The 64368-nt window shown below is 48.0% G+C and overlaps 1 protein-coding gene across 1 annotated transcript; it reads left to right on the top strand.

Moving 5' to 3' along the window:
- Positions 1 to 3778: 3778 nt before the first annotated feature.
- Positions 3779 to 28774, top strand: LOC137312818 (galectin-3-binding protein-like). Its single transcript, XM_067979224.1, has 5 exons — positions 3779 to 3836; positions 5130 to 5321; positions 10449 to 10580; positions 15913 to 16180; positions 27667 to 28774. The coding sequence occupies exons 1-5, from the start codon at positions 3779 to 3781 to the stop codon at positions 28772 to 28774; spliced, it is 1758 nt and encodes a 585-aa protein (XP_067835325.1).
- Positions 28775 to 64368: the final 35594 nt, after the last annotated feature.

Genomic DNA, 64368 nt, shown 5'->3' with positions numbered 1-64368 from the left:
CGGGGGTGTGAGTGAGTCATGGGGGGAGTGAGTGAGTCACGGGGGAGTGAGTGAGTCACGTGGAGGGAGTGAGTGAGTCATGGGGGGAGGGAGTGAGTGAGTCACGGGGGGAGGGAGTGAGTGAGTCACGGGGGGGAGGGTGTGAGTGAGTCACGGGGGGAGGGAGTGAGTGAGTCACGGGAGAGGGAGTGAGTGAGTCACGGGGGGAGGGAGTGAGTGAGTCACGGGGGAGGGAGTGAGTGAGTCACAGGGGGAGGGAGTGAGTGAGTCACGGGGGGGAGGGAGTGAGTGAGTCACGGGGAGAGGGAGTGAGTGAGTCACGGGGGGAGGGTGTGAGTGAGTCACGGGGGAGGGAGTGAGTGAGTCAACGGGCGAGGGAGTGAGTGAGTCACAGGGGGAGGGAGTGAGTGAGTCACGGGGGGAGGGAGTGAGTGAGTCACGGGGAGAGGGGAGTGAGTGAGTCACGGGGGAGGGAGTGAGTGAGTCACGGGGGAGGGAGTGAGTGAGTCACGGGCGAGGGAGTGAGTGAGTCACGGGGAGTGAGTGAGTGAGTCACGGGCGAGGGAGTGAGTGAGTCACGGGCGAGGGAGTGAGTGAGTCACGGGGAGTGTTTGAGTGAGTCACGGGCGAGGGAGTGAGTGAGTCACGGGGGGAGGGAGTGAGTGAGTCACGGGGGAGGGAGTGAGTGAGTCACGGGCGAGGGAGTGAGTGAGTCACGGGGAGTGAGTGAGGTGAGTCACGGGCGAGGGAGTGAGTGAGTCACGGGCGAGGGAGTGAGTGAGTCACGGGGAGTGTTTGAGTGAGTCACGGGCGAGGGAGTGAGTGAGTCACGGGGGAGGGAGTGAGTGAGTCACGGGGAGGGAGTGAGTGAGTCACGGGGGAGGGAGTGAGTGAGTCACGGGGAGGGAGTGAGTGAGTCACGGGGCGAGGGAGTGAGTGTGTGAGTCACGGGGAGGGAGTGAGTGAGTCACGTGGAGGGAGTGAGTGAGTCACGGGGGGAGGGTGTGAGTGAGTCACGGGGAGAGGGAGTGAGTGAGTCACGGGGGGAAGGTGTGAGTGAGTCACGGGGGAGAGAGTGAGTGAGTCACGGGGGAGGGAGTGAGTGAGTCACGGGGGAGGGAGTGAGTGAGTCACGGGGAGAGAGCGAGTGAGTCACGGGGGAGGGAGTGAGTGAGTCACGGGGAGGGAGTGAGTGAGTCACGGGGCGAGGGAGTGAGTGAGTGAGTCACGGGGAGGGAGTGAGTGAGTCACGGGGAGTGAGTGAGTGAGTCACGGGCGAGGGAGTGAGTGAGTCACGGGCGAGAGAGTGAGTGAGTCATGGGCGAGGGAGTGAGTGAGTCACGGGGGAGGGAGTGAGTGAGTCACGGGGCAAGGGAGTGAGTGAGTCACGGGGAGGGAGTGAGTGAGTCACGGGGGAGGGAGTGAGTGAGTCATGGGGGAGGGAGTGAGTGAGTCACGGGGAGGGAGTGAGTCTGTGAGTCACGGGGGAGGGAGTGAGTGAGTCACGGGGAGGGAGTGAGTGAGTCACGGGGAGAGGGAGTGAGTGAGTCACGGGGAGGGAGTGAGTGAGTCACGGGTAGGGAGTGAGTGAGTCACGGGGAGAGGGAGTGAGTGAATCACCGGGGAGGGAGTGAGTGAGTCACGGGGAGAGGGAGTGAGTGAGTCACGGGGAGAGGGAGTGAGTGAGTCACGGGGAGAGGGAGTGAGTGAGTCACGGGAGAGAGGAGTGAGTGAGTCATGGGGCGAGGGAGTGAGTGAGTCACGGGGAGTGAGTGAGTGAGTCACTGGCGAGGGAGTGAGTGAGTCACGGGCGAGGGAGTGAGTGACTCACGGGGCGAAGGAGTGAGTGTGTGAGTCACGGGCGAGGGAGTGAGTGAGTCATGGGCGAGGGAGTGAGTGAGTCACGGGGCGAGGGAGTGAGTGTGTGAGTCACGGGGGAGGGAGTGAGTGAGTCACTGGGAGAGGGAGTGAGTGAGTCACGGGGAGGGAGTGAGTGAGTCACGGGCGAGGGAGTGAGTGAGTCACGGGGAGGGAGTGAGTGAGTCACGGGCGAGGGAGTGAGTGAGTCACGGGGGAGGGAGTGAGTTAGTCACGGGGGGAGTGAGTGAGTGAGTCACGGGGGGGAGGGAGTGAGTGAGTCACGGGCGATTGAGTGAGTGAGTCACGGGCGAGGGAGTGAGTGTGTGAGTCACGGGGAGAGGGAGTGAGTGAGTCACGGGGAGGGAGTGAGTGAGTCACCGGGGAGGGAGTGAGTGAGTCACGGGGAGGGAGTGAGTGAGTCACGGGTAGGGAGTGAGTGAGTCACGGGGAGAGGGAGTGAGTGAGTCACGGGTAGGGAGTGAGTGAGTCACGGGGAGAGGGAGTGAGTGAGTCACGGGGAGAGGGAGTGAGTGAGTCACGGGGAGGGAGTGAGTGAGTCACGGGGAGGGAGTGAGTGAGTCACGGGGAGGGAGTGAGTGAGTCACGGGGAGTGAGTGAGTGAGTCACGGGGAGGGAGTGAGTGAGTCACGGGGGAGGGGAGTGAGTGAGTCACGGGGAGGGAGTGAGTGAGTCACGGGGAGGGAGTGAGTGAGTCACGGGGAGTGAGTGAGTGAGTCACGGGGAGGAGTGAGTGAGTCACGGGGAGGGAGTGAGTGAGTCATGGGGAGGGAGTGAGTCGAGAGCAGGCTGTGACCTACAGGCTTTGTGTTCCAGGCTCTCGGTATCTTCACTCTCAGGGACCATGACAAAGGATCTCACTGCTCTGGGTTTGATGTTTCTCTTGGTGAGGTTGAGTGAAGGTAAGATCCCAGTCTAACTCTCTCCAATATCCCTTACACCTGCCGCACGGTCCCAACACGTCACATCCCATAATACCTCCCCTCCAACTGGGAGTCAGATTGTCAGGATGCCTGGACCATGGACCCTGGAGTCAGCACCTGTTCTCCTGGACCGACCCAGTCCTGGTCTGGTTCTGGATCGGTCAGTTCCTGTCTGGTCCTGGTCTGGTCCTGGATCGGCCTGGTCCTGGTCTGATCCTGTATCAACCCAGTCCTGGTCTGGTCCTGGATCAGCCTGGTCCTGGTCTGATCCTGCATCAACCCGGTCCTGGTCTGGTCCTGGATCAGCCTGGACCTGGTCTGGTCTTGGATTGGCCTGGTCCGGGTCTGGTCCTGGATCGGCCTGGTCCTGGTCTGGTCCTGGATCAGCCTGGACCTGGTCTGGTCCTGGATCAGCCTGGACCTGGTCTGGTCCTGGATCGGCCTGGTCCTGGTCTGGTCCTGGATCGGTCTGGTCCTGGATCGGTCTGGTCCTGGATCAGCCTGGACCTGGTCTGGTCCTGAATTGGTCTGGTCCTGGTCTGGTCCTGGATCAGCCTGGACCTGGTCTGGTCCTGGATCGGTCTGGTCCTGGATCGCCTGGATCTGGTCTGGTCCTGGATTGGTCTGGTCCTGGTCTGGTCCTGGATCGGCCTGGATCTGGTCTGGTCCTGGATTGGTCTGGTCCTGGTCTGGTCCTGGATCAGCCTGGACCTGGTCTGTTCCTGGATCGGTCTGGTCCTGGATCGGCCTGGACCTGGTCTGGTCCTGGATTGGTCTGGATCTGGTCTGGTCCTGGATTGGTCTGGTCCTGGATCAGCCTGGACCTGGTCTGGTCCTGGATTGGTCTGGATCTGGTCTGGTCCTGGATTGGTCTGGTCCTGGATCAGCCTGGACCTGGTCTGGTCCTGGACCGGCCTGGTCCTGGTTTGGTTCTGTATCAGGGAGTGAGGCCCTGAGACACTAGGGGGTTTCATGTGATGTGTTTCTTTCCCCAGGTTTGGAGTTCGCAGAGCGGAGACTTTTGGGGGTTTCATAGTAGGTACAGCACAGGAGGAGGCCATTCTGCCCATCGTGCCTCTGCCGGCTCTTTGAAAGAGTTATCCAGTTAGTCCCACTCCCCTGCTCTTTCCCCTTATCCCTGTAAATTTTTCCCCTTCAAATATTTCTCCAATTCCCTTTTGAAAGTTATTATTGAATCTGCTTCCACCGCCCTTTCAGGCAGTGAATTCCAGATCATCACAACTCACTGAGTAAAAAAATGTTTCCTCATCTCCCCTCTGGCTCTTTTACTGATCACCTTAAACCTATGTCCTCTGGTCCTTGACCCTTCCACCAATGGGAACAGTTTCTCTCTATCTACTCTGTCTGGACCCTTCATGATTTTGAATACCTCGATCAAATCTCCTCTCAACCGTCTCTGTTCCAAGGAGAACCAGCCCAGCTTCTCCAGTCTATCCACGGAACTAAAGTCCCTCATCCCTGGAATCATTCTAGTAAATCTCTTCTGCACCCTCTCTAAGGCCTTCACATCTTTCCTGAAGTGCGGTGCCCAGAACTGGACACAATACTCCAGTTGTGGCCGAACCAGTGTTTTATAAAGGTTCATCATGACTTCCATACTTTTGTACTCTGTGCCTCTATTTATAAAGCCCAGGATCCCGTATGCTTTTTTAACCACTTTCTCAACCTGTCCTGCCACCTTCAATGATTTGTGTACATATACCCCCAGATCTCTCTGTTCCTGCACCCCCTTTAAAATTGTACCATTTAGTTTATTTTGCCTCTCCTCATTCTTCCTACCGAAATGTATCGCTTCACACTTCTCTGCATTAAATTGCATCCCCCATGTGTCTGCTCATTTCACCAGTCTGTCTCTGTCCTCCTGAAGTCTGTTACGATCCTCCACATTGTTTACTACATTTCCGAGTTTCGTGTCATCTGCAAACTTTGAAATTATACCCTCTATATCCAAGTCCAGGTCATTAATATATATCAAAAAGAGCAGTGGTCCTAATACTGACCCCTGGGGAACACCACTGTAAACTTCACTCCAGTCTGAAAAACAACCGTTCACCACTACTCTCTGCTTTCTGTCCCTGAGCCAGTTTTATATCCACACTCTCACTGACCCTTTAATCCCATGGGCTTTAATTTTGCTAACAAGTCTATCGTGTGGCACTTTATCAAATGCCTTCTGAAAGTCCATATACACAACATCAACCGCACTGCCCTCATCAACCCTCTCCGTTACTTCATCAAAGAACTCAATCAAGTTCGTCAAACACGATTTTCCTTTAACAAATCCGTGTGATGTGTTTCTTTCCCCAGGCGTGGAGTACGGAGAGCTGAGACTCTCGGGAGGTCGATCACCCAGTGAGGGTCGAGTGGAAGTTTACTACAATGGTGAATGGGGAACAGTGTGTGATGATAATTGGGACATCGTGGATGCACACGTTGTCTGTCGTAGTCTGGGATACGTTAACGCAACAGAGGCTGCCATTGGTGGGGTGTTCGGATCAGGTAATCGGGGGCTGCCATTGGTGGGGTGTCGGGATCAGGTGATCGGAGGCTGCCATTGGTGGGGTGTTCGGATCAGGTAATCGGGGGCTGCCATTGGTGGGGTGTCGGGATCAGGTGATCGGAGGCTGCCATTGGTGGGGTGTCGGGATCAGGTGATCGGGGGCTGCCATTGGTGGGGTGTCGGGATCAGGTGATCGGAGTGAAGGGGCTGTGAAACTTGCAATGACGATGCCATTGGTCGGCTGGTGTGCGGTTTGATTGTACAAACTCCATGATTCCCCATCTAATTCCCCCGTCCAACACGGCAGACAAATTACTTTCAACAATGTTGGACACTGTCATTTTTGGACTAGAAGGCCCACGGAGAATGGTCTCTCCCATTCATCCTCGGCTCCAATCTCCAATGTTCCTTCAATGACCCACAACGTAAAATTCTGCAGATGCCGGAAATCCGAAATAAAAACAGAAAATGCTGGAAGCCCTCAGCAGGTCAGGCAGTATCTGTGGGGAGTTAATGCTCAGGTCAATGAGGGTTACTCCAGTTTTGATGAAAGGTCATTGACCTGAAACATTAACTCTGTTTCTCTCTCCACCGATGCTGCCTCACTTGCTGAAGGTTCCCTCTATGTTGTGTTCTTATTCCCGTTTTGTACACATGTACCCATAAGGCAAGAACTGAATCTGTCTGGTGGTCAGTCCCAAACTGAAACATCCACCAGTTCTACTGTTAAACAACACTATCAGACTCCATGCAAAAACTAGGGTCTTTAGAGGAAGGGTAGGGTCAATTCGGGACAAAAAGGGAACTTCTTGTGGGGGCAGAGGGCGTATCTGAGGTACTGAATGGATACTTTACATCGGCATTCACTAGAGAAGAGGATGCTGCCATTGTAAAGGAGGAGGGAGGAGTGATATTGGAGAGGATAAAAATAGATAAACTATAGATAACGCCTCTAGCCAAGCTGTTCCAGTACAGCTACAACACTGGCATCTACCCGACAATGTGGAAAATTGCCCAGGTATGTCCTGTCCACAAAAAGCAGGACAAATCCAATCCGGCCAATTACCACCCCATCAGTCTACTCTCAATCATCAGCAAAGTGATGGAAGGTGTCGTCGACAGTGCTATCAAGCGGCACTTACTCACCAATAACCTGCTCATCGATGCTCAGTTTGGGTTCCGCCAGGACCACTCGGCTCCAGACCTCATTACAGCCTTGGTCCAAACATGGACAAAAGAGCCGAATTCCAGAGGTGAGGTGAGAGGAGCTGCCCTTGACATCAAGGCAGCATTTGACTGAGTGTGGCACCAAGGAGCCCCAGTAAAATTGAAGTCAATGGGAATCAGGGAGAAAACTCTCCAGTGGCTGGAGTCATACCTAGCACAAAGGAAGATGGTAGTGGTTGTTGGAGGCCAATCATCTCAGCCCCAGGACATTGCTGCAGGAGTTCCTCAGGGCAGTGTCCTCGGCCCAACCATCTTCAGCTGCTTCATCAATGACCTTCCCTCCATCATACTATCATAAGGTTTAGAATAGCTAGGGAAAAGGATAAGGAACAATCTAGAGTGCTAAAGAGGAGGTATTAGAAAGGCTGGCTGTACTTAAAGTAAATAAATCACCCGGTCCGGATGGGATGCATCCTAGGTTGCTGAGGGAAGTAAGGGTGGAAATTGCGGAGGTACTGGCCATAATCTTCCAAACATCCGTAGATACGGGGGTGATGCCAGAGGACTGGAGAATTGCAAATGTTACATCCTTGTTCAAAAAAGGGAGTAAGGATAAACCCAGCAACTACAGGCCAGTCAGTTTAACCTCAGTGGTGGGGAAACTTTTAGAAATGATAATCCAGGATAGAATTAACAGTCACTTGGACGAGGGTGGATTGATTAGGGAAAGCCAGCACGGATTTATTAAAGGCAAATCGTGTTTAACCAACCTGATAGAGTTTTTTGATGAGGTAACAGAGAGGGTCGATGAGGGCAATGCGGTGGATGTGATGTATATGGACTTTCAAAAGGTGTTTGATAAAGTGCCGCATGGTAGGCTTATCATCAAGATTGCGGCCCATGGAATAAAGGGGGCAGTAACAACATGGATACAGAATTGGCTAAGGGACAGGAAACAGAGAGTAGTGGTGAACGGTTGTTTTTCGGACTGGAGGGAGGTGTACAGTGGTGTTCCCCAGGGGTCGGTGCTGGGACCACTGCTTTTCTTGATATCTATTAATGACTTGGACTTGGGTGTACAGGGCACAATTTCAAAATTTGCAGATAACACAAAACTTGGAAGGGTAGTGAACAGTGAGGAGGATAGTGATAGACTTCAGGAGGATATAGACAGGCTGGTGGAATGGGCAGACACGTGGCAGATGAAATTTAATGCAGAAAAATGTGAAGTGATACATTTCGGTAGGAGGAACAAGGAGAGGCAAAATAAACTAGAGGGCACAACTCTAAAAGGGGTACAGGAACAGAGAGATCTGGGGGTATATGTACACAAATCGTTGAAGATGGCAGGGCAGGTTGAGAAAGCGGTTAAGAAAGCATATGGGATCCTGGGCTTTATAAATAGAGGCCTAGAGTACAAAAGGATTCCAGGGATGAGGGACTTTAGTTACGTGGATAGACTGGAGAAGCTGGGATTGTTGCGCGCAACAATCGCCAGACAGGAGGGTTCCCTCCCAGTCGGGGAACACTTCAGCAGTCAAGGACATTCAGCCACCGATCTTCGGGTAAGGGTTCTCCAAGGCGGCCTTCGAGACACACGACAACGCAAAATCGTCGAGCAGAAATTGATAGCCAAGTTCCGCACCCATGAGGACGGCCTCAACCGGGATCTTGGGTTCATGTCACGCTACACGTTACCCCACCAGCGAAAAAAAGTTATCTGTTTTTAACACAACGGGTCATTCTCTGTCTTTCTCTTCCTTTCGGATGTTTCTCCCTCTCTCTCTCTCTGTTTTGTGTTCTCGCCGTTTGTGTATTTGGTGGTCCTGTAGGTAACATCTCTCTGTCTGAACACTTTGATTGCCTTGACAATGGGCAGTTGGAAAGATTATCTGTAATCACCAGGTATTGTTCTCTGATTATATATGCGGTACCTTCCATGGAATCCCACACTCACCTGACGAAGGAGAAAGCCTCCGAAAGCTTGTGATTTTCAAATAAAACAGTTGGACTATAACCTGGTGTTGTAAGATTCCTTACATTTGAAAGGGCGGTGGAAGCAGATTCAATAATAACTTTCAAAAGGGAATTGGATAAACACTTGAAGGGAAAAATTTACATGGATAAGGGGAAAGAGCAGGGGAGTGGGACTTTTTTTTATTCATTCATGGGATGTGGGCGTCGCTGGCGAGGCCGGCATTTATTGCCCATCCCTAATTGCCCTTGAGAAGGTGGTGGTGAGCCGCCTTCTTGAACCGCTGCAGTCCGTGTGGTGACGGTTCTCCCACAGTGCTGTTAGGAAGGGAGTTCCAGGATTTTGACCCAGCGATGATGAAGGAACGGCGATATATTTCCAAGTCGGGATGGTGTGTGACTTGGAGGGGAACGTGCAGGTGGTGTTGTTCCCATGTACCTGCTGCCCTTGTCCTTCTAGGTGGTAGAGGTCGCGGGTTTGGGAGGTGCTGTCGAAGAAGCCTTGGCGAGTTGCTGCAGTGCATCCTGTGGATGGTGCACACTGCAGCCACTGTGCGCTGGTGGTGAAGGGAGTGAATGTTTAGGGTGGTGGATGGGGTGCCAATCAAGCGGGCTGCTTTGTCCTGGATGGTGTCGAGCTTCTTGAGTGTTGTTGGAGCTGCACTCATCCAGGCAAGTGGAGAGTATTCCATCACATTCCTGACTTGTGCCTTGCAGATGGTGGAAAGGCTTTGGGGAGTCAGGAGGTGAGTCACTCGCCACAGAATACCCAGCCTCTGACCTGCTCTCGTAGCCACAGTATTTATATGGCTGGTCCAGTTACGTTTCTGGTCAATGGTGACCACCAGGATGTTGATGGTGGGGAATTCGGCGATGGTAATGCCGTTGAATGTCAAGGGAAGGTGGTTGGACTCTCTCTTGTTGGAGATGGTCATTGCCTGGCACTTATCTGGCGCGAATGTTACTTGCCACTTATGAGCCCAAGCCTGGATGTTGTCCAGGTCTTGCTGCATGCGGGCTCGGACTGCTTCATTATCTGAGGGGTTGCGAATGGAACTGAACACTGTGCAATCATCAGCGAACATCCCCATTTCTGACCTTATGATGGAGGGAAGGTCATTGATGAAGCAGCTGAAGATGGTTGGGCCTGGGACACTGCCCTGAGGAACTCCTGCAGCAATGTCCTGGGGCTGAGATGATTGGCCTCCAACAACCACTACCATCTTCCTTTGTGCTCGGTATGACTCCAGCCACTGGAGAGTTTTCACCCTGATTCCCATTGACTTCAATTTTACTAGGGCTCCTTGGTGCCACACTCGGTCAATCGGGCAATTGGAGAGCTCTTTCAAAGAGCAGGCACAGGCATGATGGGCTGAATGGCCTCCTCCTGCGATGTAAGAATCTATGATTGTGTATCAGTGTTACATTGGGGGTGTAGGGTATATGGGGGAATATATGTGTCGGGGTGGGGATATGGGGAGTATATGGGGGATATATGGGGAGTATATGGGGAGTATATGGTGGGTATATGGGGAGTATATGGGGAGTATATGCTTGGTATATGGGGAGTATATGGTGGGTATATGGGGAGTATATGGGGAGTATATGCTTGGTATATGGGGAGTATATGGTGGGTATATGGGGAGTATATGGTGGGTATATGGGGAGTATATGGGGAGTATATGCTTGGTATATGGGGAGTATATGGTGGGTATATGGGGAGTATATGGGGAGTATATGGGGAGTATATGGGGGGTATATGGGGAGTATATGGGGGGTATATGGGGAGTATATGGGGGGTATATGGTGGGTATATGGGGAGTATATGGGGGGTATATGGGGAGTATATGGGGGGTATATGGGGAGTATATGGGGGGTATATGGGGGGTGTTGCTGTTATTACGATGGGAGTATCATTGCTCTCGATGGAGTCTCTCGGGTGACCCACACGGCCCTATATTAACTCCAAACTCTTTCCTCTCTAGGCTCGGGCTCCATTCTGCTCGATGATGTTTCTTGCACCGGTTCAGAGACGTCTCTCACTCAGTGTAAAAGCAAAGGCTGGAAAGTCCACAACTGTCAACATTCGGAGGATGCTGGTGTTCGATGTGATCCACGTAATGTGTTTACTGGTCTTTGCTCAGGGCTGGGCCTGGGGTTGGGCCTTGGGGTCATGGGGAGCCTGGGCCTTGGGGTAGTGGGGAGCCTGGGCCTTGGGGTAGTGGGGAGCCTGGGCCTTGGGGTAGTGGGGGGCCTGGGCCTTGGGGTAGTGGGGAGCCTGGGCCTTGGGGTCATGGGGAGCCTGGGCCTTGGGGTAGTGGGGAGCCTGGGCCTTGGGGTAGTGGGGAGCCTGGGCCTTGGGGTAGTGGGGGGCCTGGGCCTGGGGGTATGGGGGAGCCTGGGCCTTGGGGTAGTGGGGAGCCTGGGCCTTGGGGTAGTGGGGAGCCTGGGCCTTGGGGTAGTGGGGAGCCTGGGCCTGGGGTAGTGGGGAGCCTGGGCCTTGGGGTAGTGGGGAGCCTGGGCCTTGGGGTCGTGGGGAGCCTGGGGTGAGCCTGGGCCTGGGGGTAGTGGTGAGCCTGGGCCTTGGGCTAGGAGGGAGCCTGGGCCTTGGGGTAGTGGGGAGCCTGGGCCTGGGGGTAGTGGGGAGCCTGGGCCTTGGGGTAGTGGGGAGCCTGGGCCTTGGGGTAGTGGGGAGCCTGGGCCTTGGGGTGGTGGGGAGCCTGGGCCTTGGGGTAGTGGGGAGCCTGGGCCTGGCGGTAGTGGGGAGCCTGGGCCTTGGGGTGGTTGGGAGCCTGGGCCTTGGGGTAGTGGGGAGCCTGGGCCTTGGGGTGGTGGGGAGCCTGGGCCTTGGGGTAGTGGGGAGCCTGGGCCTTGGGGTAGTGGGGAGCCTGGGCCTTGGGGTAGTGGGGAGCCTGGGCCTTGGGGTAGTGGGGAGCCTGGGCCTGTGGTAGCAGGTAGCCTGGGCCTGGGCCAGGGGCCCAGTTTGAGCCATTGCCCTTGCCCTGGCCCAGCCTCATCTGGAGCAGAGCCTCGGCCTCTGGCTGACCTCCCGACTCCCTGATGGTGAATGTTGACACTTTGCTGCCAGGACCCCTCAGACTCTCTGAACTGAGGAGAATCTCGGCCCGAGGCCTCGGAGGATACTGAGCCCCCTGGAAACAAGCGGCCCCCCACCCCGTCCCACCTCACCAAAACCCACCCCAGGGGGTCCTGGAGACCTCTGGGCGGTACAGCACAGGCAGACCAAGGTAAACTTCATCCCCAGCAATGCCTGGGATTGAGAGTAACCCTCACTCCACAGGGAGCAGTGTCAGAAACAAACTGTCTTCATTTTATCTCTGGTGAATCGTCCTGTGCCCAGCAACACCTGAATTATTGACCAAAGAAGCACCAGGTCCTGAAACACAGTCATGGACACAGAACTAATCTCTCCCGTCCATCACCCCAGAACACCAGTGCAGTACGGCCCACGGAGAGGGGCTGACACCAAACAACAAGAGGAGAATTCAGACCCCAATCTCGAAAGGTCACTGGCCAGGTAAAGGGTAAAACAGGAACACGGGTTAGATACAGAGTAAAGCTCCCTCTACACTGTCCCATCAAACACTCCCAGGGCAGGTACAGCACGGGTTAGATACAGAGTAAAGCTCCCTCTACACTGTCCCATCAAACACTCCCAGGGTCAGGTACAGAGTTAGATACAGAGTAAAGCTCCCTCTACACTGTCCCATCAAACCCTCCCAGGGCAGGTACAGGGTTAGATACAGAGTAAAGCTCCCTCTACACTGTCCCATCAAACACTCCCAGGGCAGGTACAGGGTTAGATACAGAGTAAAGCTCCCTCTACACTGTCCCATCAAACACTCCCAGGGTCAGGTACAGGGTTAGATACAGAGTAAAGCTCCCTCTACACTGTCCCGTCAAACACTCCCAGGGCAGGTACAGGGTTAGATACAGAGTAAAGCTCCCTCTACACTGTCCCATCAAACACTCCCAGGGCAGGTACAGGGTTAGATACAGAGTAAAGCTCCCTCTACACTGTCCCATCAAACACTCCCAGGGCAGGTACAGGGTTAGATACAGAGTAAAGCTCCCTCTACACTGTCCCATCAAACACTCCCAGGGCAGGTACAGGGTTAGATACAGAGTAAAGCTCCCTCTGCACTGTCCCGTCAAACACTCCCAGGGCAGGTACAGGGTTAGATACAGAGTAAAGCTTCCTCTACACTGTCCCATCAAACACTCCCAGGGTCAGGTACAGGGTTAGATACAGAGTAAAGCTCCCTCTACACTGTCCCATCAAACACTCCCAGGGTCAGGTACAGGGTTAGATACAGAGTAAAGCTCCCTCTGACGATCCGGATTCTTTCCCCTCAGTCTGGTTCAGTAATAACTGCAGTCGAATACATTTTAAAGTTCAACACATCTTTAATAGCAGGGTTCTTAGTCTGCAGCATGGATTTGGACTCCTGATAGAGTCCCTCTATGCTGGCAGAGCAAGAACAACAACATACAGAAATCCACACGTTTTTTTCCAGATGAATAGGGTTGGAACATACTTAACGAGGGTCAACACCAATCATAAGCCGGGCATAGGTTGCCATGTGAGGTTACATTATTTCCGGCCAATCATAAATCGTCCATGTGCTGATCATGTTGCTGTTAGACATCAAAGGGGATCCTTCCTCACCTTCCAACTTGGAATGTTCTTCCCTGTTCCTTCTGTTCCTTATCTCCCAACCTGGAATGTCTTTCAACTTTGGCTAAGCTCGTTACCTATATTGATCTGCCATAAACATGGAGACATTCAGACCAGTCCTTGACTCACATCAAAGACCTATCATTGATAATTGTAAACAATTTTACAACACCAAGTTATAGTCCAGCAATTTTATTTTAAATTCACAAGCTTTCGGAGATTTTCTCCTTCCTCAGGCAAATGAGGAAGGAGAAAATCTCCGAAAGCTTGTGAATTTAAAATAAAATTGCTGGACTATAACTTGGTGTTGTAAAATTGTTTACAATTGTCAACCCCAGTCCATCACCGGCATCTCCACATCATATCATTGATAAGACAGTGCAGGCCTGCTGACTAAGCAAACATATGGCCCAGCAGGAGGGCCAGGCCACTTGTGTCAATCTCAGTTACTAACTAATTAACCCTTTCTAACCATTTTGCATTCTGCTTCTTTGCCACATAGGCATTTTAATATTTTACCGAAAACTGACCATGTAGGGATTCTCACCTCTACACTGTCCCATCAAACACTCCCAGGGCAGGTACAGGGTTAGATACAGAGTAAAGCTCCCTCTACACTGTCCCATCAAACACTCCCAGGGCAGGTACAGCACGGGTTAGATACAGAGTGTGTGTGTTCAGTGTGCAGGGTGTTGGGCTGCGTGTCGGGTTTTGGGTTGTGTGCGGTGGTGGGTTGTGTGTGGGGTGTTGGGTTGTGTGGGGTGTTGGGTTGTGTGGGGTGTTGGGTTGTGTGGGGTGTTGGGTTGTGTGGGGTGTTGGGTTGTGTGTGGGGTGTTGGGTTGTGTGTGGGGTGTTGGGTTGTGTGGGGTGTTGGGTTGTGTGGGGTGTTGGGTTGTGTGGGGTGTTGGGCTGTGTGTGGGGTGTTGGGTTGTGTGGGGTGTTGGGTTGTGTGTGGGGTGTTGGGTTGTGTGTGGGGTGTTGGGTTGTGTGGGGTGTTGGGTTGTGTGGGGTGTTGGGTTGTGTGGGGTGTTGGGCTGTGTGTGGGGTGTTGGGTTGTGTGGGGTGTTGGGTTGTGTGTGGGGTGTTGGGTTGTGTGTGGGGTGTTGGGTTGTGTGTCGGGTGTTGGGTTGTGTGTGGGGTGTTGGGTTGTGTGGGGTGTTGGGTTGTGTGGGGTGTTGGGTTGTGTGGGGTGTTGGGTTGTGTGGGGTGTTGGGTTGTGTGTGGGGTGTTGGGTTGTGTGGGGTGTTGGGTTGTGTGTGGGGTGTTGGGTTGTGTAGGGTGTTGGGTTGTGTGGGGTGTTGGGTTGTGTGTGGGGTGGTGGGTTGTGTGTGGGGTGTTGGGTTGTGTGTGGGGTGTTGGGTTGTGTGGGGTGTTGGGTTGTGTGGGGTGTTGGGTTGTGTGGGGTGTTGGGTTGTGTGTGGGGTGTTGGGTTGTGTGGGGTGTTGGGTTGTGTGTGGGGTGTTGGGATGTGTGGGGTGTTGGGTTGTGTGTGGGGTGTTGGGTTGTGTGTGGGGTGTTGGGTTGTGTGGGGTGTTGGGTTGTGTGGGGTGTTGGGTTGTGTGTGGGGTGTTGGGTTGTGTGGGGTGTTGGGTTGTGTGTGGGGTGTTGGGATGTGTGGGGTGTTGGGTTGTGTGTGGGGTGTTGGGTTGTGTGGGGTGTTGGGTTGTGTGTGGGGTGTTGGGTTGTGTGGGGTGTTGGGTTGTGTGGGGTGTTGGATTGTGTGTGGGGTGTTGGGTTGTGTGGGGTGTTGGGTTGTGTGTGGGGTGTTGGGTTGTGTGTGGGGTGTTGGGTTGTGTGGGGTGTTGGGTTGTGTGGGGTGTTGGGTTGTGTGTGGGGTGTTGGGTTGTGTGGGGTGTTGGGTTGTATGGGGTGTTGGGTTGTGTGGGGTGTTGGGTTGTGTGGGGTGTTGGGTTGTGTGTGGGGTGTTGGGTTGTGTGGGGTGTTGGGCTGTGTGTGGGGTGTTGGGTTGTGTGTGGGGTGTTGGGTTGTGTGGGGTGTTGGGTTGTATGGGGTGTTGGGTTGTGTGGGGTGTTGGGTTGTGTGGGGTGTTGGGTTGTGTGTGGGGTGTTGGGTTGTGTGGGGTGTTGGGTTGTGTGGGGTGTTGGGTTGTGTGGGGTGTTGGGTTGTGTGTGGGGTGTTGGGTTGTGTGGGGTGTTGGGTTGTGTGTGGGGTGTTGGGTTGTGTGTGCGGTGTTGGGTTGTGTGTGGGGTGTTGGGTTGTGTGTGGGGTGTTGGGTTGTGTGTGCGGTGTTGGGTTGTGTGTGGGGTGTTGGGTTGTGTGGGGTGTTGGGTTGTGTGTGCGGTGTTGGGTTGTGTGTGGGGTGTTGGGTTGTGTGTGGGGTGTTGGGTTGTGTGTGCGGTGTTGGGTTGTGTGGGGTGTTGGGTTGTATGGGGTGTTGGGTTGTGTGGGGTGTTGGGTTGTGTGGGGTGTTGGGTTGTGTGTGGGGTGTTGGGTTGTGTGGGGTGTTGGGTTGTGTGGGGTGTTGGGTTGTGTGGGGTGTTGGGTTGTGTGGGGTGTTGGGTTGTGTGGGGTGTTGGGTTGTGTGTGGGGTGTTGGGTTGTGTGGGGTGTTGGGTTGTGTGTGGGGTGTTGGGTTGTGTGGGGTGTTGGGTTGTGTGGGGTGTTGGGTTGTGTGGGGTGTTGGGTTGTGTGTGCGGTGTTTAGTTTAGTGTCTGGCCTGTTCTCGGCCCTGGTTTCTCTGCCGTGTTGTGCTGAATGATGGAGGTCACTCAGTGACTCTGTGTTTTGCAGAGAGGGCGGACTCGATCTACGGGTACAGACTGGATCTCACCATGGAATTTTACCAATCTTTAAAGCAGTTATATATCAGCAGGAGTAATTGTGACATGAACATCTCAGTGACAACCCTTGAAAATAGCCAAGAGGAGATGACATTGTGTGTGCACAGACTGATCCTGTCCATGCACACGGACGGGAACCTGCTCAGTACCAGTCAGGGCACCACGTTCCGCATGGTCGTCTCGGAGGACTGCGTGCAGTTTGTCGATGACTTCATCAGGTAAGTCCCTGGCCCAGAGTAACATCTGTCAATTACCCAGACATCACCCAACCACAGGGCAACATCTGTAAATAACCTGCTCACCCAGCACACTGTAACATCTGTGAATAACCTGCTCACCCAGCACCCTGTAACATCTGTAAATAACCAGCTCACCTAGCACCCTGTAACATCTGTAAATAACCTGCTCACCCAGCACCCTGTAACATCTGTAAATAACCTGCTCACCCAGCACCCTGTAACATCTGTAAATAACCTGCTCACCTAGCACCCTGTAACATCTGTAAATAACCTGCTCACCCAGCACCCTGTAACATCTGTAAATAACCAGCTCACCCAGCACACTGTAACATCTGTAAATAACCAGCTCACCTAGCACCCTGTAACATCTGTAAATAACCAGCTCACCCAGCACACTGTAACATCTGTAAATAACCAGCTCACCTAGCACCCTGTAACATCTGTAAATAACCTGCTCACCCAGCACCCTGTAACATCTGTAAATAACCAGCTCACCTAGCACCCTGTAACATCTGTAAACAACCTGCTCACCCAGCACCCTGTAACATCTGTAAATAACCTGCTCACCCAGCACCCTGTAACATCTGTAAATAACCTGCTCACCCAGCACCCTGTAACATCTGTAAATAACCTGCTCACCTAGCACCCTGTAACATCTGTAAGTAACCTGCTCACCCAGCACCCTGTAACATCTGTAAATAACCAGCTCACCCAGCACACTGTAACATCTGTAAATAACCAGCTCACCTAGCACCCTGTAACATCTGTAAATAACCAGCTCACCCAGCACACTGTAACATCTGTAAATAACCAGCTCACCTAGCACCCTGTAACATCTGTAAATAACCTGCTCACCCAGCACCCTGTAACATCTGTAAATAACCAGCTCACCTAGCACCCTGTAACATCTGTAAATAACCTGCTCACCCAGCACACTGTAACATCTGTAAATAACCTGCTCACCCAGCACCCTGTAACATCTGTAAATAACCTTCTCACCCAGCACCCTGTAACATCTGTAAATAACCTGCTCACACAGCACCCTGTAACATCTGTAAATGACCCAGATCCCGCCCCAGTGGAAGATACACTGGGTGTGCCCTATCCTGGATTTTGATGACACCATCCCATTCCCCCCAGCCCCACACAATCTCCTGGGACAGATAAAAACATGGGAACAAACCTTTGGCCAAGTTGGTCGGTTCTGACGATGTGGATTGCACTGCCTGAAAGGGTGTCAGCAGATTCACACCTCACCTCAGCCTTGAAGAAGAATCGAATAAATCAAGGCCTGGCAGGACAGCTCAGACCCGTCGAATACACGGCCTGCACCACGTGGGAACTCCACGATGCTTCCCGTGTCCTGGACAACCACAGGTGCAGGAAGTTTCAGAGTGTAAAAGGCTTAGAGGGTACAAAATTCTTAACGTGCATCCAGGAGAGCTTTTTGAGCCAGCATGTAGAAAGTCCTACAAGAGAGGGGGCGGTACTGGACCTAATTCTAGGGAATGTGGCCGGCCAAGTGGAAGAAGTGCTCGTAGGTGAGCACTTTGGTGACAGTGACCATAATTCAGTGAGATTTAAGGTGGTCATGGAAAAGGACAGGGAGGGGCCGGAAATAAAGGTTCTAAATTGGGGGAAGGCCGATTTTAATAGGATAAGGCAGGATCTGGCCAAAATGGACTGGGATCAGCTGCTTGTAGGAAAATCCGCATCGGAGCAATGGGAGTCTTTCAGAAGGGAGATTGAGACCATACAATGGCAACATGTTCCCGTAAAGGTCAAGGGTGGTTCCAAGAACTCCAGGGAACCTTGGATGTCAGGGGATATACGAGAATGGATTAGGGAAAAAAGGAGGGCTTTTGGCAGATACAAAAGGCTAAAGACGGAGGAAGCCCCAGAGGAGTACAAAAAGTGCAGGGGGATACTTAAAAAAGGAAATTAGGAGATCAAGGAGGGGCCATGAAATAACACTGGCGAGCAAAATAAAGGAAAATCCTAAGATGTTTTATAAGTATATTAAGGGTAAGAGGATGACTAGGGAAAAAATAGGGCCCATTAGGGACAAAAATGGCAATCTGTGTGTGGAGCCGGCAGATGTAGGAGGGGTTCTAAATGAATTTTTTGCATCTGTTTTCACTCTGGAGAAGGACGATGTAGACATAGAAATACGGCAGGGGGACTGTGATATACTCGAACATATTAACATCGAGCGGGAGGAGGTATTGGCGGTTTTAGCAGGCCTAAAAATGGATAAATCCCCAGGCCCGGACGAAATGTATCCCAGGCTACTGTGTGAGGCAAATGAGGAGATTGCGGGGGCTCTGACACATATATTCAGAACCTCTCTGGCCACAGGGGATGTGCCAGAGGACTGGAGAACCGCTAATGTAGTACCATTATTCAAGAAGGGGAGTAGGGAAAAACCGGGGAACTACAGGCCAGTGAGCCTAACATCATAGAGTCATAGAGTCATAGAGTCATACAGCACGGATAGAGGCCCTTCGGCCCATCGTGTCCGCGCCGGCCATCAGCCCTGTCTACTCTAATCCCATATTCCAGCATTTGGTCCGTAGCCTTGTATGCTATGGCATTTCAAGTGCTCATCCAAATGCTTCTTGAATGTTGTGAGGGTTCCTGCCTCCACAACCCTTTCAGGCAGTGAGTTCCAGACTCCAACCACCCTCTGGGTGAAAAAGTTCTTTCTCAAATCCCCTCTAAACCTCCCGCCTTTTACCTTGAATCTACGTCCCCTTGTTATAGAACCCTCAACGAAGGGAAAAAGCTCCTTAGTATCCATCCTATCTGTGCCCCTCATAATTTTGTACACCTCAATCATGTCCCCCCTCAGCCTCCTCTGCTCCAAGGAAAACAAACCCAATCTTCCCAGTCTCTCTTCATAGCTGAAGCGCTCCAGCCCTGGTAACATCCTGGTGAATCTCCTCTGCACCCTCTCCAAAGCGATCACATCCTTCCTGTAGTGTGGCGACCAGAACTGCACACAGTACTCCAGCTGTGGCCTAACCAGTGTTTTATACAGCTCCATCATAACCTCCTTGCTCTTATATTCTATGCCTCGGCTAATAAAGGCAAGTATCCCATATGCCTTCTTTACCACCTTATCTACCTGTTCCGCCGCCTTCAGGGATCTGTGAACTTGCACACCAAGATCCCTCTGACCCTCTGTCTTGCCTAGGGTCCTCCCATTCATTGTGTATTCCCTTGCCTTGTTAGTCCCTCCAAAGTGCATCACCTCGCACTTTTCCGGGTTAAATTCCATTTGCCACTGTTCCGCCCATCTGACCAACCCATCTATATCGTCCTGCAGACTGAGGCTATCCTCCTCGCTATTTACCACCCTACCAATCTTTGTATCATCAGCGAACTTACTGATCATACCTTTTACATTCATATCCAAGTCATTAATGTAGACCACAAACAGCAAGGGACCCAGCACCGATCCCTGTGGTACCCCACTGGCCACAGGCTTCCAGTCACAAAAACAACCTTCGACCATCACCCTCTGCCTTCTGCCACTAAGCCAGTTTTGTATCCAAAGTGCCAAGGCACCCTGGATTCCATGGGCTCGTACCTTCTTGACCAGTCTCCTGTGGGGGACTTTATCGAAGGCCTTACTGAAATCCATGTATACCACATCCACTGCGTTACCCTCATCCACACGCCTAGTCACCCCCTCAAAAAATTCAATCAAATTAGTCAGACATGATCTTCCCTTGACAAAGCCATGTTGACTATCCCTGATTAATCCTTGCTTCTCCAAGTGGAGACTAATTTTGTCCTTCAGAATTTTTTCCAATAATTTTCCTACCACTGATGTTAGGCTCACTGGCCTGTAGTTCCCCGGTTTTTCCCTACTCCCCTTCTTGAATAATGGTACTACATTAGCGGTTCTCCAGTCCTCTGGCACATCCCCTGTGGCCAGAGAGGTTCTGAATATATGTGTCAGAGCCCCCGCAATCTCCTCCTTTGCCTCACACAGTAGCCTGGGATACATTTCGTCCGGGCCTGGGGATTTATCCATTTTTAGGCCTGCTAAAACCGCCAATACCTCCTCCTGCTCGATGTTAATATGTTCGAGTATATCACAGTCCCCCTGCCGTATTTCTATGTCTACATCGTCCTTCTCCATAGTGAAAACAGATGCAAAAAATTCATTTAGAACCCCTCCTACATCTGCCGGCTCCACACACAGATTGCCATTTTTGTCCCTAATGGGCCCTATTTTTTCCCTAGTCATCCTCTTACCCTTAATATACTTATAAAACATCTTAGGATTTTCCTTTATTTTGCTCGCCAGTGTTATTTCATGGCCCCTCCTTGATCTCCTAATTTCTTTTTTAAGTATCCCCCTGCACTTTTTGTACTCCTCTCGGGCTTCCTCCGTCTTTAGCCTTTTGTATCTGCCAAAAGCCCTCCTTTTTTTCCTAATCCATTCTCGTATATCCCCTGACATCGAAGGTTCCCTGGAGTTCTTGGAACCACCCTTGACCTTTACGGGAACATGTTGCCATTGTATGGTCTCAATCTCCCTTCTGAAAGACTCCCATTGCTCCGATGCGGATTTTCCTACAAGCAGCTGATCCCAGTCCAATTATTGGAAAAAATTCTGAAGGACAAAATTAGTCTCCACTTGGAGAAGCAAGGATTAATCAGGGATAGTCAACATGGCTTTGTCAAGGGAAGATCATGTCTGACTAATTTGATTGAATTTTTTGAGGGGGTGACTAGGCGTGTGGATGAGGGTAACGCAGTGGATGTGGTATACATGGATTTCAGTAAGGCCTTCGATAAAGTCCCGCACAGGAGACTGGTCAAGAAGGTACGAGCCCATGGAATCCAGGGTGCCTTGGCACTTTGGATACAAAATTGGCTTAGTGGCAGAAGGCAGAGGGTGATGGTCGAAGATTGTTTTTGTGACTGGAAGCCTGTGGCCAGTGGGGTACCACAGGGATCGGTGCTGGGTCCCTTGCTGTTTGTGGTCTACATTAACGACTTGGATATGAATGTAAAAGGTATGATCAGTAAGCTCGCTGATGATACAAAAATTGGTAGGGTGGTAAATAGTGAGGAGGATAGCCTCAGTCTGCAGGACGATATAGATGGGTTGGTCAGATGGGCGGAACAGTGGCAAATGGAATTTAACCCGGAAAAGTGCGAGGTGATGCACTTTGGAGGGACTAACAAGGCAAGGGAATACACAATGAATGGGAGGACCCTAGGCAAGACAGAGGGTCAGAGGGATCTCGGTGTGCAAGTTCACAGATCCCTGAAGGTGGCGGAACAGGTAGATAAGGTGGTAAAGAAGGCATATGGGATACTTGCCTTTATTAGCCGAGGCATAGAATATAAGAGCAAGGAGGTTATGATGGAGCTGTATAAACCACTGGTTAGGCCACAGCTGGAGTACTGTGTGCAGTTCTGGTCGCCACACTACAGGAAGGATGTGATCGCTTTGGAGAGGGTGCAGAGGAGATTCACCAGGATGTTACCAGGGCTGGAGCGCTTCAGCTATGAAGAGAGACTGGGAAGATTGGGTTTGTTTTCCTTGGAGCAGAGGAGGCTGAGGGGGGACATGATTGAGGTGTACAAAATTATGAGGGGCACAGATAGGATGGATACTAAGGAGCTTTTTCCCTTCGTTGAGGGTTCTATAACAAGGGGACATAGATTCAAGGTAAAAGGCGGGAGGTTTAGAGGGGATTTGAGAAAGAACTTTTTCACCCAGAGGGTGGTTGGAGTCTGGAACTCACTGTCTGAAAGGGTTGTGGAGGCAGGAACCCTCACAACATTCAAGAAGCATTTGGATGAGCACTTGAAATGCCATAGCATACAAGGCTATGGACCAAATGCTGGAATATGGGATTAGAGTAGACAGGGCTTGATGGCCGGTGCGGACACGATGGGCCGAAGGGCCTCTATCCGTGCTGTATGACTCTATGACTCTATGACTCTAAGTGTCAGCAGCTGGAGGAGCTCGAGCTCCGGGTCTCGGACCTTGAGCAACAGCTGGCGTCAGTGCGGTGTATCCGCGAGGCTGAGAGTTTCGTGGACAGCACGTCTCAGGAGGTGGTGACCCCGCAGATTAAGAGACTGCAGGCAGAGAGGGACTGGGTGACCGCCAGGCAGATAAGGAGGACCAGGCAGGTAGTTCAGGAATCCCCCGAGTGCATCTCACTCTCCAACCAGTGTTCAGTTCTGGGGAGTGCAGCCAGAGACAAGTCCACAGCACCATGGGTGGCTCAGCTGTACAGCAGGGTGAGGAGAAAGGTCAGGAGAGGGATAGTGATCGGGGATTCTATAGTTAGGGGAACAGACAGGCGTTTCTGCGGCTGCAGACGTGACTCCAGGATGGTATGTTGCCTCCCTGGTGCTAGGGTCAAGGATGTCACTGAGCGGCTGCAGAACATTCTGGAGGGGGAGGGTGAACAGGCAGAGGTCGTGGTCCATATCGGTACCAACAACAGGTAGAAAGAGGGATGAGGTCCTGCAGGCAGATTTTAAGGAGTTAGGAAAGAGATTAAGAAGCAGGACCTCAAAGGTAGTAATCTCCGGATTACTCCCAGTGCCACGCGCTAATGAGTGTAGAAATAGGAGGATAGAGCAGATGAATGTGTGGCTGGAGAGATGGTGCAGGAGGGAGGGGCTTTAGATTCCTGGGGCATTGGGACCGGTTCTGGGAGAGCTGGGACCTGTACAGGTCGGACAGGTTAGACCTCAATGGAGCTGGGACCAATATCCTCGCGGGGAGTTCGCCAGTGCTGTCGGGGGGGGTTTAAACTAATTTGACAGGGGGATGGGCACCAGGATGTAGCATCGGAAAGGAGCGGGGGAGAAAGATAGCACTAGAGTATAAAATAGTACAGTATTAGGTGGGATCAGACTAAGAGAGAGTACAAGAAAGTTTTACACTGGTTCACAGTGCATGTGTGTAAACGCACGAAGTGTGGTAAACAAGGTTGGTGAGCTGCAGACACAAATAATCACACGGGAATTCGATGTCATGGCGATAACAGAGACCTGGCTCAAAAAAGGGCAGGATTGGGGTCGAAATATTCCTGGATACAAGGTGTTCAGGAAAGATAGGGAAGGAAAGAAAGGAGGGGGAGTGGCAGTATTGATTGAGGAGAATATTGCAGTGCTGGAGAGAGAGGATGTCCTGGAGGGGTCAAGGACAGAATCTATTTGGTTCGAGTTAAGAAACAATAGAGGTGCCATTACACTACTGGGTGTATTCTATAGACCACCAACTAGTGGGAAGGGGATAGAGGAACAAATTTACAGGGAAATTACAGAGAGGTGCAAAAGCCAGAGAGGAGAGATAACTGGGGGACTTCAACTATCCTAATACAGACTGGGATAGTAATAATATAAGGGGCAAAGAGGGGGAGGAATTTTTGAAATGTGTTCAGGAGAACTTTCTTGACCAGTACGTTTCCGGCCCAACGAGGAAGGAGGCATTGCTGGATCTGGTTCTGGAGAATGAGACGGGCCAAGTGGAGCAAGTGTCAGTGGGGGAGCATTTAGGGAACAGCGATCTTAGTATCATAAGGTTTAGAATAGATATGGAAAAGGACACGGACCACTCTAAAGTAAAAATACTCAATTGGAGGAGGTCCAATTTCAGTGGGATGAAAACAGATCTGACCCGGGGAAACTGGAATCAAAGATTGTCGGACAAAACTGTAATTGAACAGTGGGCGGCCTTTAAAGAGGAGATGGTTCGGGTACAGTCTAGGGACATTCCCACGAGGGGGAAAGGAGGGCAACTAAAGCCAGAGCTCCCTGGATGACGAAAGAGATAGAGAGTAAGATGAAACAGAAAAAAGGGGCGTATGACAGATGTCAGGTTGATAACACAAGTGAGAACCAGGCAGAATATAGAAAGTTCAGAGGGGAAGTGAAAAAGGAAATAAGAGGGACAAAGAGAGAGTATGAGAATAGACTGGTGGCCAACATAAAAGGGAATCCAAAAGTCTTCTGCAGACATGTAAACAGTAAACGGGTAGTAAGAGGAGGGGTGGGGCCGATTAGGGACCATAAAGGAGATCTACTCATGGAGGCAGAGGGCATGGCCGAGGTACTAAATGAGTACTTTGCATCTGTCTTTACCAAGGAAGAAGATGCTACCAGAGTCTCAGCAAAGGAAGATATAGTTGAGATACTGGATGGGGTAAAAATTGATGAAGAGGAGGTACTAGAAAGGCTGGCTGTACTTAAAGTAGATAAGTCACCCGGTCTGGATGGGATATATCCAAGGTTTCTGAGGGAAGTAAGGGTGGAAATTGCGGAGGTACTGGCCATAATCTTCCAAACATCCGTAGATACGGGGGTGGTGCCAGAGGGCTGGAGAATTGCAAATGTTACACCCTTGTTCAAAAAAGGGTGTAAGGATAAACCCAGCAACTACAGGCCACTCAGTTTAACCTCAGTGGTGGGGAAACTTTTAGAAACAATAATCCAGGACAGAATTAACAGTCACTTGGACGAGTGTGGATTGATTAGGGAAAGCCAGCACGGATTTGTTAAAGGCAAATTGTGTTTAATTAACCTGATAGAGTTTTTGATGAGGTAACAGAGAGGGTCGATGAGGGCAATGCGGTGGATGTGATGCATTTGGACTTTCAAAAGGTGTTTGATAAAGTGCCACATGGTCGGCTTATCATCAAGATTGAAGCCCATGCAATAAAGATGGCAGTAGCAACATGGATACGAAATTGGCTAAGGGACAGGAAACAGAGAGTAGTGGTGACCGGTTGTTTTTCGGACTGGAGGGAGTGTACAGTGGTGTTCCCCAGGGGTCGGTGCTGGGACCACTGCTTTTCTTGATATATATTAATGACTTGGACTTGGGTGTACAGGGCACAATTTCAAAATTTGCAGATGACACAAAACTTGGAAGTGCAGTGAACAGTGAGGAGGATAGTGATAGACTTCAGGAGGATATAGACAGGCTGTATAAGAACTTTTTCCTTTCAAGTACTTATCCAGTTCCCTTTTGAAGGCCATGATTGAATCTGCCTCCACCACCCCCTCGGGCAGTGCATTCCAGATCCTAACCACTCGCTGTGTAAAAAAGTTTTTCCTCATGTCACCTTTGATTCTTTTGCCAATCACCTTAAATCTATGTCCTCTGGTCCTTGACCCTTCCACCAATGGGAACAGTTTCTCTCTATCTACTCTGTCCAGACCCTTCATGATTTTGAATACCTCGATCAAATCTCCTCACAACTGTCTCTGTTCTAAGGAGAACAACCCCAGCTTCTCCAGTCTATCCACGGAACTAAAGTCCCTCATCCCTGGAATCATTCCAGTAAATCTCTTCTGCACCCTCTTCACATCTTTCCTGAAGTGCGGTGCCCAGAACTGGACACAATACTCCAGTTGTGGCCGAACCAGTGTTTTATAAAGGTTCATCATGACTTCCATACTTTTGTACTCTATGTCTCTATTTATAAAGCCCAGGATGCCATATGCTTTTTTAACCACTTTCTCAACCTGCCCTGCCACCTTCAATGATTTGTGTACATATACCCCCAGATCTCTCTGTTCCTGCACCCCTTTTAGAGTTGTGCCCTCTAGTTTATATTGCCATATTATTATATGTAGTTTCCAGTGCCCGGCCCAGTGGTCGAGGACGTTTCCAGTGCATGGTCCAGTGATTGAGGACGTTTCCAGTGCCCGGTCCAGTGATCGGGGACGTTTCCAGTGCCCGGTCCAGCGATCGAGGACGTTTCCAGTGCCCGGTCCAGTGATCAGGGACGTTTCCAGTGCCCGGCCCAGTGGTCGAGGGCGTTTCCAGTGCCCGGTCCAGTGATCAGGGACGTTTCCAGTGCCCGGTCCAGCGATCGGGGACATTTCCAGTGCCCGGTCCAGTGGTCGAGGACGTTTCCAGTGCCCGGTCCAGTGATTGAGGACGTTTCCAGTGCATGGTCCAGTGGTCGAGGATGTTTCCAGTGCCCGGTCCAGTGGTCGAGGACGTTTCCAGTGCCCGGTCCAGTGATTGAGGACGTTTCCAGTGCATGGTCCAGTGGTCGAGGATGTTTCCAGTGCCCGGTCCAGTGGTCGAGTACGTTTCCAGTGCCCGGTCCAGTGATTGAGGACGTTTCCAGTGCATGGTCCAGTGGTCGAGGATGTTTCCAGTGCCCGGTCCAGTGGTCGAGGACGTTTCCAGTGCCCGGTCCAGTGATTGAGGACGTTTCCAGTGCATGGTCCAGTGGTCGAGGATGTTTCCAGTGCCCGGTCCAGTGGTCGAGGACGTTTCCAGTGCCCGGTCCAGTGATTGAGGACGTTTCCAGTGCATGGTCCAGTGGTCGAGGATGTTTCCAGTGCCCGGTCCAGTGGTCGAGGATGTTTCCAGTGCCCGGTCCAGTGGTCGAGGATGTTTCCAGTGCCCGGTCCAGTGATTGAGGACGTTTCCAGTGCATGGTCCAGTGATTGAGGACGTTTCCAGTGCCCGGTCCAGTGATTGAGGACGTTTCCAGTGCCCGGTCCAGTGGTCTAGGACGTTTCCAGTGCCCGGTCCAGTGATTGAGGACGTTTCCAGTGCCCGGTCCAGTGGTCGAGGATGTTTCCAGTGCCCGGTCCAGTGATCAGGGACGTTTCCAGTGCCCGGTCCAGTGATCAGGGACGTTTCCAGTGCCCGGTCCAGTGGTCGAGGATGTTTCCAGTGCCCGGTCCAGTGGTCGAGGACGTTTCCAGTGCCCGGTCCAGTGATTGAGGATGTTTCCAGTGCCTGGTCCAGTGGTCGAGGATGTTTCCAGTGCCCGGTCCAGTGATTGAGGACGTTTCCAGTGCCCGGTCCAGTGATTGAGGACGTTTCCAGTGCATGGCCCAGTGGTCGAGGACGTTTCCAGTGCCCGGTCCAGTGGTCGAGGACGTTTCCAGTGCCCGGTCCAGTGGTCGAGGATGTTTCCAGTGCCCGGTCCAGTGGTCGAGGGCGTTTCCAGTGCCCGGTCCAGTGATCGGGGACGTTTCCAGTGCCTGGTCCAGGTCTCTGTGCAGACATGCAGTTCCTCCAAGATAAACCAATGTTTGGGTTTTAAAGTCACAACAAGCCATCGTGCCTTCACTGTTAACTTTCTGTTTGAGCCGTGTAGCTTTGGGCTTGTGTTTTGGTTTCAATTGATACTAGCTCAATTGCTAAATTTAAATGTGAGATAGATAGCTTTTTGGCAACCAAAGGTACTAAGGGATATGGGCCAAAGGCAGGTATATGGAGTTAGATCACAGATCAGCCATGATCTTATCAAATGGCGGAGCAGGCACGAGGGGCTGAATGGCCGACTCCTGTTCCTATGTTCCTATGTTCCTAGGAATAGCAAACACATTCCTATGTTCCTATGTTCACTCATTTCTTGTCGCAGCTCCATGAAGATGAAAATTGGGAGAGGAGATCTGAATGACATCACCTCCGTCTCTTAATCTCACTGTTCTTTTTCCTTCAGGTATTTTTACACCAAGAAAATATACATCAAGTTGTCATCAGCCAAATGCTTTCACAACATGGCTTCTGATTACGGGGTGACTGCGATTCGTGATCAATGTGATAAACTCTTCTACAAACTGCTCCCACAAGATCCCTCCTTCAAACACCAGCTCGAGCTCTATAACTATGCTGAGGCTGTGGAAGACCCGGTGCTGAAAGAGATTTGCTTGGAGTATTTTGCCTGGAATGGTGAATGGTTCAGTAAGACCCCAGTGTGGTATGAGCTAACAGCTGAGGAACTGGACACCCTGCTCCAGAGATCAGACATGGTCATTGAGAATGAATTCACCCTGTACAGAGCTGTGGAGTCTTGGATCATCCAGAACGAAAGGACTGAGGTGGTCGATATCTTAATCGGGAGGATTAGGTTCCAAATGATGTCCCCGGAAGAACTGATCTCCATCCCATTTAACTCGACCCTCTATGACCAGTTTGAGAATATCTTCACCCAGAGGCTCCTGGAAGCCTTCGAGTTCCATGCAGTGCCTGTGGAAAGGCTGAAATATTACAGGAATATTTCAGACCCGAGCTTCCATCCTCGAATCTACACCTCGTCTGACTGGAGCACCCAGCTCCAAATCACTTTGGCTGGTCAGAATCCTGGCCGTGGGAGCTCTGCTTCTACACGCAGTGGTTTTTATGGAGGTAAATACACCTATGGGGGCTACGGAGAGCGGTACTATGGTGGTTATAACCCGTATCGTTCATCACCAAGCTCCTTTTTCCAGACCTCCAAACACATAAGCCAACTGTACAGATCCACCAAACTCTCCTGGTCAGCTTATTACCACAGCAATGCCCAGCGTTGTAGGAACAGTAATGTTATCTGCCCCTACGACACATACCCAGTGGCAGCCCTGTCTACCGCGTCCTACAGTCGCCAACACTCCATCACATATCACAACAGGATCCTCCTGCTCTGTAACAACACGTACGTGTCCTATGTTCAGGAGATGAAGAATTCCACCGCCGTCCTTGCCACCCTCAACACTTCCAGGCTCTTTTCCTTTGGTTGTGAGAGTGGAATTTCGTCCCTGAGGTTTGTGGTCAGGCCTTTCTATACCTGATTCACTCGATTCTCCCGCTCCTGCGCATCGAACACTCGCACAGTGGAAAAGTTTGTCTTTGGGCAATAGTGTAAAACAAGCAATATTAGAACAGCTCCCAGCAATATCACCCACTTCACACCACCCAAAGGCAAAATCCCCCCACTGGGTCAAATATACACAGCGATGGTGAGACAATCCCAAGTGTGTATCTAATTTACACAGTGATGGTGCGACAATCCCTAGTGTGTATCTAATTTACACAGTGATGGTGCGACAATCCCTAGTGTGTATCTAATTTACACAGTGATGGTGAGACAATTCCAAGTGTGTATCTAATTTACACAGTGATGGTGCGACAATCCCTCGTGTGTATCTAATTTACACAGTGATGGTGCGACAATCCCTAGTGTGTATCTAATTTACACAGTGATGGTGAGACAATCCCTCGTGTGTATCTAATTTACACAGTGATGGTGAGACAATCCCTAGTGTGTATCTAATTTACACAGTGATGGTGAGACAATTCCTAGTGTGTATCTAATTTACACAGTGATGGTGAGACAATCCCTCGTGTGTATCTAATTCACACAGCGATGGTGAGACAATCCCTAGTGTGTATCTAATTTACACAGTGATGGTGAGACAATCCCTAGTGTGTATCTAATTTACACAGTGATGGTGCGACAATCCCTAGTGTGTATCTAATTTACACAGTGATGGTGAGACAATCCCTAGTGTGTATCTAATTTACACAGCGATGGTGAGACAATCCCCAGTGTGTATCTAATTTACACAGTGATGGTGAGACAATTCCTAGTGTGTATCTAATTTACACAGTGATGGTGAGACAATCCCCAGTGTGCATCTAATTTACACAGTGATAGTGAGACAATGCCTAGTGTGTATCTAATTTACACAGCGATGGTGAGGCGATCCCCAGCGTGTATCTAATTTACACAGTGATGGTGAGACAATCCCAAGTGTGTATCTAATTTACACGGTGATGGTGAGACAATCCCGAGTGTGTATCTAATTTACACAGTGATCATAGAATCATAGAAGTTTACAACATGGAAACAGGCCCTTCGGCCCAACATGTCCATGTCGCCCAGTTTATACCACTAAGCTAGTCCCAATTTCCTGCACTTGGCCCATATCCCTCTATACCCATCTTACCCATGTAACTGTCCAAATGCTTTTTAAAAGACAAAATTGTACCCGCCTCTACTACTGCCTCTGGCAGCTCGTTCCAGACACTCACCACCCTTTGAGTGAAAAAATTGCCCCTCTGGACCCTTTTGTATCTCTCCCCTCTCACCTTAAATCTATGCCCCCTCGTTATAGACTCCCCTACCTTTGGGAAAAGAATTTGACTATCTACCTTATCTATGCCCCTCATTATTTTATAGACTTCTATAAGATCACCCCTAAACCTCCTACTCTCCAGGGAAAAAAGTCTCAGTCTATCCAACCTCTCCCTGTAAGTCAAACCATCAAGTCCCGGTAGCATCCTAGTAAATCTTTTCTGCACTCTTTCTAGTTTAATAATATCCTTTCTATAATAGGGTGACCAGAACTGTACACAGTATTCCAAGTGTGGCCTTCCTAATGTCTTGTACAACTTCAACAAGACATCCCAACTCCTGTATTCAATGTTCTGACCAATGAAACCAAGCATGCCGAATGCCTTCTTCACCACCCTATCCACCTATGACTCCACTTTCAAGGAGCTATGAACCTGTACTCCTAGATCTCTTTGTTCTATAACTCTCCCCAACGCCCTACCATTAACGGAGTAGGTCCTGGCCCGATTCGATCTACCAAAATGCATCACCTCACATTTATCTAAATTAAACTCCATCTGCCATTCATCGGCCCACTGGCCCAATTTATCAAGATCCCGTTGCAATCCTAGATAACCTTCTTCACTGTCCACAATGCCACCAATCTTGGTGTCATCTGCAAACTTACTAACCATGCCTCCTAAATTCTCATCCAAATCATTAATATAAATAACAAATAACAGCGGACCCAGCACCGAACCCTGAGGCACACCGCTGGACACAGGCATCCAGTTTGAAAAACAACCCTCTACAACCACCATCTGTCTTCTGTCGTCAATCCAATTTTGTGATGGTGAGACAATGCCGAGTGTGTATCTAATTTACACAGTGATGGTGAGACAATCCCTAGTGTGTATCTAATTTACACAGTGATGGTGAGACAATCACGAGTGTGTATCTAATTTACACAGTGATGGTGAGACAATCCCTAGTGTGTATCTAATTTACACAGCGATGGTTAGACAATCCCTCGTGTGTATCTAATTTACACAGCGATGGTGAGACAATCACGAGTGTGTATCTAATTTACACAGTGATGGTGAGACAATCCCTAGTGTGTATCTAATTTACACAATGATGGTGAGACAATGCCTAGTGTGTATCTAATTTACACAGTGATGGTGAGACAATCCCTAGTGTGTTTCTAATTTACACAGTGATGGTGAGACAATCCCTAGTGTGTATCTAATTTACACAGCGATGGTGAGACAATCCCGAGTGTGTTTCTAATTTACACAGTGATGGTGAGACAATCCCTAGTGTGTATCTAATTTACACAGCGATGGTGAGACAATCCCCAGTGTGTATCTAATTTAAACAGTGATGGTGAGACAATCCCCAGTGTGTATCTAATTTACACAGTGATGGTGAGACAATGCCTAGTGTCTATCTAATTTACACAGTGATGGTGAGACAATCCCGATTGTCTATCTAATTTACACAGCGATGGTGAGACAATAGCTAGTGTGTATTTAATTTACACAGTGATGGTGAGACAATGCCTAGTGTGTATCTAATTTACACAGTGATGGTGAGACAATCCCTAGTGTGTATCTAATTTACACAGCGATGGTAAGACAATCCCTAGTGTGTATCTAATTTACACAGTGATGGTGAGACAATCCCTAGTGTGTATCTAATTTACACAGTGATGGTGAGACAATCCCTAGTGTGTATCTAATTTACACAGCGATGGTAAGACGATCCCTAGTGTGTATCTTATTGACACAGCGATGGTGAGACAATGCCTAGTGTGTATCTAATTTACACAGTGATGGTGAGACAATCCCCAGTGTGTATTTAATTTACACAGTGATGGTGAGACAATCCCGAGTGTGTATCTAATTTTCACAGTGATGATGAGACAATCCCTAGTGTGCATCTAATTTACACAGCAATGGTGAGATAATCCCTAGTGTGTATCTAATTTACACAGTGATGGTGAGACAATCCCCAGTGTGTATCTAATTTACACAGTGATGGTGAGACAATCCCTAGCGTGTATCTCATTTACACAGCGATGGTGAGACAATCCCTAGTGTGTATCTAATTTACACAGCGATGGTGAGACAATCCCCAGTGTGTATCTAATTTACACAGTGATGGTGAGACAATCCCTAGTGTGTATCTAATTTACACAGTGATGGTGAGACAATCCCCAGTGTGTATCTAATTTACACAGTGATGGTGAGACAATTCCTAGTGTGTATCTAATTTACACAGTGATGGTGAGACATTCCCGAGTGTGTATCTAATTTACACAGCGATGGTGAGACAATAGCTAGTGTGTATTTAATTTGCACAGCGATGGTGAGACAATGCCTAGTGTTTACTTAATTTACACAGCGATGGTGAGACAATCCCTAGTGTGTATCTAATTTACGCAGTGATGGTGAGACAATCCCTAGTGTGTATCTAATTTACACAGCGATGGTGAGACTATCCCTAGTGTGTATCTTATTGACACAGCGATGGTGAGACAATGCCTAGTGTGTATCTAATTTACACAGTGATGGTGAGACAATCCCTAGTGTGTATCTAATTTACACAGTGATGGTGAGACAATCCCGAGTGCGTATCTAGTTTACACAGTGATGGTGAGACAATCCCTAGTGTGTATTTAATTTACACAGCGATGGTGAGATAATCCCTAGTGTGTATCTAATTTACACAGTGATGGTGAGATAATCCCCAGTGGGTATCTAATTTACACAGCGATGGTGAGACAATCCCTTGTGTGTATTTAATTTACACAGTGATGGTGAGACAATCCCTAGTGTGTATCTAATTTACACAGCGATGGTGAGACAATCCCCAGTGTGTATCTAATTTACACAGTGATGGTGAGACAATCCCCAGTGTGTATCTAATTTACACAGTGATGGTGAGACAATGCCTAGTGTGTATCTAATTAACACAGTGATGGTGAGACAATCCCTAGTGTGTATCTAATTTACACAGTGATGGTGAGACAATGCCTAGTGTGTATCTAATTAACACAGTGATGGTGAGACAATCCCTAGCGTGTATCTCATTTACACAGTGATGGTGAGACAATCCCGAGTGTGTATCTAATTTACACAGCGATGGTGAGACAATAGCTAGTGTGTATTTAATTTGCACAGCGATGGTGAGACAATGCCTAGTGTGTACTTAATTTACACAGCAACGGTGAGACAATGCCTAGTGTGTATCTAATTTACGCAGTGATGGTGAGACAATCCCGAGTGTGTATCTAATTTACACAGCGATGGTGAGACTATCCCTAGTGTGTATCTTATTGACACAGCGATGGTGAGACAATCCCTAGTGTGTATCTAATTTACACAGTGATGGTGAGACAATCCCTCGTGTGTATCTAATTTACACAGTGATGGTGAGACAATCCCTCGAGTGTATCTAATTTACACAGCGATGGTGAGACAATGCCTAGTGTGTACTTAATTTACACAGTGATGGTGAGACTCACCCGGTCTGGCCAAAATGTGACTCCAGACCCACAGCAATGTGGTTGATTCTTAATTGCCCTCTGAAATGGCCTAGCAAGACACTCAGTGGTAAAATCTCACGAAATAAAGTCACAATAAGAATAAAACCAGACGGACCACCCGGCATCGGACCACTCGGCACCGGACAGGACAAAGGCAAAACACCAAGCCCAGTCGACCCTGCAAGGTCCTCCTTACTAACATCTGGGAACTTGTGCCAAAATTGGGAGAGCTGTCCCACAGACTAGTCAAGCAACAGCCTGACATAGCCATACTCACACAATCATACCTTTCAGCCAACGTCCCAGACACTTCCATCACCCTCCCTGGGTATGTCCTGTCCCACCCGCAGGACAGACCCACCAGAGGTGGTGGTACAGTGATATACAGTCAGGAGGGAGTGGCCCTGGGAGTCCTCAACATTGACCCCGGACCCCATGAAATCTCATGACATCAGGTCAAACATGGGCAAGGAAACCTCCTGCTGATTACCACCTACCGTCCTCCCTCAGCTGATGAATCAGTCCTCCTCCATGTTGAGCACCACTTGGTGGAAGCACTGAGGGTAGCAAGGGCACAGAATGTACTCTGGGTGGGGGACTTCAATGTCCATCACCAAGAGTGGCTCGGTAGCACCACTACTGACCGAGCTGGCCGAGTCCTGAAGGACACAGCTGCCAGACTGGGCCTGCGGCAGGTGGTGAGTGAACTAACACGAGGGAAAAACCTACTTGACCTCGTTCTCACCAATCTACCTGTCGCAGATGCATCTGTCCATGACAGTATTGGTAGGAGTGACCACCGCACAGTCCTCGTGGAGATGAAGTCCCGTCTTCGCACTGAGGACACCATCCAACGTGTTGTGTGGCACTACCACCGTGCTAAATGGGATAGATTTAGAACAGATCTAGCAGCTCAAAACTGGGCATCCATGAGGCGCTGTGGGCCATCAGCAGCAGCAGAATTGTATTCCAGCATAATCTGTAACCTCATGGCCCGGCATATTCCTCACTCCACCATTACCAACAAGCCAGGGGATCAACCCTGGTTCAATGAGGAGTGTAGAAGAGCATGCCAGGAGCAGCACCAAGCATACCAAAAAATGAGGTGCCAACCTGGTGAAGCTACAACTCAGGACTGCATGCATGCTAAACAGCAGAAGCAACATGCTATAGACAGAGCTAAGCGATTCCACAACCAATGGATCAGATCAAAGCTCTGCAGTCCTGCCACATCCAGTCGTGAATGGTGGTGGACAATTAAACAACTAACGGGAGGAGGAGGCTCTGTAAACATCCCCATCCTCAATGATGGCGGAGTCCAGCACGTGAGTGCAAAAGACAAGGCTGAAGCGTTTGCAACCATCTTCAGCCAGAAGTGCCGAGTGGACGATCCATCTCGGCCTCCTCCCGATATCCCCACCATCACAGAAGCCAGTCTTGAGCCAATTCGATTCACTCCACGTGATATCAAGAAACGGCTGAGTGCACTGGATACAGCAAAGGCTATGGGCCCCGACAACATCCCGGCTGTAGTGCTCAAGACTTGTGCTCCAGAACGAGCTGCGCCTCTAGCCAAGCTGTTCCAGTACAGCTACAACACTGGCATCTACCCGACAATGTGGAAAATTGCCCAGGTATGTCCTGTCCACAAAAAGCAGGACAAATCCAATCCGGCCAATTACCGCCCCATCAGTCTACTCTCAATCATCAGCAAAGTGATGGAAGGTGTCGTCGACAGTGCTATCAAGCGGCACTTACTCACCAATAACCTGCTCACCGATGCTCAGTTTGGGTTCCGCCAGGACCACTCGGCTCCAGACCTCATTACAGCTTTGGTCCAAACATGGACAAAAGAGCTGAATTCCAGGTGAGGTGAGAGTGACTGCCCTTGACATCAAGGCAGCATTTGACTGAGTGTGGCACCAAGGAGCCCTAGTAAAATTGAAGTCAATGGGAATCAGGGGGAAAACTCTCCAGTGGCTGGAGTCATACCTGGCACAAAGGAAGATGGTAGTGGTTGTTGGAGGCCAATCATCTCAGCCCCAGGACATTGCTGCAGGAGTTCCTCAGGGCAGTGTCCTCGGCCCAACCATCTTCAGCTGCTTCATCAATGACCTTCCCTCCATCATAAGGTCAGAAATGGGGATGTTCGCTGATGATTGCACAGTGTTCAGTTCCATTCGCAACACCTCAGATAATGAAGCAGTCCGTGCCTGCATGCAGCAAGACCTGGACAACATCCAGGCTTGGGCTCATAAGTGGCAAGTAACATTCGCGCCAGATAAGTGCCAGGCAATGACCATCTCCAACAAGAGAGAGTCCAACCACCTCCCCTTGACATTCAACGGCATTACCATCGCCGAATCCCCCATCATCAACATCCTGGGGGTCACCATTGACCAGAAACTTAACTGGACCAGCCATATAAATACTGTGGCTACAAGAGCAGGTCAGAGGCTGGGTATTCTGCGGCGAGTGACTCACCTCCTGACTCCCCAAAGCCTTTCCACCATCTACAAGGCACAAGTCAGGAGTGTGATGGAATACTCTCCACTTGCTCGGATGAGTGCAGCTCCAACAACACTCAAGAAGCTCGACACCATCCAGGACAAAGCAGCCCGCTTGATTGGCACCCCATCCACCACCCTAAACATTCACTCCCTTCACCACCGGTGCACTGTGACTGCAGTGTGTACCATCCACAGGATGCACTGCAGCAACTCGCCAAGGCTTCTTCGACAGCACCTCCCAAACCCGCGACCTCTACCACCTAGAAGGACAAGGGCAGCAGGCACATGGGAACAACAACACCTGTACGTTCCCCTCCAAGTCACACACCATCCCGACTTGGAAATATATCGCCGTTCCTTCATCGTCGCTGGGTCAAAATCCTGGAACTCCCTTCCTAACAACACTGTGGGAGAACCGTCACCACACGGACTGCAGCGGTTCAAGAAGGCGGCTCACCACCACCTTCTCAAGGGCAATTAGGGATGGGCAATAAATGCCGGCCTCGCCAGCAACACCCACATCCCATGAACGAATAAAAAAAAGAAAAGACAATGCCTAGTGTGTATCTAATTTACACAGTGATGGTGAGACAATCCCTGGTGTGTATCTAATTTACACAGTGATGGTGAGACAATCCCTGGTGTGTGTCTTATTAACACAGCGTTGGTGAGACAATGCCTCGTGTGTATCTAATTTACACAGTGATGGTGAGACAATCCCTAGTGTGTATCTAATTTACACAGTGATGGTGAGACAATCCCTGGTGTGTATCTTATTTACACAGCGATGGTGAGACAATGCCTCCTGTGTATCTAATTTACACGGTGATGGTGAGACAGTCCCTGGTTTGTATCTAATTAACAGAGTGATGGTGAGACAATCCCCAGTGTGTATCTAATTTGCACAGTGATGGTGAGACAATCCCTGGTGTGTGTCTTATTAACACAGCGATGGTGAGACAATGCCTCGTGTGTATCTAATTTACACAGTGATGGTGAGACAATCCCTGGTGTGTGTCTTATTTACACAGCGATGGTGAGACATTGCCTCGTGTGTATCTAATTTACACAGTGATGGTGAGACAATCCCCAGTGTGTATCTAATTTACACAGTGATGGTGAGACAATCCCCAGTGTGTATCTAATTTACACAGTGATGGTGAGACAATGCCTCGTGTGTATCTAATTTACACAGTGATGGTGAGACAATCCCTAGTGTGTATCTAATTTACACAGCGATGGTGAGACAATCCCCAGTGTGTATCTAATTTACACAGTGATGGTGAGACATTCCCTAGTGTGTATTTAATTTACACCGAGATGATGAGACAATGCCTAGTGTGTATCTAATTTACACAGTGATGGTGAGACAATCCCCAGTGTGTATCTAATTTACACCGAGATGATGAGACAATGCCTAGTGTGTATCTAATTTACACAGTGATGGTGAGACAATCCCTAGTGTGTATCTAATTTACACAGTGATGGTGAGACAATCCCTAGTGTGTATCTAATTTACACAGTGATGGTGAGACAATCCCTAGTGTGTATCTAATTTACACAGTGATGGTGAGACAATCCCTAGTGTGTATTTAATTTACACCGAGATGATGAGACAATGCCTCGTGTGTATCTAATTTACACAGTGATGGTGAGACAATCCCCAGTGTGTATCTGATTAACACAATGATGGTGAGACAATCCCGAGTCTGTATCTAATTTACACAGTGATGGTTGGACAATCCCGAGTGTGTATCTAATTTACACGGTGAAGGTGAGACAATCCCTAGTGTGTATCTAATTTACACAGCGATGGTGAGACAATCCCTTGTGTGTTTCTAATTTACATGGTGATGGTGAGACAATCGCAAGTGTGTATCTAATTTACACAGTGATGGTGAGACAATGCCTTGTGTGTTTCGAATTTACACAGTGATGGTGAGACAATCCGTAGTGTGTATCTAATTTACACAGTGATGGTGAGACAATGCCTCGTGTGTTTCGAATTTACACAGTGATGGTGAGACAATGCCTCGTGTGTATCTAATTTACAAAGTGATGGTGAGACAATCCCCAGTGTGTATCTAATTTACACAGTGATGGTGAGACAATCCCCAGTGTGTATCTAATTTACACAGTGATGGTGAGACAATGCCTCGTGTGTATCTAATTTACACAGTGATGGTGAGACAATCCCTAGTGTGTATCTAATTTACACAGCGATGGTGAGACAATCCCCAGTGTGTATCTAATTTACACAGTGATGGTGAGACAATCCCTAGTGTGTATTTAATTTACACCGAGATGATGAGACAATGCCTAGTGCGTATCTAATTTACACGGTGATGGTGAGACAATCCCTTGTGTGTATCTAATTTACACAGTGATGGTGAGACAATGCCTCGTGTGTTTCGAATTTACACAGTGATGGTGAGACAATCCGTAGTGTGTATCTAATTTACACAGTGATGGTGAGACAATGCCTCGTGTGTTTCGAATTTACACAGTGATGGTGAGACAATCACTAGTGTGTATCTAATTTACACAGTGATGGTGAGACAATGCCTCGTGTGTATCTAATTTACACAGTGATGGTGAGACAATCCCCAGTGTGTATCTAATTTACACAGTGATGGTGAGACAATCCCCAGTATGTATCTAATTTACACAGTGATGGTGAGACAATGCCTCGTGTGTATCTAATTTACACAGTGATGGTGAGACAATCCCTAGTGTGTATCTAATTTACACAGTGATGGTGAGACAATGCCTCGTGTGTTTCGAATTTACACAGTGATGGTGAGACAATCCCTAGTGTGTTTCGAATTTACACAGTGATGGTGAGACAATGCCTCGTATGTATCTAATTTACACAGTGATGGTGAGACAATCCCCAGTGTGTATCTAATTTACACGGTGATGGTGAGACAATCCCTTGTGTGTATCTAATTTACACAGTGATGGTGAGACAATCCCCAGTGTGTATCTAATTTACACGGTGATGGTGAGACAATCCCTTGTGTGTATCTAATTTACACAGAGATGGAGAGACAATCCCTCGTGCGTATCTAATTTACACAGTGATGATGAGACAATGCCTAGTGTGTATCTAATTTGCACAGTGATGGTGAGACAATCCCTAGTGTGTATCTAATTTACACAGCGATGGTGAGACAATGCGTAGTGTGTATCTAATTTGCACAGCGATGGTGAGATAATCCCTAGTGTGTATCTAATTAACACAGCGATGGTGAGACAATCCCTCGTGTGTATCTAATTTACACAGTGATGGTGAGACAATCCCTTGTGTGTATTTTATTAACACAGTGATGGTGAGACAATCCCTAGTGTGTATTTAATTTAGACAGCGATGATGAGATTATCCCTAGTGTGTATCTAATTTACACAGCGATGGTGAGACAATCCCTCGTGTGTATCTAATTTACACAGTGATGGTGAGACAATCCCTGGTGTGTTTTTTATTAACACAGTAATGGTGAGACAATCCCTAGTGTGTATTTAATTTAGACAGCGATGATGAGATTATCCCTAGTGTGTATCTCGTTTACACAGCGATGGTGAGACAATCCCTGGTGTGTATTTAATTTGCACAGTGATGGTGAGACAACCCCTAGTGTGTATCTAATTTACACAGAGATGGAGAGACAATCCCTAGTGTGTCTCTAATTTACACAGTGATGGTGAGACAATCCCTAGTGTGTATCTAGTTTACACAGCGATGGTGAGACAATCCCTGGTGTGTATTTAATTTGCACAGTGATGGTGAGACAATTCCTAGTGTGTATCTAATTTACACAGCGATGGTGAGACAATTCCTAGTGTGTATCTAATTTACACAGCGATGGTGAGACAGTCCCCAGTGTGTATCTAATTTACACAGAGATGGAGAGACAATCCCTAGTGTGTATCTAGTTTACACAGAGATGGAGAGACAATCCCTCGTGTGTATCCAGTTTACACAGCGATGGTGAGACAATCCCCAGTGTGTATCTAATTTACACAGCGATGGTGAGACAATCCCTAGTGTGTATCTAATTTACACAGCGATGGTGAGACAATTCCTAGTGTGTATCTAATTTACACAGCGATGGTGAGACAATCCCCAGTGTGTATCTAATTTACACAGAGATGGAGAGACAATCCCTAGTGTGTATCTAGTTTACACAGAGATGGAGAGACAATCCCTCGTGTGTATCCAATTTACACAGCGATGGTGAGACAATCCCCAGTGTGTATCTAATTTACACAGCGATGGTGAGACAATCCCCAGTGTGTATCTGGTTTACACAGCGATGGTGAGACAATCCCCAGTGTGTATCTAATTTACACAGCGATGGTGAGACAATTCCTAGTGTGTATCTAATTTACACAGCGATGGTGAGACAATCCCTAGTGTGTATCTAGTTTACACAGTGATGGTGAGACAATCCCTAGTGTGTATCTAGTTTACACAGCGATGATGAGACAATTCCTAGTGTGTATCTAATTTACACAGTGATGGTGAGACAATCCCTAGTGTGTATCTAATTTACACAGCGATGGTGAGACAATTCCGAGTGTGTATCTAATTTACACAGTGATGGTGAGACAATCCCTCATGTGTATCTAATTTACACAGCGATGGTGAGACAATCCCTAGTGTGTATCTAGTTTACACAGCGATGGTGAGACAATCCCTGGTGTGTATTTAATTTGCACCGTGATGGTGAGACAATCCCTAGTGTGTATCTAGTTTACACAGCGATGGTGAGACAATTCCTAGTGTGTATCTAATTTGCACAGTGATGGTGAGACAATTCCTAGTGTGTATCTAGTTTACACAGCGATGGTGAGACAATCCCTAGTGTGTATCTAATTTACACAGTGATGGTGAGACAATCCCTGGTGTGTATCTAATTTACACAGCGATGGTGAGACAATTCCTAGTGTGTATCTAATTTGCACAGTGATGGTGAGACAATCCCTCGTGTGTATCTAATTTACACAGCGATGGTGAGACAATCCCTAGTGTGTATCTAATTTGCACAGTGATGGTGAGACAATCCCTCGTGTGTATCTAATTTACACAGCGATGGTGAGACAATCCCGAGTGTGTATCTAATTTACACTGTGAAGGTGAGACAATCCCTAGTGTGTATCTAATTTACACAGCGATGGTGAGACAATCCCTCGTGTGTTTCTAATTTACATGGTGATGGTGAGACAATCCCTAGTGTGTATCTAATTTACACAGTGATGGTGAGACAATCCGTAGTGTGTATCTAATTTACACAGTGATGGTGAGACAATGCCTCGTGTGTTTCGAATTTACACAGTGATGGTGAGACAATGCCTCGTGTGTATCTAATTTTCACAGTGATGGTGAGACAATCCCCAGTGTGTATCTAATTTACACAGTGATGGTGAGACAATCCCTAGTGTGTATTTAATTTACACCGAGATGATGAGACAATGCCTAGTGCGTATCTAATTTACACGGTGATGGTGAGACAATCCCTTGTGTGTATCTAATTTACACAGTAATGGTGAGACAATGCCTCGTGTGTTTCGAATTTACACAGTGATGGTGAGACAATCCCTAGTGTGTATCTAATTTACACAGTGATGGTGAGACAATGCCTCGTGTGTTTCGAATTTACACAGTGATGGTGAGACAATGCCTCGTGTGTTTCGAATTTACACAGTGATGGTGAGACAATGCCTCGTGTGTATCTAATTTACACAGTGATGGTGAGACAATCCCCAGTGTGTATCTAATTTACACAGTGATGGTGAGACAATCCCCAGTGTGTATCTAATTTACACAGTGATGGTGAGACAATCCCTAGTGTGTATCTAATTTACACAGTGATGGTGAGACAATCCCTCATGTTTATCTAATTTTCACAGCGATGGTGAGACAATCCCTAGTGTGTATCTAATTTACACAGCAATGGTGAGATAATCCCTAGTGTGTATTTAATTTACACAGTGATGGTGAGACAATGCCTAGTGTGTAGCCAATTTCCACAGTGCTGGTGAGACAGCCCCTAGTGTGTATTTAATTTACACGGTGATGGTGAGACAATCGCTAGTGTGCATCTAATTTACACAGTGATGGTGAGTCAATCCCTTGTATGTATCTAATTCGAACTGCGATGGTGAAACAATCCCTAGTGTGCATCTAATTTACACGGCGATGGTGAGACAATTCCTCGTGTGTTCCTAATTTTCACAGCGATGGTGAGACAATCGCAAGTGTGTATCTAATTTACACAGCGATGGTGAGACAATGCCTCGTGTGTATCCAATTGACACAGCGATGGTGAGACAATCGCTGGTGTGTATCTAATTTACACAGTGATGGTGAGACAATGTCTAGTGTGTATTTAATTTACACGGTGATGGTGAGACAATGCCCAGTGTGTATATAATTTACACAGTGATTGTAAGACAATCGCTACTTTGTATTTAATTTACACAGCGATGGTGAGACAATCCCTAGTGTGCCTCTAATTTACACAGTGATGGTGAGTCAATCCCTTGTATGTGTCTAATTTGCACAGCGATGTTGAGACAATCCCTCGTGTGTATCTAATTTGCACAGCGACGGTGCGACAATCCCTAGTGTGTATCTAATTTACACAGCAATGGTGAGATAATCCCTAGTGTGTATTTAATTTCCACAGTGATGGTGAGACAACCCCTGGTGTGTATCAAATTTACACAGTGATGGTGAAACAATGTCTAGTGTGTATTTAATTTACACAGTTATGGTGAGACAATGCCTAGTGTGCAGCCAATTTCCACAGTGATGGTGAGACAGCCCCTCGTGTGTATTTAATTTACACGGTGATGGTGAGACAATCCCTAGTGTGCATCTAATTTACACAGTGATGGTGAGTCAATCCCTTGTATGTGTCTAATTTGCACAGTGATGGTGAGACAATGCCCAGTGTGTATATAATTTACACAGTGATTGTAAGACAATCGCTACTTTGTATTTAATTAACACAGTGATGGTGAGACAATGCCTTGCATGTGTCTAATTTGCACAGTGATGGTGAGACAATTCCTAGTGTGTATCTAATTAACACAGTGATGGTGAGACAATGCCTGGTGTGCATTTAACTTGCACAGTGATGGTGAGACAATGCCTGGTGTGCATTTAACTTGCACAGTGATGGTGAGACAATGCCTCGTGTGCATCTAATTTACACAGTGATGGTGAGTCAATCCCTTGTATGTGTCTAATTTGCACAGTGATGGTGAGACAATTCCTAGTGTGTATCTAATTAACACAGTGATGGTGAGACAATGCCTGGTGTGCATTTAACTTGCACAGTGATGGTGAGACAATGCCTCGTGTGTATCTAATTTACACAGTGATGGTTAGATAATCACAAGTGTGTATCTAATTTACACAGTGATGGTGAGACAATCCCTAGTGTGTATCTAATTTACACAGAGATGGAGAGACAATCCCTCGTGCGTATCTAATTTACACAGTGATGATGAGACAATGCCTAGTGTGTATCTAATTTGCACAGTGATGGTGAGACAATCCCTAGTGTGTATCTAATTTACACAGCGATGGTGAGACAATGCGTAGTGTGTATCTAATTTGCACAGCGATGGTGAGATAATCCCTAGTGTGTATCTAATTAACACAGCGATGGTGAGACAATCCCTCGTGTGTATCTAATTTACACAGTGATGGTGAGACAATCCCTTGTGTGTATTTTATTAACACAGTGATGGTGAGACAATCCCTAGTGTGTATTTAATTTAGACAGCGATGATGAGATTATCCCTAGTGTGTATCTAATTTACACAGCGATGGTGAGACAATCCCTCGTGTGTATCTAATTTACACAGTGATGGTGAGACAATCCCTGGTGTGTTTTTTATTAACACAGTAATGGTGAGACAATCCCTAGTGTGTATTTAATTTAGACAGCGATGATGAGATTATCCCTAGTGTGTATCTCGTTTACACAGCGATGGTGAGACAATCCCTGGTGTGTATTTAATTTGCACAGTGATGGTGAGACAACCCCTAGTGTGTATCTAATTTACACAGAGATGGAGAGACAATCCCTAGTGTGTCTCTAATTTACACAGTGATGGTGAGACAATCCCTAGTGTGTATCTAGTTTACACAGCGATGGTGAGACAATCCCTGGTGTGTATTTAATTTGCACAGTGATGGTGAGACAATTCCTAGTGTGTATCTAATTTACACAGCGATGGTGAGACAATTCCTAGTGTGTATCTAATTTACACAGCGATGGTGAGACAATCCCCAGTGTGTATCTAATTTACACAGAGATGGAGAGACAATCCCTAGTGTGTATCTAGTTTACACAGAGATGGAGAGACAATCCCTAGTGTGTATCCAGTTTACACAGCGATGGTGAGACAATCCCCAGTGTGTATCTAATTTACACAGCGATGGTGAGACAATCCCCAGTGTGTATCTAATTTACACAGAGATGGTGAGACATTCCCCAGTGTGTATCTAGTTTACACAGAGATGGAGAGACAATCCCTAGTGTGTATCCAGTTTACACAGCGATGGTGAGACAATCCCCAGTGTGTATCTAATTTACACAGCGATGATGAGACAATTCCTAGTGTGTATCTAATTTACATAGCGATGGTGAGACAATTCCTAGTGTGTATCTAATTTACACAGCGATGGTGAGACAATCCCCAGTGTGTATCTAATTTACACAGAGATGGAGAGACAATCCCTAGTGTGTATCCAGTTTACACAGCGATGGTGAGACAATCCCCAGTGTGTATCTAATTTACACAGCGATGGTGAGACAATCCCCAGTGTGTATCTGGTTTACACAGCGATGGTGAGACAATCCCCAGTGTGTATCTAATTTACACAGCGATGGTGAGACAATTCCTAGTGTGTATCTAATTTACACAGCGATGGTGAGACAATCCCTAGTGTGTATCTAGTTTACACAGTGATGGTGAGACAATCCCTAGTGTGTATCTAATTTACACAGTGATGGTGAGACAATCCCTAGTGTGTATTTAATTTACACCGAGATGATGAGACAATTCCTAGTGTGTATCTAATTTACACAGCGATGGTGAGACAATCCCCAGTGTGTATCTAATTTACACAGAGATGGAGAGACAATCCCTAGTGTGTATCTAGTTTACACAGAGATGGAGAGACAATCCCTAGTGTGTATCCAGTTTACACAGCGATGGTGAGACAATCCCCAGTGTGTATCTAATTTACACAGCGGTGGTGAGACAATCCCCAGTGTGTATCTAATTTACACAGAGATGGTGAGACATTCCCCAGTGTGTATCTAGTTTACACAGAGATGGAGAGACAATCCCTAGTGTGTATCCAGTTTACACAGCGATGGTGAGACAATCCCCAGTGTGTATCTAATTTACACAGCGATGATGAGACAATTCCTAGTGTGTATCTAATTTACACAGCGATGGTGAGACAATTCCTAGTGTGTATCTAATTTACACAGCGATGGTGAGACAATCCACAGTGTGTATCTAATTTACACAGAGATGGAGAGACAATCCCTAGTGTGTATCCAGTTTACACAGCGATGGTGAGACAATCCCCAGTGTGTATCTAATTTACACAGCGATGGTGAGACAATCCCCAGTGTGTATCTGGTTTACACAGCGATGGTGAGACAATCCCCAGTGTGTATCTAATTTACACAGCGATGGTGAGACAATTCCTAGTGTGTATCTAATTTACACAGCGATGGTGAGACAATCCCTAGTGTGTATCTAGTTTACACAGTGATGGTGAGACAATCCCTAGTGTGTATCTAGTTTACACAGCGATGATGAGACAATTCCTAGTGTGTATCTAATTTACACAGTGATGGTGAGACAATCCCTAGTGTGTATCTAATTTACACAGCGATGGTGAGACAATTCCGAGTGTGTATCTAATTTACACAGTGATGGTGAGACAATCCCTCGTGTGTATCTAATTTACACAGCGATGGTGAGACAATCCCTAGTGTGTATCTAGTTTACACAGCGATGGTGAGACAATCCCTGGTGTGTATTTAATTTGCACCGTGATGGTGAGACAATCCCTAGTGTGTATCTGGTTTACACAGCGATGGTGAGACAATTCCTAGTGTGTATCTAATTTGCACAGTGATGGTGAGACAATTCCTAGTGTGTATCTAGTTTACACAGCGATGGTGAGACAATCCCTAGTGTGTATCTAATTTACACAGTGATGGTGAGACAATCCCTGGTGTGTATCTAATTTACACAGCGATGGTGAGACAATTCCTAGTGTGTATCTAATTTGCACAGTGATGGTGAGACAATCCCTCGTGTGTATCTAATTTACACAGCGATGGTGAGACAATCCCCAGTGTGTATCTAATTTACACAGCGATGGTGAGACAATTCCTAGTGTGTATCTAATTTGCACAGTGATGTTGAGACAATCCCTCGTGTGTATCTAATTTACACAGCGATGGTGAGACAATCCCTCGTGTGTATCTAATTTACACAGCGATGGTGAGACAATCCCGAGTCTGTATCTAATTTACACAGTGATGGTTGGACAATCCCGAGTGTGTATCTAATTTACACGGTGAAGGTGAGACAATCCCTAGTGTGTATCTAATTTACACAGCGATGGTGAGACAATCGCTCGTGTGTTTCTAATTTACATGGTGATGGTGAGACAATCCCTAGTGTGTATATAATTTAAACAGTGATGGTGAGACAATCCGTAGTGTGTATCTAATTTACACAGTGATGGTGAGACAATCCCCAGTGTGTATCTAATTTACACAGTGATGGTGAGACAATGCCTCGTGTGTATCTAATTTACACAGTGATGGTGAGACAATCCCCAGTGTGTATCTAATTTACACAGTGATGGTGAGACAATCCCTTGTGTGTATTTAATTTACACCGAGATGATGAGACAATGCCTAGTGCGTATCTAATTTACACGGTGATGGTGAGACAATCCCTTGTGTGTATCTAATTTACACAGTGATGGTGAGACAATCCCTTGTGTGTATTTAATTTACACCGAGATGATGAGACAATGCCTAGTGCGTATCTAATTTACACGGTGATGGTGAGACAATCCCTTGTGTGTATCTAATTTACACAGTGATGGTGAGACAATGCCTAGTGCGTATCTAATTTACACGGTGATGGTGAGACAATCCCTTGTGTGTATCTAATTTACACAGTGATGGTGAGACAATGCCTCGTGTGTTTCGAATTTACACAGTGATGGTGAGACAATCCGTAGTGTGTATCTAATTTACACAGTGATGGTGAGACAATGCCTCGTGTGTTTCGAATTTACACAGTGATGGTGAGACAATGCCTCGTGTGTATCTAATTTACACAGTGATGGTGAGACAATCCCCAGTGTGTATCTAATTTACACAGTGATGGTGAGACAATGCCTCGTGTGTATCTAATTTACACAGTGATGGTGAGACAATCCCTAGTGTGTATCTAATTTACACAGTGATGGTGAGACAATCCCCAGTGTGTATCTGATTAACACAATGATTGTGAGACAATCCCGAGTCTGTATCTAATTTACACAGTGATGGTTGGACAATCCCGAGTGTGTATCTAATTTACACGGTGAAGGTGAGACAATCCGTTGTGTGTATCTAATTTACACAGCGATGGTGAGACAATCCCTCGTGTGTTTCTAATTTACATGGTGATGGTGAGACAATCCCTAGTGTGTATCTAATTTACACAGTGATGGTGAGACAATCGCAAGTGTGTATCTAATTTACACAGTGATGGTGAGACAATGCCTCGTGTGTTTCGAATTTACACAGTGATGGTGAGACAATCCCTAGTGTGTATCTAATTTACACAGGGATGGTGAGACAATCCCTAGTGTGTATCTAATTTACACAGTGATGGTGAGACAATCCCTCGTGTTTATCTAATTTTCACAGCGATGGTGAGACAATCCCTAGTGTGTATCTAATTTACACAGCAATGGTGAGATAATCCCTAGTGTGTATTTAATTTACACAGTGATGGTGAGACAATGCCTAGTGTGTAGCCAATTTCCACAGTGCTGGTGAGACAGCCCCTAGTGTGTATTTAATTTACACGGTGATGGTGAGACAATTGCTAGTGTGCATCTAATTTACACAGCGATGGTGAAACAATCCCTAGTGTGCATCTAATTTACACGGCGATGGTGTGACAATTCCTCGTGTGTATCCAATTGACACAGCGATGGTGAGACAATCGCTGGTGTGTATCTAATTTACACAGTGATGGTGAGACAATGTCTAGTGTGTATTTAATTTACACGGTGATGGTGAGACAATGCCCAGTGTGTATATAATTTACACACTGATTGTAAGACAATCGCTACTTTGTATTTAATTTACACAGCGATGGTGAGACAATCCCTAGTGTGCCTCTAATTTACACAGTGATGGTGAGTCAATCCCTTGTATGTGTCTAATTTGCACAGCGATGTTGAGACAATCCCTCGTGCGTATCTAATTTACACAGTGATGATGAGACAATGCCTAGTGTGTATCTAATTTGCACAGTGATGGTGAGACAATCCCTAGTGTGTATCTAATTTACACAGCGATGGTGAGACAATGCGTAGTGTGTATCTAATTTGCACAGCGATGGTGAGATAATCCCTAGTGTGTATTTTATTAACACAGTGATGGTGAGACAATCCCTAGTGTGTATTTAATTTAGACAGCGATGATGAGATTATCCCTAGTGTGTATCTCGTTTACACAGCGATGGTGAGACAATCCCTCGTGTGTATCTAATTTACACAGTGATGGTGAGACAATCCCTGGTGTGTTTTTTATTAACACAGTAATGGTGAGACAATCCCTAGTGTGTATTTAATTTAGACAGCGATGATGAGATTATCCCTAGTGTGTATCTCGTTTACACAGCGATGGTGAGACAATCCCTGGTGTGATTTAATTTGCACAGTGATGGTGAGACAACCCCTAGTGTGTATCTAATTTACACAGAGATGGAGAGACAATCCCTAGTGTGTCTCTAATTTACACAGTGATGGTGAGACAATCCCTAGTGTGTATCTAGTTTACACAGCGATGGTGAGACAATCCCTGGTGTGTATTTAATTTGCACAGTGATGGTGAGACAATTCCTAGTGTGTATCTAATTTACACAGCGATGGTGAGACAATTCCTAGTGTGTATCTAATTTACACAGCGATGGTGAGACAATCCCCAGTGTGTATCTAATTTACACAGAGATGGAGAGACAATCCCTAGTGTGTATCTAGTTTACACAGAGATGGAGAGACAATCCCTAGTGTGTATCCAGTTTACACAGCGATGGTGAGACAATCCCCAGTGTGTATCTAATTTACACAGCGATGGTGAGACAATCCCCAGTGTGTATCTAATTTACACAGAGATGGTGAGACAATCCCTAGTGTGTATCTAGTTTACACAGAGATGGAGAGACAATCCCTAGTGTGTATCCAGTTTACACAGCGATGGTGAGACAATCCCCAGTGTGTATCTAATTTACACAGCGATGATGAGACAATCCCTAGTGTGTATCTAATTTACACAGCGATGGTGAGACAATCCCCAGTGTGTATCTAATTTACACAGAGATGGAGAGACAATCCCTAGTGTGTATCTAGTTTACACAGAGATGGAGAGACAATCCCTAGTGTGTATCCAGTTTACACAGCGATGGTGAGACAATCCCCAGTGTGTATCTAATTTACACAGCGATGGTGAGACAATCCCCAGTGTGTATCTGGTTTACACAGCGATGGTGAGACAATCCCCAGTGTGTATCTAATTTACACAGCGATGGTGAGACAATTCCTAGTGTGTATCTAATTTACACAGCGATGGTGAGACAATTCCTAGTGTGTATCTAATTTACACAGCGATGGTGAGACAATCCCCAGTGTGTATCTAATTTACACAGAGATGGAGAGACAATCCCCAGTGTGTATCTAGTTTACACAGAGATGGAGAGACAATCCCTAGTGTGTATCCAGTTTACACAGCGATGGTGAGACAATCCCCAGTGTGTATCTAATTTACACAGCGATGGTGAGACAATCCCCAGTGTGTATCTGGTTTACACAGCGATGGTGAGACAATCCCCAGTGTGTATCTAATTTACACAGCGATGGTGAGACAATTCCTAGTGTGTATCTAATTTACACAGCGATGGTGAGACAATCCCTAGTGTGTATCTAGTTTACACAGTGATGGTGAGACAATCCCTAGTGTGTATCTAGTTTACACAGCGATGATGAGACAATTCCTAGTGTGTATCTAATTTACACAGTGATGGTGAGACAATCCCTCGTGTGTATCTAATTTACACAGCGATGGTGAGACAATTCCGAGTGTGTATCTAATTTACACAGTGATGGTGAGACAATGCCTCGTGTGTATCTAATTTACACAGTGATGGTGAGACAATCCCTCGTGTGTATCTAATTTACACAGCGATGGTGAGACAATCCCTAGTGTGTATCTAGTTTACACAGCGATGGTGAGACAATCCCTGGTGTGTATTTAATTTGCACCGTGATGGTGAGACAATCCCTAGTGTGTATCTAGTTTACACAGCGATGGTGAGACAATTCCTAGTGTGTATCTAATTTGCACAGTGATGGTGAGACAATTCCTAGTGTGTATCTAGTTTACACAGCGATGGTGAGACAATCCCTAGTGTGTATCTAATTTACACAGTGATGGTGAGACAATCCCTGGTGTGTATCTAATTTACACAGCGATGGTGAGACAATTCCTAGTGTGTATCTAATTTGCACAGTGATGGTGAGACAATCCCTCGTGTGTATCTAATTTACACAGCGATGGTGAGACAATCCCCAGTGTGTATCTAATTTACACAGCGATGGTGAGACAATTCCTAGTGTGTATCTAATTTGCACAGTGATGGTGAGACAATCCCTCGTGTGTATCTAATTTACACAGCGATGGTGAGACAATCCCTCGTGTGTATCTAATTTACACAGCGATGGTGAGACAATCCCGAGTCTGTATCTAATTTACACAGTGATGGTTGGACAATCCCGAGTGTGTATCTAATTTACACGGTGAAGGTGAGACAATCCCTAGTGTGTATCTAATTTACACAGCGATGGTGAGACAATCCCTCGTGTGTTTCTAATTTACATGGTGATGGTGAGACAATCCCTAGTGTGTATCTAATTTAAACAGTGATGGTGAGACAATCCGTAGTGTGTATCTAATTTACACAGTGATGGTGAGACAATGCCTCGTGTGTTTCGAATTTACACAGTGATGGTGAGACAATGCCTCGTGTGTATCTAATTTTCACAGTGATGGTGAGACAATCCCCAGTGTGTATCTAATTTACACAGTGATGGTGAGACAATCCCCAGTGTGTATCTCATTTACACAGTGATGGTGAGACAATGCCTCGTGTGTATCTAATTTACACAGTGATGGTGAGACAATCCCCAGTGTGTATCTAATTTACACAGTGATGGTGAGACAATCCCTTGTGTGTATTTAATTTACACCGAGATGATGAGACAATGCCTAGTGCGTATCTAATTTACACGGTGATGGTGAGACAATCCCTTGTGTGTATCTAATTTACACAGTGATGGTGAGACAATGCCTCGTGTGTTTCGAATTTACACAGTGATGGTGAGACAATCCGTAGTGTGTATCTAATTTACACAGTGATGGTGAGACAATGCCTCGTGTGTTTCGAATTTACACAGTGATGGTGAGACAATGCCTCGTGTGTATCTAATTTACACAGTGATGGTGAGACAATCCCCAGTGTGTATCTAATTTACACAGTGATGGTGAGACAATCCCCAGTGTGTATCTAATTTACACAGTGATGGTGAGACAATGCCTCGTGTGTATCTAATTTACACAGTGATGGTAAGACAATCCCTAGTGTGTATCTAATTTACACAGTGATGGTGAGACAATCCCCAGTGTGTATCTGATTAACACAATGATGGTGAGTCAATCCCGAGTCTGTATCTAATTTACACAGTGATGGTTGGACAATCCCGAGTGTGTATCTAATTTACACGGTGAAGGTGAGACAATCCCTTGTGTGTATCTAATTTACACAGTGATGGTGAGACAATGCCTCGTGTGTTTCGAATTTACACAGTGATGGTGAGACAATCCGTAGTGTGTATCTAATTTACACAGTGATGGTGAGACAATGCCTCGTGTGTTTCGAATTTACACAGTGATGGTGAGACAATGCCTCGTGTGTATCTAATTTACACAGTGATGGTGAGACAATCCGTAGTGTGTATCTAATTTACACAGTGATGGTGAGACAATGCCTCGTGTGTTTCGAATTTACACAGTGATGGTGAGACAATGCCTCGTGTGTATCTAATTTACACAGTGATGGTGAGACAATCCCCAGTGTGTATCTAATTTACACAGTGATGGTGAGACAATCCCCAGTGTGTATCTAATTTACACAGTGATGGTGAGACAATGCCTCGTGTGTATCTAATTTACACAGTGATGGTAAGACAATCCCTAGTGTGTATCTAATTTACACAGTGATGGTGAGACAATCCCCAGTGTGTATCTGATTAACACAATGATGGTGAGTCAATCCCGAGTCTGTATCTAATTTACACAGTGATGGTTGGACAATCCCGAGTGTGTATCTAATTTACACGGTGAAGGTGAGACAATCCGTTGTGTGTATCTAATTTACACAGCGATGGTGAGACAATCCCTCGTGTGTTTCTAATTTACATGGTGATGGTGAGACAATCCCTAGTGTGTATCTAATTTACACAGTGATGGTGAGACAATCGCAAGTGTGTATCTAATTTACACAGTGATGGTGAGACAATGCCTCGTGTGTTTCGAATTTACACAGTGATGGTGAGACAATCCCTAGTGTGTATCTAATTTACACAGGGATGGTGAGACAATCCCTAGTGTGTATCTAATTTACACAGTGATGGTGAGACAATCCCTCGTGTTTATCTAATTTTCACAGCGATGGTGAGACAATCCCTGGTGTGTATCTAATTTACACAGCAATGGTGAGATAATCCCTAGTATGTATTTAATTTACACAGTGATGGTGAGACAATGCCTAGTGTGTAGCCAATTTCCACAGTGCTGGTGAGACAGCCCCTAGTGTGTATTTAATTTACACGGTGATGGTGAGACAATCGCTAGTGTGCATCTAATTTACACAGTGATGGTGAGTCAATCCCTTGTATGTATCTAATTCGAACTGCGATGGTGAAACAATCCCTAGTGTGCATCTAATTTACACGGCGATGGTGAGACAATTCCTCGTGTGTTCCTAATTTACACAGCGATGGTGAGACAATGCCTCGTGTGTATCCAATTGACACAACGATGGTGAGACAATCGCTGGTGTGTATCTAATTTACACAGTGATGGTGAGACAATGTCTGGTGTGTATTTAATTTACACGGTGATGGTGAGACAATGCCCAGTGTGTATATAATTTACACAGTGATTGTAAGACAATCACTACTTTGTATTTAATTGACACAGCGATGGTGAGACAATCCCTAGTGTGCCTCTAATTTACACAGTGATGGTGAGTCAATCCCTTGTATGTGTCTAATTTGCACAGCGATGTTGAGACAATCCCTCGTGTGTATCTAATTTGCACAGCAACGGTGCGACAATCCCTAGTGTGTATCTAATTCACACAGTGATGGTGAGACAATCCCTAGTGTGTATTTAATTTACACAGCAATGGTGAGATAATCCCTAGTGTGTATTTAATTTCCACAGTGATGGTGAGACAACCCCTGGTGTGTATCAAATTTACACAGTGATGGTGAAACAATGTCTTGTGTGTATTTAATTTACACAGTTATGGTGAGACAATGCCTAGTGTGCAGCCAATTTCCACAGCGATGGTGAGACAATCCCCAGTGTGTATTTAATTTACACGGTGATGGTGAGACAATCCCTAGTGTGCATCTAATTTATACAGTGATGGTGAGTCAATCCCTTGTATGTGTCTAATTTGCACAGTGATGGTGAGACAATGCCCAGTGTGTATATAATTTACACAGTGATTGTAAGACAATCGCTACTTTGTATTTAATTAACACAGTGATGGTGAGACAATGCCTTGCATGTGTCTAATTTGCACAGTGATGGTGAGACAATTCCTAGTGTGTATCTAATTTACACAGCGATGGTGAGACAATCCCCAGTGTGTATCTAATTTACACAGAGATGGAGAGACAATCCCTAGTGTGTATCTAGTTTACACAGAGATGGAGAGACAATCCCTAGTGTGTATCTAGTTTACACAGAGATGGTGAGACAATCCCTAGTGTGTATCCAGTTTACACAGCGATGGTGAGACAATCCCCAGTGTGTATCTAATTTACACAGCGATGGTGAGACAATCCCCAGTGTGTATCTGGTTTACACAGCGATGGTGAGACAATCCCCAGTGTGTATCTAATTTACACAGCGATGGTGAGACAATTCCTAGTGTGTATCTAATTTACACAGCGATGGTGAGACAATCCCTAGTGTGTATCTAATTTACACAGTGATGGTGAGACAATCCCTAGTGTGTATCTAGTTTACACAGCGATGATGAGACAATTCCTAGTGTGTATCTAATTTACACAGTGATGGTGAGACAATCCCTAGTGTGTATCTAGTTTACACAGCGATGATGAGACAATTCCTAGTGTGTATCTAATTTACACAGTGATGGTGAGACAATCCCTAGTGTGTATCTAATTTACACAGCGATGGTGAGACAATTCCGAGTGTGTATCTAATTTACACAGTGATGGTGAGACAATCCCTCGTGTGTATCTAATTTACACAGCGATGGTGAGACAATCCCTAGTGTGTATCTAGTTTACACAGCGATGGTGAGACAATCCCTGGTGTGTATTTAATTTGCACCGTGATGGTGAGACAATCCCTAGTGTGTATCTCGTTTACACAGCGATGGTGAGACAATTCCTCGTGTGTATCTAATTTACACAGTGATGGTGAGACAATCCCTGGTGTGTATCTAATTTACGCAGCGATGGTGAGACAATTCCTAGTGTGTATCTAGTTTACACAGCGATGGTGAGACAATTCCTAGTGTGTATCTAATTTGCACAGTGATGGTGAGACAATCCCTCGTGTGTATCTAATTTACACAGCGATGGTGAGACAATCCCTAGTGTGTATCTAATTTGCACAGTGATGGTGAGACAATCCCTCGTGTGTATCTAATTTGCACAGTGATGGTGAGACAATTCCTAGTGTGTATCTAATTTACACAGCGATGGTGAGACAATTCCTAGTATCTAATTTACATAATTGCACAGTGAATGGGGCTGCAGGAACATTTACACTGACTCACACTTACACTGACTCACACTCACACTCCTTCAAGTTACACCCACACCCCATGTCTATCACAACAGCACTGTTTATTGGTGCATTCATATCATGGAGAAGTAACAGTGGCCATTGCTTGCTGATTTATGTCGATGCCTCATTTGTCCTTTGCTTTTCCAGATTGCCTTTTGTTTCAGGGTGCTGTCAGTAAGCTTTGCTTTTGTGATGAATTAACTGGTGTCTGTGGTTCTCAGATTGTGTGATTGTCAAAGATTCAACCACCAGCCAGAATTTCATCAAATCAACTTCATCCACTGGATTATTGGAGAATCGGAATAAATCATCTCACCAAATACCCCGGGTGTTAATTTAATCAAAGGGGAAGTGGGGGAGGGTAGATTGTGGGGGGGGAGGGTACTGGTGTGGGGGAGGGGAGTCGGGGGGGTTATTGGGGGAACTGGTGGGGGGATTATTGGGGTTGGTGGGTGGGACCAGTGGGAGAGGAGAGAGTCGCAGGATCGGGTGGATGTTGGTGAGGGGGTTGTTGGGGAGGGGGGTTGTTGGGGAGGGGGTTGTTGGGGAGGGGGGATGTTGGGGAGGGGGGATGTTGGGGAGGGGGGTTGTTGGGGAGGGGGGTTGTTGGGGAGGGGGGTTGTTGGGGAGGGGGGATGTTGGGGAGGGGGGTTGTTGGGGAGGGGGGTAGTTGGGGAGGGGGGATGTTGGGGAGGGGGGTTGTTGGGGAGGGGGGTTGTTGGGGAGGGGGGTAGTTGGGGAGGGGGGATGTTGGGGAGGGGGGTAGTTGGGGAGGGGGGTAGTTGGGGAGGGGGTTGTTGGGGAGGGGGGATGTTGGGGAGGGGGGTTGTTGGGGAGGGGGAATGTTGGGGGGGGGAATGTTGTGGGGGGGGTTGTTGGGGAGGGGGTTGTTGGGGAGGGGGGTTGTTGGGGAGGGGGGTTGTTGGGGAGGGGGGATGTTGGGGAGGGGGTTGTTGGGGAGGGGGGTTGTTGGGGAGGGGGGTAGTTGGGGAGGGGGGTAGTTGGGGAGGGGGGTAGTTGGGGAGGGGGGTTGTTGGGGAGGGGGTTGTTGGGGAGGGGGGTTGTTGGGGAGGGGGGTAGTTGGGGAGGGGGTAGTTGGGGAGGGGGGTAGTTGGGGAGGGGGGTTGTTGGGGAGGGGGGTTGTTGGGGAGGGGGGATGTTGGGGAGGGGGGTTGTTGGGGAGGGGGTTGTTGGGGAGGGGGGTTGTTGGGGAGGGGGGTAGTTGGGGAGGGGGGTAGTTGGGGAGGGGGGTAGTTGGGGAGGGGGGTTGTTGGGGAGGGGGGTTGTTGGGGAGGGGGGATGTTGGGGAGGGGGGTTGTTGGGGAGGGGGGATGTTGGGGAGGGGGGTAGTTGGGGAGGGGGTTGTTGGGGAGGGGGGATGTTGGGGAGGGGGGTAGTTGGGGAGGGGGGATGTTGGGGAGGGGGGTTGTTGGGGAGGGGGGATGTTGGGGAGGGGGGTTGTTGGGGAGGGGGTTGTTGGGGAGGGGGGATGTTGGGGAGGGGGGTAGTTGGGGAGGGGGTTGTTGGGGAGGGGGGATGTTGCGGAGGGGGGTTGTTGGGGAGGGGGTTGTTGGGGAGGGGGGATGTTGGGGAGGGGGGTTGTTGGGGAGGGGGGTTGTTGGGGAGGGGGTTGTTGGGGAGGGGGGATGTTGGGGAGGGGGGTTGTTGGGGAGGGGGTTTGTTGGGGAGGGGGGATGTTGGGTGGTTACTGGAGTGGGGGAATACACGGACTGGCCCACAGCAGCCCCGAGTGTGTGTAACGGGGCAGCACGAGATACTGAACAGAGCCCCTGACCCGACTGTGGACCCTCGGTGTGGGGAGCCGAGAAACAGTGAGCAGGAGACGGGCTGAGCACCACAACAAGATGGAGAGAGGAGAGAAAACACCGAGATCCCAGCTCGTTCACCATCACCCGGTTAAAGATCCCAATCCCAATCGGACCGAGATCCCAGCTCCTGCCATTACTGAGCATAAAATGGTCTTTTTGTTCAATCTGAGGATGGATCAGTTTCCATTCTCGAGATGGTTCCAGAAACAGCTGTTTCTGCCTGAAATAAATGGAAACTGACGTCAGGACAAAAGGCAACAGTGAAATCACCATTAATGAAAATGGGAACCGTAGTGAGCAGAAACTAGGGGCTGTAGTGCGCAGAAACGAGGGGCTGTAGTGAGCAGAAACTAGGGGCTGTAGTGAGCAGAAACTAGGGGCTGTAGTGAGTAGAAACGAGGGGCTGTAGTGAGCAGAAACTAGGGGCTGTAGTGAGTAGAAACGAGGGGCTGTAGTGAGCAGAAACTAGGGGCTGTAGTGAGCAGAAACCAGGGGCTGTAGTGAGCAGAAACTAGGGGCTGTAGTGAGCAGAAACTCGGGGCTGTAGTGCGCAGAAACTAGGGGCTGTAGTGAGTAGAAACGAGGGGCTGTAGTGAGCAGAAACTAGGGGCTGTAGTGAGCAGAAACTAGGGGCTGTAGTGAGCAGAAACCAGGGGCTGTAGTGAGCAGAAACTAGGGGCTGTAGTGAGTAGAAACGAGGAGCTGTAGTGAGCAGAAACTAGGGGCTGTAGTGAGCAGAAACCAGGGGCTGTAGTGAGTAGAAACGAGGAGCTGTAGTGAGCAGAAACTAGGGGCTGTAGTGAGTAGAAACGAGGAGCTGTAGTGAGCAGAAACTAGGAGCTGTAGTGAGCAGAAACTAGGGGCTGTAGTGAGCAGAAACTCGGGGCTGTAGTGCGCAGAAACTAGGGGCTGTAGTGAGTAGAAACGAGGGGCTGTAGTGAGCAAAAACTAGGGGCTGTAGTGAGTAGAAACTAGGGGCTGTAGTGAGCAGAAACTAGGGGCTGTAGTGAGTAGAAACGAGGGGCTGTAGTGAGCAGAAACTAGGGGCTGTAGTGAGCAGAAACTAGGGGCTGTAGTGAGCAGAAACGAGGGGCTGTAGTGAGCAGAAACCAGGGGCTGTAGTGAGCAGAAACTAGGGGCTGTAGTGAGCAGAAACTAGGGGCTGTAGTGAGCAAAAACTGGGGGCTGTAGTGAGCAGAAACTAGGGGTTGTAGTGAGCAGAAACTAGAGGCTGTAGTGCCTCCTTCCTGGGATGACTAGCGATGGGCAATAAATGCCAGCATTGCCCTCAATGCCCACATCCTGAGACTGAATAAAAGATTGAAGTCGCGGGAAATGCTTCCGGTGGAGACTGAAATATTGACGGCAGAGAACTGGTTTGTTTCTTGGGGGGTCGATGGAGAGCTTCGAATTTTAGTATTTAAAATGATTTCTATGTTTCATTTTAAACTCTTTAGTCCTGAACAATTAACAGATTTTAAATTCAAAAAAAGAAAACCCAGTGACTCTCGAGCCCCGATTGGTCCAGTTTATTTTGGTTTGTTTGGGCTCAGCTCAGACTCCATTTTACATCCCGTCCCCTTTCACTCTCCGGTGAACTCACCAAATCGGGGGTCGGAGCTGAAGATTCTCCATCCGCCTGGGGGAGGAAGTTTCAAATCACCAGACCAGCACATCACAGGGTCACAGGGTCACAGGGTCACACCGTCACAGGGTCACACCGTCACAGGGTCACAGGGTCACAGGGTCACACCGTCACAGGGTCACACCGTCACAGGGTCACAGGGTCACACCGTCACAGGGTCACACCGTCACAGGGTCACAGGGTCACAGGGTCACACCGTCACAGGGTCACACCGTCACAGGGTCACAGGGTCACACCGTCACAGGGTCACACCGTCACAGGGTCACAGGGTCACACCGTCACAGGGTCACAGGGTCACAGGGTCACACCGTCACAGGGTCACACCGTCACAGGGTCACACCATCACAGGGTCACAGGGTCACAGGGTCACACCGTCACAGGGTCACACCGTCACAGGGTCACAGGGTTACAGGGTCACACCGTCACAGGGTCACACCGTCACAGGGTCACAGGGTCACACTGTCACACGGTTACAGGGTCACAGGGTCACACCATCACAGGGTCACACCGTCACAGGGTCACACCGTCACACCGTCACAGGGTCACAGGGTCACACCGTCACAGGGTCACAGGGTCACACTGTCACAGGGTCACAGGGTCACACCGTCACACGGTCACAGGGTCACACCGTCACAGGGTCACACCGTCACAGGGTCACAGGGTCACACCATCACAGGGTCACAGGGTCACACCGTCACAGGGTCACACCGTCACAGGGTCACACTGTCACACTGTCACACCGTCACAGGGTCACAGGGTCACACGGTGACACCGTCACACGGTCACACGGTGACACCGTCACAGGGTCACACCGTCACACCGTCACAGGGTCACAGGGTCACACTGTCACACGGTCACAGGGTCACACGGTCACACGGTCACACCGTCACAGGGTCACAGGGTCACACCGTCACAGGGTCACACCGTCACACCGTCACAGGGTCACAGGGTCACACCGTCACACGGTCACACCGACACACCGTCACACCGTCACACGGTCACACCATCACACGGTCACACCGTCACAGGGTCACAGGGTCACAGGGTCACACGGTCACACGGTCACACCATCACAGGGTCACACCGTCACACCGTCACACGGTCACACCGTCACACGGTCACAGGGTCACACCGTCACAGGGTCACACGGTCACAGGGTCACACGGTCACACGGTCACACGGTCACACCGTCACAGGGTCACAGGGTCACACCGTCACAGGGTCACAGGGTCACACCGTCACAGGGTCACAGGGTCACACCGTCACAGGGTCACAGGGTCACACCGTCACAGGGTCACAGGGTCACACCGTCACAGGGTCACAGGGTCACACCGTCACAGGGTCACAGGGTCACACCGTCACAGGGTCACACCGTCACACCGTCACACGGTCACAGGGTCACACCGTCACACCGTCACAGGGTCACACCGTCACACCGTCACAGGGTCACAGGGTCACCACACAAGGCGGCCACATGGCCATTTTGATTCATCCAGCAGAGAGACCCTAAAGGCCCTCCCTCTCCCCCACCCATCCCCCTCACCCATCACACCCCACCCCCACCCATCGCTCCCCTCCCCCACACGTCCCCCTCGCCCATCGCTCCCCCTCCCCCTCGCATCGGTCCCCCTCCCCCACCCATCACACCCCCTCCCCCACCCATCACACCCATCACACCCCCTCCCCCACCCATCACACCCCCTCGCCCACCCATCGCTCCCCCTCCCCCACCCATCGCTCCCCCTCCCACACCCATCCCCCTCACCCGTCGCTCCCCCTCCCCCACGCATCGCACCCCCTCCCCCACCCATCCCCCTCACACCCCCACCCCCACCCATTGCTCCCCCTCCCCCAAGATGCTGATCCCCTTAATACTTCCTCTCTCACTATGTTTATCCCATCCAATATTTCACACTCCTCCTCCTTAACTTCAATCACTGCATCATCCCTCTCCTTTGTGAAGAAAGGAGAGAGGGAAACCAGGGAATTATAGACCAGTTAGCCTAACATCTGTTGTGGGGAAAATGCTGGAGTCTATAATTAAGGATAGGGTGACTGAACACCTTGAGAATTTTCAGTTAATCAGAGAGAGCCAGCATGGATTTGTGAAAGGTAGGTCGTGCCTGACAAACCTGATAGAATTTTTTGAAGAGGTGACTAAAGTAGTGGACAGGGGAATGTCAATGGATGTTATTTATATGGACTTCCAGAAGGCATTTGATAAGGTCCCACATAAGAGACTGTTAGCTAAGATAGAAGCCCATGGAATCGAGGGAAAAGTACGGACTTGGTTAGGAAGTTGGCTGAGCGAAAGGCGACAGAGAGTAGGGATAATGGGTAAATATTCTCATTGGCAGGATGTGACTAGTGGAGTCCCGCAGGGATCTGTCTTGGGGCCTCAATTATTCACAATAATTATTAACGATTTAGATCAAGGCAGAGAAAGTCTCATATCTAAGTTTGCCGATGACACAAAGATTGGTGGCATTGTAAGCAGTGTAGAGGAAAACATAAAATTACAAAGCGATATTGATAGATTTGGTGAATGGGCAAAACTGTGGCAAATGGAATTCAATGTAGACAAATGTGAGGTCATCCACTTTGGATCAAAAAAGGATAGAACAGGGTACTTTCTAAATGGTAAAAAGTTAAAAACAGTGGATGTCCAAAGGGACTTAGGGGTTCAGGTACATCGATCATTGAAGTGTCATGAACAGGTGCAGAAAATAATCAAGAAGGCTAATGGAATGCTGGCCTTTATATCTGGAGGTCTGGAGTACAAGGGGGCAGAAGTTATGCTGCAGCTATACAAAACCCTGGTTAGACCGCACCTGGAGTACTGTGAGCAGTTCTGGGCACTGCACCTTCGGAAGGACATATTGGCCTTGGAGGGAGTGCAGCGTAGGTTTACTAGAATGATACCCGGACTTCAAGGGTTAATTTACGAGGAGAGATTACACAAATTGGGGTTGTATTCTCTAGAGTTTCGAAGGTTAAGGGGTGATCTGATTGAAGTTTATAAGATATTAAGGGGAACGGATAGGGTGGATAGAGAGAAACTATTTCCGCTGGTTGGGGATTCTAGGAGTAGGGGGCACAGTCTAAAAATTAGAACCAGACCTTTCAGGAGCGAGATTAGAAAACATTTCTACACACAAAGGGTGGTAGAAGTTTGGAACTCTCTTCCGCAAACGGCAATTGATACTAGCTCAATTGCTAAATTTAAATCTGAGATAGATGGATTTTTGGCAACCAAAGGTATTAAGGGATATGGGCCAAAGGCAGGTATATGGAGTTCGATCACAGATCAGCCATGATCTTATCAAATGGCGGAGCAGGCACGAGGGGCTGAATGGCCTACTCCTGTTCCTATGTTCCTAGATGCAAAGTATTCATTAAGGACCATTCTCACATCTTCCACCTCCACACATAGTTTACCTTTTTGTCTCTAATAGGCCCTACTCTTTCCTTAGTTATCCTCTTGCTCTTAATGTATTAATAAAACATCTTTGGGTTTTCTTTGATTTTATCTGCTAATATTTTTTCATGCCCTCTCTTTGTTTTCCTAATTTCCTTTTTAATTTCACCCCTGCACTTTCTAGACTCCTCTGGGCTTCCTGTAGTATTGAGCTCTCGGTATCTGACATAAGCTTCCCCTTTCTGCCTTATCTTACCCTGTATGCTCCTCTATATCCAGGGGGCTCTAGATTTGTCAGCCCCTCCCTCTTTCTTTGTGGGAACATGTTTACTCTGAACCCCTTGAATCTCCCCCTTGAATGTCTCCCACTGCTCTGACTCTGATTTACCTTCAAGTCGCTGGTTCCAGTTTACTTTTGCAAAATCACTTCTCAGTTTAGTAAAATTGGCCTTTCCCCAATTGAAAACTTTAACTCCTGCTCTGTCTTTGTCCTTTTCCATAACTATGCTAAAACTAACTGTATGATAACATAAGAACATAAGAAATAGGAGCAGGAGTAGGCCAATCGGCCCCTCGAGCCTGCTCCGCCATTCAATAAGATCATGGCTGATCTGATCCTAACCTCAAATCTAAATTCATGTCCAATTTCCTGCCCGCTCCCCGTAACCCCTAATTCCCTTTACTTCGAGGAAACTGTCTATTTCTGTTTTAAATTTATTTAATGATGTAGCTTCCACAGCTTCCTGGGGCAGCAAATTCCACAGACCTACCACCCTCTGAGTGAAGAAGTTTCTCCTCATCTCAGTTTTGAAAGAGCAGCCCCTTATTCTAAGATTATGCCCCCCAGTTCTAGTTTCACCCATCTTTGGGAACATCCTTACTGCATCCACCTGATCAAGCCCCTTCACAATCTTATATGTTTCAATAAGATCGCCTCTCATTCTTCTGAACTCCAATGAGTAGAGTCCCAATCTACTCAACCTCTCCTCATATGTCCACACCCTCATCTCCGGGATTAACCGAGTGAACCTTCTTTGTACTGCCTCGAGAGCAAGTATGTCTTTTCTTAAGTATGGAGACCAAAACTGTATGCAGTATTCCAGGTGCGGTCTCACCAATCCCTTATATAACTGCAGCAATACCTCCTTGTTTTTATATTCTATCCCCCGAGCAATAAAAGCCAACATTCCGTTGGCTTTCTTGATCACCTGCTGCACCTGCAAACTAACTTTTTGATTTTCTTGCACTAGGACCCCCAGATCCCTTTGCACTGCAGTACTTTCCAGTTTCTCGCCATTAAGATAACAACTTGCTCTCCGATTTTTCCTGCCAAAGTGCATAACCTCACATTTTCCAATATTATATTGCATCTGCCAAATCTCCGCCCACTCACCCAGCCTGTCTATATCCCCTTGTAGGTTTTTTATGTCCTCCTCACTCTCTACTTTCCCTCCCATCTTTGTATCATCTGCAAACTTTGATATGTTACACTCGGTCCCCTCCTCCAAATCGTTAATATAGATTGTAAAGAGTTGGGGACCCAGCACCGACCCCTGTGGAACACCACTGGTTACTGGTTGCCAGTCCGAGAATGAACCATTTATCCCAACTCTCTGCTTCCTGTTTGATAACCAATCCTCCACCCATGCCAGAATATTACCCTCAATCCAGTGATTCTTTATCTTGAGCAATAATCTTTTATGTGGCACCTTGTCGAATGCCTTCTGGAAGTCTAAATACACTACGTCCACTGGTTCCCCTTTATCCACCCTGTATGTTATGTCCTCAAAGAACTCAAGCAAATTTGTCAGACATGACTTCCCCTTCATAAAGCCATGCTGACTTTGTCCTATTAAATTATGTTTATCCAAATGTTCCGTTACTGTCTCCTTAATAATAGACTCCAAAATTTTACCCACCACAGATGTT

This window comes from Heptranchias perlo, unplaced genomic scaffold (genome assembly GCF_035084215.1).
Source record: "Heptranchias perlo isolate sHepPer1 unplaced genomic scaffold, sHepPer1.hap1 HAP1_SCAFFOLD_438, whole genome shotgun sequence".
In the NCBI taxonomy this organism is placed as follows: domain Eukaryota; kingdom Metazoa; phylum Chordata; class Chondrichthyes; order Hexanchiformes; family Hexanchidae; genus Heptranchias; species Heptranchias perlo.
This window is presented reverse-complemented; position numbering and strand designations above follow the sequence as displayed.

Bases quoted from the DNA above. Each gene is read 5' to 3' on its own strand.
- LOC137312818 (XM_067979224.1), top strand. From the start codon at position 3,779: ATGTGTTTCTTTCCCCAGGTTTGGAGTTCGCAGAGCGGAGACTTTTGG. The intron at 3,837-5,129 runs GTAGGTACAGCA...TTCTTTCCCCAG, and splicing joins AGACTTTTGGGGGTTTCATA to GCGTGGAGTACGGAGAGCTG. The intron at 16,181-27,666 runs GTAAGTCCCTGG...TTTTTCCTTCAG, and splicing joins TTTGTCGATGACTTCATCAG to GTATTTTTACACCAAGAAAA.